We start from the raw sequence: 65,268 nt of genomic DNA on the forward strand, positions 1-65,268 counted from the left end.
TTATTGTGAGGAATAAATGACTTTATAGTTACAAAACACTGAGAAAACTTGCTGGCACATAATACAATATTAATCATTGCACTCACCTCTCTTCCTTGTACTTTTTTTAAGATGCTTTGTAGCTCTAGTTGACCTAGTTGGTGATGACTAGGAGGCAATCCTCCTGCTTCAGCATTCTATTGCTGGGATGACAGGTGTGAGCCACTGCAATCCCCTCCCCCTCCTGCCCTTCCCATAAGTATTGGAACTTATTTCTCAAGGTATTTCTCAGAAGGGAAGTGTATCTGCTCCATTTTCATATCTGTGGTACCCAATACTGTTTGGTTCATAGTCGACTTCAGCAAATATACTAACCCAAGAGGTTATTATCTAACAGACAGAAATCCCATCTCTGATAATAAAGAAAGGTGGTGGATAGAAAAATAGATATGAGGGGGCTGGAGAGATAGCTCAGAGGTTAAGAGCACCGCCAGCTCTTCTAGAGGTCCTGAGTTCAATTCCCAGCAACCATATGGTGGCTCACAACCATCTATAATGTGATCTTAATGCCCTTTTCTGTCATGCAGGCAAGCACTGTATACATAATAAATAAAAAATAAAAAGAAAAGAAAAATAGATTTGAGTCCCTAATCACAGACATTTGAAACTGCCAAGATGGCCACGAATGGAAAGAAAATAAATAAATGTTGCGGAAAGATGTCTGGTAGGAGATGCAAGGAAAAAGAAAAGGAACTATGAAAATCCTTAGCAGGTTAAAGCACTTTCAGAAAGCCCAACACCTGAGTTCAATACCTGGGAAACTCCTGGTGAAGGAGAAAGCCAACTCCCACAAAATAGTCCTCTGACCTCCATATCTGCACCATAGAACGCATGCACACAAACACACCCAATAAATAATTATTACTATTATTTAAGGATGTCTAAGAAGTTGTACTTTTAGGGGAGACACAAAAAAAGTTCAAGGGCACTAAAGTTAGTCCGAGATAGGCTTTCTTACAGGTAGTGTATGAAACATTTGTTTGTGGTTAAGAAGCAGCTGACTCTGAGGTTAGCTTTTTTTTTTTTTTTTTTTTTAAAGTGTCTGAGGAAGGAAGTGACAGTCATTGTGAAATCATTTTCTAACACTTGGCAGGATTTCAATTGTGGGTCCCTGTCTGCCTTGCCTGGAAAGTCGAAAGAACTTGGAAATATGGAAATGGTAAACTCTGCGTGTCAGAAATGCTGCTTCTCAAGAGAATTGTAATGAGGTGATATCTTCAATTACAATCTGGAATAGAAAAATTCTAATAAAATGTTCATTGTGCCCATCACTTTGTTCAGGCACAAAACAGGTTTTGTAATGCTTTTGCCAGGCAAATAAAATTATCCCCACAAGTTTGTTTGTTTGTTTGTTTTAAAATCTAGAATATCTCCTTCACCACACTTGAATCTCAATAGAGTTCCGCCACCCACGGAGATTGACTGACCAGTTCTCCGAGTTCCTCCCGATGCTTCTGGCTATTAACGCTGACTCCCTACTCCTCTGTAATAGGGGGAAATAGACTATCAATATTTAGGAGAGGAGGTTTTAAAAAAAAAAAAATAGGTGTTAGGATTCTGCTTCAGTCTGCCTGCCTGTTAGGCAATGACATCACAGCCTTGCAGACTGAAGCAGAATTCTAATATTAGGTAGGTATCATTTTGCATTCAAAATATGTATGAGGAACTGAAAACTCCTACGTGGTCAGATGGGTTCAGAGGAATCTTCTGAGCAAGATAAAAATAATTACTCTCTCAATATATGGTTTTCTGGAGCTTTTCTTATCATTTTAAGTGTAAACCCTGCTGGAAGAATGAATCCCGTACTTTGTAAGAGGACGAGATCAGTCTAAGTGTCTCCAACCTGGGGCTCAAATATTTTCAGGGGTCTAAGAACGGCAAAGGATGTGTGTGTGCGTGTGTGTGTATGTGTTCCATTTCTTTCATGCCGCTTTCTCCAACGTGTGTGTGTGTATGTTCCATTTCTTTCATGCCTCTTTCTCCAAGAAAAGGTTGTGAATTGGTTCTCTGGAAAAGAGAGATGACAAGTAACCTTGCTCGGAGAATAACAGAAAAAAATCTGATGGACTCAAAAGCGAAACATTACAAAAACCACACGCCCGACCCTGATGACTTCCGAACGCTCCAGGTTAGAAATCACAACGCCGGAACAAAGATGGCGATTCTACACCGAGACTCGCCCGAGCCCCGTAGACCCTGCACTGCGGTAGCCGGGCAGAGGCAGCATCCCATTGGTCCGCTGAGATGAAGTCATCTTGGGGGCGGGACTCGCCGGGTGGCGTGGGGGCGGAGCCTTGCTTGCGTACGCTGGTCGGAACTCTGCTCCTGCCAGAGCTGGGGGCTTTGCTGCGGCGGCTGCGGTCGCAGCGGCGGTGCGGGCGAGAGGTGAGCGAGGGTTGTAGAAGGCCCCCCCGGAGCGGCCTTCGAGGGGACCTGGGGCACACTCCGATATCTCGGCCACTTGTCAGAAGAATTAGCTGGGATCTTAGGTTTCTGAGAGAAATGTGAGGGGCTCAGCCCCCTCTTCGGACACCCCTTCCTGTGGGCAGAGGAACTGGAGGGCCACTGCCCCTGGAGGACCCGGGAGGGGGGAAGCGACAGGACAGAGGAGATTGGATAGGCAGAGGGATCTGAGGGGATTTCTTAAAAGAGTCTTATAATTTGGAGGTTTCTCCCTTACCCAGGAGACAGGTGGTGCCTGGCCCGGAGAATTTCTGCCCTCTCATTGTGCAGCACAGAAATGAAGCGCCAGATGCTCCCTGCTGAGAAGGGAGGATTAGAAAACCTGAGCCAGAGTCCTCCAGGGAGGACGTTGGGTTTGGATCCCTCCCCCTCCCTTTTGCAGGATTTACTCTTTCTTCGTGTTTCATTTCGCGACCCCCGGAAACCGCTTTTCCAAATTCATTTTGTTTTTGGCTTCAATGAGGATAAAGATAAGTCTTAGAGAGGCCTGTAATCGTAAGGAACAGGGAGGAAGGCGGTAACTCATTAGAGACTGCCATCCCTTTCAGCCCCTGGTCTATGCCGGTGATGAGACATGAGTTCATATAATTTGAGACTGTGGCGTCTATCCTTATTTAAGGTGGGGAGAACTGGTAAGAGCTGAGGTGTGTGATTCAGATTAAGTCAACCCACATAATCTCTTGAGAAATGCTTGCTTTAGTCGAGCGTGTTGTTTTTCTTTCCTTGAACGTCAGACGGAGAAAGGACTTGTTCAGTTTCCTCAAAATGTCTTCCTGCCTCCCCAAGAGCAAATCTTCTCTGAATGCCATTCTCATCCATCAGTTAACATGGGCTATGCATAACCTTATGGCATTAAAAGTGTATGATCTGCTGAGGTTAGATATTGCAGATCGTGCTGCACAGTGAGGCGAACGGGAGTTTATCGAGAATAAATAATTGCAATTTCAGTACCACTGATAGCGACAGTTGCTGACCTGAAGGAAAACCTTCCCGGCTCCAAGGAGAGACGGGACAGGTGGAAGAAGGCAGCTGTCTTGAGGATGAGGATGGAAGGCTCTTCCTCCAGCTTGTTAAAAGTGCTTTGTCATTACCAATGTGTTCCTGTCGTGCCTCATCTGAAATTGACCTGACTCTGCGGGATCCTTTGTCTTTTTAAAATGTTGTTTATATGTTGCGATTCCTTAGAAGAGGAATGTTGTTTCCCAGGAGTTTGGAAGCTTGATCCTTTTAAACCAAAGCTTTGAGATAGAGCTGGGGGTTTTAGATGTTGGAAGTGGGCGTTGCCAGTTGAGGAGGGGGAAGCCAGCCACATCTTTTATGTAAGAGGGAAATTAAAGTCCCTTTTGGGGTTGAAGAGATGGCTCAGAGGTTAAGAGCACTGGCTGCTCTTCCAAAGGTCCTGAGTTCAATTCCCAACAACCACATGGTGGCTCACAGCCATCTATAATGAGATCTGGTGCAGGCAGGATATTATATAAATAAATACATCTTTAAAAAAATAAATAAAGTCCCCTTTGTTGTTTCCTGCTCGCAAAACAAAACAACTCCAAACTGAAACAACACAGAGGACGTTTTTTAAAATAAGAACACTGTGTCAACTGTGAAAAAGCAGAACAGTAACAACAAAAAGCTCTGGGTGTGTTGGTGCATTCCTGTAATCCCAGCACTAAAGAGGTGGAGGCAAGGAGGGTCAGGAGTTCAAGGCCAACCTCCACTATGTGGCTGGTCTGGGTTAAATAAGATGCTGTCTCAAAATAAAACCAACCAGCTCTGCCCCCAACCCCCCCACTATGCCACATTAGAGAGCTTTTTGGAGTTCCCAGTTTCTGTTGTTAATCTGCATATATTCATTTGTATTGTGTTGCCCCAAATTACTGTCAATCAATCCTGATGTTGACGACGAAGGAAGTGACTCTTCCGTCTAGACACCACAGTCTGAGGTTTAGTAACTGGTTTTTTTTTTTTTTTGCAATTTCTCTCTTGGACCTTTCTAAGCCAGATAGCAAGAGATTTGTTACGACTTCTTACAGGGCAGGCAAGAACTACAGAGCCTCACTTAGGGTATTGTTTGTTCTTGGTCCTATATGTTAAGTCTCAAGCCATGTCATGTTCTCTCTTGCCTCAGATTGGAGTGAACCGCATATCATTAGCGACAACTCTCCGCCGCCACCATGGGGGAGCTTTTCCGGAGCGAGGAGATGACCCTGGCCCAGCTGTTTCTACAGTCAGAGGCTGCTTATTGTTGCGTCAGTGAATTAGGAGAACTTGGAAAGGTCCAGTTTCGTGATGTAAGTGGGAGTGAGGCTGCTTTTTAAGCACCATTGAAGTGTTTTGTTTATGTTTGATGGCTTTATCGTGTTTTGGTTTGGTTTGGTTTTGCAAAGTACCACTAGCACTGGCTTAGGACTGCTAGACATAAGTTTCAAGGTGTCTTTTGTTTTTCTAGAGATAGAAATGGTCATGGGCCAACCCTTCTAAGCTTTTTGCTAGTCCTTCCTTGGACAGTCATCCTGAACTGGGCATATGGTTTATCCTATAATGCTAGCTCTTGGCAGGCTGAGGCGAGGAGGTGATGAGCCTGTCTCGAAGGAAAGGGAGAAAGAGGAGGACGAAAAGGAGGAGGAGGAGAGGAAGAGGAGGAAGAGAGGGAAGAAGAAATAAAAACCTGAGCATGTTGGCAGATGGCCTGCAATCCCTGCACATGAGGAGCAGAGGAGGAGTGCTATAAATTCAGGGTTATCCTTGGCTACATAATGAGTTAGTTTGAGGCCAGCCTGCGCTACGTGAGACCTTTTCTGTAGTTAGGAATGCTGTCAGAGGATGCCACATTAACCTTTTACTTTTTACGTTATTTGGGTCTCCTTAACAGCACAGCCTGATATTTTTTAAAAATGAAGACAAAAACCTGTAGTTTTCCCATGCAGTAGGATCCAAAAGAAAAACTTAAAACAAAAATCTGAGACATTTAAGTACATCAAAAATATTTATATAGTATATAAGTAATCATATGCTAATAATTCATTGTTTTGGATACTTGGAAAGAACCCTAAAACAGAAAGGACAGTCTTAAAACTTCATTTAAAATCTGCTCTTGGAGTTTATAATCTAAGTAAGAAGACTGTGCTCATGACTGAAGGGTGTGTGTGGCCAGGAGTGGGGAGTGGTGTCTCTGACTCAGATTCTGCAATCTCAGAGTCCCAGGTACTTTTCACAGCATTCATAATGGTCATGATTTCACATTTATTGATGGGAACAGTTAATTAAAGTCTCTCCTCACAGTGATCTAAGCCCCTTGAAAACAAGACTATTCTCTGTTTTTTATTCATTATGGTATCTTTAGTGCAAACTTTCCTTTTTCTTTGGAAAAAAATCAAACAAATAGCCCAGCATAGTGGGGCGAGCCTTTAATCCCAGCACAAAGGAGGCAGAGGCAGGTGGATCACTGTGAGTTCGAGGCCAGCCTGGTCTACAAAACCAGTCTAGGACAGCCAAGGTTACACAGAGAAACCCTGTCTTGAAAAAACAAAACAAAACAAAACAAAAAAATCAAACAAATAAACAAACAAAAAACAAAACTGGGCATAATAAATAACATCTCAAATCCCAGGAGGATGACCATGAATTTGAAGCCAACAGTGAGTTCTAGGCCAGCCGCTGCTACATAGCTGTTGTAACTAAGGTTATTGCAGGTTGGAGAGGCAGCTTAGGTGATGAAGTGCTTGTCCCATGGCAACCTTCCTTGAGTCCCTAGCTCTAAAAAGATGGCTATGGTAGGTAGCACATGGGAAGCAGAGACAGGTGGGTCCCTGGAGCTGTCTAGACAGACAGCCCAGCCTCATTAGTAAGCCTCAGGACCTACCGAGAGATCCCATCTCAAAAAGCAAAACCAAACCAAACCATGGTAGGTTGCTCCTGAGGCAGGACTTACAAGTTTGAGTTCTGGCATCCGTGTATGTGAGTGTGCTCAGACACATACACACACACGTCACAGAGTCACCGCCAAGTATCACCGACATCTTCAACATTTGAGATGTTGTCATAGTGTAGGGTCACAATGGAAGCACCTATGTGCTATGCGCCCCTTGGTTCTGTCACGTCACAAATGTATCGATAGGCCTGTGCCCGATTAGTGTAGTGAAATGTCCTAATCTTACAGGTGTGAGATGAGCTCTTGTTTTGATCTGCATTTTTTTGGTCTGCACAGTTGGCATCCTTTTGTCTGTCTGTGGACAGGAGCTTTCCTACTCTGTGAAGTATGTGTCCCTTTCCTCTGCCTAGAGCTGTCCGTGGGTTCCTTGACTTTCGTTTATTGTGAGGTTTGTAAAAATTTCCCCGTGTATCCTAGGTGTGTGCGCGCGCTCTCTCTCTCTCTCTCTCTCTCCTTCCCTCCCTTTCTTCCTTCCTTCCTCCTCCTCCTCCTGCTGCCTACCCCAGCTTGCTTCTTTTTGTGATAAGGTCTTGCTTTGGAGCACAGGCTGTCCTGGAACTCACTAGGTCGTCATACTGGCCTTGAACTCATAGCACTCGTAGCAGTCCCTTCTTCTTCCGCCTTCTGGGATTTCAGGTGTGCCTACTATAATGGTCTTGTTCTATTATTTATTTGTATGGTGTGTGTTCTGTGTGTTTCTATGTGTGCTTGTTTGTATACACATGCATGTGCATATGTGTACACATGCATGTAGAAGCCAGAGGTCAGTATCAGATATATTCCTCAGTTATGTTGTTGTTGGTGGTGGTGGTGGTGATGGTGGTGGTGGGTTTTTTGTCTTTTTTTTTTTTTGACAGGGTTTCTCTGTGTTTCATGTTTCCATGGCAGGCACTTTACTGACTGGGCTCTGTTCTATTATTAAAGATAAATTTGATCACTCAATTAAGGTATTATTTCTTAGATTTCACCAATGTAAAAGTATCTTGTCCCCTGTGTAATTAATAAGTAATCTTGGGTGGTACTTCTGAAAGCTGTGTGACAAGCCAGTTTCCAGGAGCTATTTTACCCAATAGCTTTTTAAAATATTTATTGTTGTTGTTATCTGGGGGTTTGGTGGATTAATTTGGCTTTGGGGGTTTTTTGTTTTTGTTTTTGAGACAGGTCTCACTGTGTAGCCCTGGCTATCATGGAATGCCATATATAGACCAGGCTGGCCTTGAATTCATAGATATCCTTCTGCCTCTACCTTCTGAGTATCGGGATTAAAGATGTGCAGCAGTATACCCAGCCTATTTATTATTACAATTTGCTTAATATTATTTATTTTTATGTATATGAGTGTTCTATCTACACGTACACCTGCATGCCAGAAGAGGGCATCAGATCTCGTTATAGATGGTTGTGAGCCACCATGTCATTGCTGGGAATTAAACTCAGGACCTCTGAAAAAGCAGACAGTGCTCTTAACCACTGAGCCATCTCTCCAGCCCCTTAAAAATATTTTAAAATTATTTTTGACTATGTGTACTTATATGTGATTGCATGTGGGTATGCACACATCGGTGCAAGTGCCTGGGCAGGCCAGATTCCCTCTGGAGCTGGAGTTACAGACAGCTGTGAGCTATCATATATGTGGGTGCCGGGATTGCACTGTGGTCCTCTGAAAGAGCATAAGTATTCTTAGCTGCTGAGCCTAAGTTTCAATGTAGTGAACTTTTTTTTCTTTCCTTTATAGCTTATGTTTTCTTTTCTTTTTCTTTCTTTCTTTTCTTTTCTTTTTTTTTTGTATGCTTCTTAATTTCTTAATCTTTCAGTAGTTGGGAGCAAAGCAAAGGCTAGCCAGCTCAGGGCTATCCTAGGCTATAGTGTGTGGTATTGTTGCCTCTTTTAACTGCTGTGACTAAGTGGGGCAGGTGTTGTACTCCTATAATCCTAGCATTTGAGAAGTAGAGGCAGGAGAATCAGGAGTTCAAGGTCATCCTCAGCTACATACTGAGTTCAAAGCTATATTGGCGGTATATTAGATCTTAAAAATTCAAACGGAGGAGCTGGAGAAATGTCAATAGTACTTGCTGCTTTTTGAGGGGACCTGGGTTCAATTTCCAGCACCAGCATCAGGCTCTCTAGCTCCTGTTAATATTGCTTTTGAGAAATGTACTATCATACCATTTAGTTATTTACTCACTCCTGTGTGTGTGTGTGTGTGTGTGTGTGTGTGTGTGTGTGTGTTCATTTGTGTATTTATTTATTCTTGGTGCTGGGAATTGAATCAAGGTTCCCATGTATGTTGGAGAAGCGCTCTGCCCATGACCTATTCCCAGCCCTCCTTATTTTCAGATAGGGTCTTAATGAATTATTTAGGCTGGCCCTAAATTTGCTCTGCAGCCCTGGGCAGCTCTGAACTTAGAATCCTGTTTTGGCCTCCTGAATAACTGGGATAGTTTTTAGTTTGTTGTTTGAGACAGTCCCCTGTAGCCAAGGCTTGATCTCTAACCTCTGACGGGGCTGAGGATAGTATTAAACTAACCCTCCCAAGGGCTAGGCTTACAGTCAAGAACCTGGGTTTACATTAGTTTTTGTTTTAACTTTCATTTATTATTATTGGTGATGGTGGTGGTGGTGTGTGTATGTGTGTGTGACACACATGTACACATGTAGCGGTCAGAGGACAGTTTTTAAAAATTGATGCTGTCCTTCTAGCTGTATGTAGGTTCCAAGGACTGAACTTAGATCATCAAGCTGACAATGTCTTGAACTGTCTTGCCCGCCTTGCAATAGCTAAAAATTTTATTCCTGGGCTGGAGAGATGGCTCAGTGGTTAAAGCACTTGCTGCTCTTCCAGAGGACACAGGTTTGGTTCCTAGTTTCACATCACTCCAGTTAAATGTAATTGGATGTTCTCCTCTCTGCGAGTACCCACACATACATGCAAACACTCTCACACGCATACACACACACACACACACACACACACACACACACAAATAAATTAAATAAATAAATAAAATATACTCCTGGAGTCAGCAAGATGGCTCAGCAGGTAATGGCACTTCTTGTCAAGCCTGACAACCTGAGCCAGTCCCTGGAACCCACATGGTGGAAGGAGCAAGTGAACCGCTGTAACTTACCCTCTCGTGGGCAAACACGCACCCACATGCATACACATTCATATGCACATAAAACACATAAATAAATGTTTTGTTTTTTTTTTTAAGTATCCCTACTAGCTCAAGCGTTCTAGCCCTTTGGTCAGCTATTTGTCATTTCCTCCCTACCCTCTTCTGTCGATCTGAAGATTTGCGAACTTTGGCCTACACCTTCCTCTGCCCACCCCATCTCCTCTCTGTCTCCCTCTCTGGTAGCCAATCTCAATACCTCTGTGAAATCAGCTGTCTTAGATTCTTCATGTGGAGGGCTGGAGAGACGGACCTGAGGTTAAGAGCACTGGCTACTCTTCAGAGGGCCCAGGGTTGACTCTCAGCGCCCACGTGGCAGCTCACAACCATCTCTAATTCCAGTGCCAGAGAACCTGGCATCCTCTTCTGGCCTGTGAGGGCACCTTGTATGCACATGGTACACAGACATACATGTAGACACACCACCCATATATGCATAAAAATTTTAAGGAAAAAATTAATAAATAATAAAATAAAATTGCGCATATAGATAAGATGTAAAGTGCCTGGTGTTTTTCACTTAGTATAATGCCCCATGTTTTCCTCGCCCATGCATCTCTTGGTAGGTTGATTCTATTTACTAGTTAGTGGGAATAGCCTTTAAGATTTTTTGGTTTAAAAAAAAAATTTTTTTTTTTTTGGTTTTGTTTTTTGTGAGGAACTATCCTGCTTTCCATGTGACTGTACTACTCAGCTATTAAAAACAAGGAATTCCCGAAATTTGTGGACAAATGGATTGAGCTAGAAATGATCATGAGTGAGTTAACCCAGAAGCAGAAAGACTCAAATGGTATATACTCACTTATATGTGGACACTAGCGCAAGGGGCATGTCCCATGAAAGTCTTCACTTACCAGGAAACTGGGACAGAGGAGAGGACATCCTATTGGGACTCTAGATGAGAGAAGCATGGGAGAATGGCAAAGTAGAAGGATCCAGAGGGTCCTAGAAACCTACAAGAAGAACATTATGATAGGCAGATTTGGGCCCAGGGGTCCCGCTCAAACTAAGGCACCAGCCAAGGACAATACAGGCCGTAAACTTCAAACCCCTACCCAGATCTAGCCAATGGTCAGAACATTCTCCACAGTTGAGTGGAGAGTCGGGTATGACTTTCACAGGAACTCTGGTACCCCATATTTGACCACATCCCCTGGATGGGGAGGCCTGGTGGCACTCAGAGGAAGGATAGCAGGTTACCAAGAAGAGACTTGATACCCTATGAGCATATACATGGGGAGGAGGTCCCCCTCAGTCACAGTCATAGGGGAGGGGAGTAAGGGAAAAATGGGAGGGAGGGAGGAATGGGAGGATACAAGGGATGGGATAACCACTGAGATGTAACAAGAATAAATTAATAAAATAAAATTTAAAAAAATTTTTTTGGTTTTGTTTTTTATGAGGAACTATCCTACTTTCCATGTGACTGTACTAATTTATATCCCTATAAACAATACACTAGAGTTAGTTCCCTTTGGCCAACATCATCACCGATTCAAAGCTCTCATCTTTCAGACAGGGTCTTGGTAAGTAGCCTAGGCTGGCCTGGAACTCCCAACCTCCCCTGCTTCTACAGAGTTGAGATCCCAGCATGTACCACCATGTCTGGCTCCCCCATCTTTTTTTGTGAAAGCCATTCAAACAGATGTGGGGTGATACGACTTATGGCTTTAGTGCATGAGTAAAATCAGACTGTCACCAGAAGGTGACAACCTGGGGCAGAAGAACAGTCATTTGCCTTCTGTCTCCTTTGCTTGGGAAGAAAGAGAGAGGAGCACCAGGCAGACAGCTTATGACATGGCGTCCTAAGTTCCAGGTGGCGGGAAGAAAGGCGCTCACGGCCTTGGCTAATGTGTCTCCAGTCCAGATATTCAGTGCAGCGGCAAGGGGGGATTTTGGCTTTAGGTTGCATGACTGCACAAAGCCCTTCATGTAGATCGGTAGACAGTTTGGATTAGAGCTGATTATTCACTGGCACAAAGTGAAATTTCCACGTATGGGGTGTGTTGCCGATAGAACAGGACGTAGACTCAGTGTTTGAGATTTGCTATTCTGTTCTTGTTTTTCAGCTAAATCCAGATGTGAATGTTTTCCAGAGGAAATTTGTGAATGAAGTTAGAAGATGTGAAGAAATGGATCGAAAGCTTCGTATGTGCGACTTTTGGTCTTGTATGACATTCCTGTGATGAGTCATTTGTCTTAAATTAGAATTGTTAGTCCTCTCAGCAAAGGAACAGAACTCTACATAGAGAAAAGGAGAGAGGACCAGGGAGACGGGAACGGCTCAACAGGTAAAAGCACTTGCCGTGCAAGCCTGTGAGCGCAGTCCCCGGAACCTGAGTGGAAAGCCAGATATGGCTGCCAGTAAGGGTCTAGTTACGATCCAGCCTGTTGTTCTTTGCTGTGTATTCAGTAAGCACCAATAAATAAATAAGAGTCAGACGTGGTGGTGTGCACCTGAAACATCAGCTTTCCCACAGTGAGGTGGAGGGAGAGACTCGCAGGCCAGCCAGCCTGGAGCACACCATGCGGCAGAAACCAGGAGCAGGCGGGAAGCAGAGAGCGACTCCCAAGAGTTGTCTTCTGACCGCCACGTGAGCACCCACACGCACGCACACATGTACACACACATGCACACATATGCAAAATAAATAAATCTGTTAAAAGATTTAAAAAGGAGAGTGAAAAAAATCCACAACCATGACATTAAGATGGACTTCTTGTATATAAATAGATTTTATAGTGTTTGAGCTAGGTGGTGCTTAAGGGAAATCTTGTTCAAACAACAATCTGAAAATATTGTGGGTTTTTCTTTTTTTTTTAAACTCGTTGACACTGTGTAGCTCAAGCTAGCCTGGAACTCTGTAGACTAGGGTGGCATTGAACCAGCCATTTGCCTACCTCTGCCTCCCAAGTGCTGGTATTAAAGGCAAGTGCCACCACAGCCCAGCCAGATTCTCATGGGATTTTAACAGCAGAACTATGTTACAGAGCTCTAAAAAGACAGGCACGGTGGCACACACCTGTAATCCCAACACTCAGGACACAGAGGCAGGCAGATATTTGTGAGCTCAAGGCCAACCTGGCTCAAGGCCAGTTGAATTCAAGACAGCCAAGGCTGCACAGAGAAACCCTGTCTTGGGGAAAAAATGAAAAACAAACCCACCAAAAACAGAACTCTAATACTTTCAAATTTAGACATCAACTGAGCCACCTTTTCATCTGAGCAGTTTATCAAAAGTGCAGCATTCACTAAGGCTTTGCAGGCTGGGGTGCTAAAGAGTGAGTGAGAATTTCATTCATTCCCCACAACATGCCTTTAAGGTGTGGTGGCACACATCTCTTTTTCTTTTCTTTCTGGTTTTCCCAGACAGGGTTTCTCTGTGTAGCCTTGGCTGTCCTGGACTGCTTTATAGACCAGGCTGGCCTCAAACTTATAGAGATCTGCCTGCCTCTGCCTCCCGAGTGCTAGGATTACTCAGAGACCTGTGAGTCCTGTTAGTTCCACAGCAGCTTGGTATACATAGACAATGTCTCCCCCCCCCCCCAAAGAAAAAAGCTGTAACCCTCATGTAAAGACTAAGGAGCTTGTGATTTCCCTGGCCTACCCAAGACCATAAGCAGTCATAACGGAATCATCATTTGAAACTAGGCCAGTCTGTCTGACTCCAAACCCACAACCTTGCCAGTCTACCCAGTTGATAGGTAAATTGGCCCCCATTAAAAAAAAAAAAGTCAGTAGTTGTCATGAAAACTTTTTTCTTTTAGTATTTTGGGTCCTTTTATGCTTACTTTTTGGCTTTTGATGCTTGAAAAACAATCCAATTGCTTATCAATTAAATGACTCTTTTTGACCTGACCTACAAGTATCTCGTGTGTCAAATGCGCTGTTAATTTGCTGTGTTCTTCAGAGGTTTGATTGACAAATAATACTTGCAAAGAGAGCTTGTCATCCCTGAGGAGCCACGGAAGGTGGAGAGGTGAAGTGGCTGCAGGCCAGTTGTAAGCAGAAGGAAAGCCCTACCCAACTCTGCACACCTACAGTCCCAGGTAGAAACAGGCTGAGCATCGGTAGTTCGAGGCCATTCTCAGAACAACAGCAAAGACCAGGAGAGAGAGAAGAGACAGCCATGACCTTGACCTCTCTCCTTGGAGTAGCCTCAGTGCGTAAAGCACAAGAAAAAAAATGTGGGGGGAAAAAAGCTGCTTCTTTGCTTGTCAGTTCTTTCTTAGGATGAAGCTCTTTCTAGCCAGAGGTTTGATCTTTGTGTGTGCGTTTTCTCAAATGACGAGAATTCCAGACGTGCCTGCTACCTGGATGCTCTATCATTTTAGGATTTGTTGAGAAAGAGATAAGGAAAGCTAACATCCCAATTATGGACACTGGTGAAAACCCAGAGGTGCCCTTCCCCCGGGACATGATCGACTTAGAGGTAAACAATTGTCATAGAACTTTCTACTTACATGCATGTGTTGCCTTCCTGAGTGCTAGCACAGAGGAGTTCTTGCCAAACTTACAAACATTCTCTGTGTAGACTTGGCTGTCCTGGACTCCCTTTGTAGACCAGGCTGACCTCGAACTCACAGAGATCCACCTGCCTCTGCCTCCCGAGTGCTGGGATTAAAGGCGTGCACCACCTTGCTTGGCTAAGCATTGTCTTTTATTGTAAGCTTTTTCTAAGTAGGACTGAAGTGACTTCCCTCTTTTATAATGTCAAACCATATCTCACACAGAAGTAACATAATATACGGCCAAATGACTGCTTGGCTTGCTGAGCGCTTGTTAGCTGGTGACCCTCACATAGTATATGGCCTTTTGATATATTTCAGTGTTCTGAATTCTCTCAACAAACCCACTGCATGTACAATGGAATCTATACACAAATAAAAGCTCATTTAAGTGAAATGTTTTGCTTAAAGTTGCTCTCAAAAAAATCACAGCATTTACTTGGTAGCTGTAGCTAATCTGTTACTGTGGTAACAGTTCTGGGGCACAAATTCAGCTAATGTCTTTTGTTTTGTTTTGTTTTTTTGAGACAGGATTTCTTTGTGTAGCCTTGGCTACCCTAGACTCGCTTTGTAGACCAGGCTGGCCTCACAGCGATCCGTCTGCCTCTGCCTCCTGAGTGCTGGGATTAAAGGCCTGTGTCACCATGCCCACACAGTTAATGTCTTTTACAGCAAGCACAGTGAGCTGAATTTGAGTTAACTTCCCCCCCCCCCCCTCTCTCTCTCTCTCTCTCTCTCTCTTCCCACTCCCCCCACCCCACCCCCAGGCCAATTTCGAGAAGATTGAAAATGAACTGAAGGAAATCAACACAAACCAGGAAGCCCTGAAGAGAAACTTCCTGGAACTGACTGAATTAAAATTTATACTTCGCAAAACTCAGCAGTTTTTTGATGAGGTCAGACTATTGTTTCTTCTAGTACTTGAGCAGCTGGTATACCTGCACAAGTGGGCCATATTTTTATTCCAATGGTTATTTTAATTTGTGAGTTTGGAAGCAATGCCATTTTGCACCCTGTTGAGTTAAAGGAGGTGAGAGTGCGTCCCATCTTCCATGTAGTACACAAGCCAGCCATGGTTTCATATATTTTCACATTTTCTGCAAACTTTCATCCCAAGGTGGGGGGGGGGAAGGAACCCTAGAGTTGATGTGTAAGTAGAGTCAGTTGAAGTGTCTGTGTGATACCTGTAGTTATGTGAGGAGGTAAGTACAGTGTCTGTGAAGCTGGCGAAGCCACTGTCTGGCTAGGCACAAAATGACAGAGAAGTTCCGATCTCCAGACCTTTCGCCGTCTAATTATCCTGCTCACCAGCCGTTAGCAATTATCTTCAGCACTGTCGAGCTCACGTCACACTGTTGTTCCTGAGTTTTCATGGTGTCCTATGGAAATATTGGCATGATACTGGTTTGGATTTTCCCTCAGACACAGTTTATTACTTATGAGGAAAACTTACTAAATTCCCTGGCTACGTATGAAGGGACTGAGTCGCCTTGTGATGGCTGCTAGGGAGACCCCCTTTGAAAAGCATCATCTCAGATTTGCAGAAGGCATCTTTCTTCTAATTAATCCTGGGAAGGGGCCTCAGCTTCCAACCTGGCTGTGGTTTTTCTGATGGCCTAAAAGTTGACAGCACTCCTTTTTACAGGTGTCTTTGCCAAACATTAGACAGTTTAGACATCACCCTAATTTCTGTTACTTTCTTGACCAAAAAAACCTTGACAAAGATCTTAGATATAAGGACCCATTTTAGTTAGTATCTTCTCAGTTTTACTTTAAATTTGGCTTCGCTTGAGAAGAGACCAGCCCTCCACAGTTCTCAGGGCCTCCAACCAGCAACAACAGCCTCGTCTGGAACCTTGTGAAAAACACAAATTATCAGTCCCCACCGCAGACCTACTGAGTTAGAAGCTGAGGTGGGGCCAGGGCCCAGCTAGCTGTTTAAACATGTTTTAATGCAGGCACGCTACTTTGAAAACCACTAGAGAAAAATCTGCTGAGGATGTGATACATTCTTTAGTAACTATGGATTTGACTCAGACAAGCCACGTGAATTCAAAGAATCTGTGGAGACAAGGGAATGAGAAAGTTCGTATGAATATAACTACTTCGTCTTCCCAAGAGTGAGAATCTGGTTATAAAGTAAGAGAAACATCCTATGAATATTTGTTTGTCCCCCTTAGAAGATGGGAGACAATGAGATCTGTAAGTGCTTAGCATCTTTGCCACAGGCGAAGCCACTTACGCCCCATGGTTCCACTAAGTATGGAATCCAGGATGCTCACTGCCTGCGTATAGATGTATTCTTATCTGTTAATTCCTCGAGCGGATAATGAGCACTTACTCTTTGTGAGGTAAACCCAGTCCTGTCATTCAAAGGATATGTCATTTGGTTCTATCAGGAGGCCCCTGAGCATAGCACTGCATTTGCCCACGATCTGTACTTTTCTAAATGTGTCCAAGCTGCCGTCACATATCCTACCTGACGTCACACTCAAAACTCAGCTACTTCTTTTTTTTTTTTTTTTTTTTTTTGGTTTTTCAAGACAGGGTTTCTCTGTGTAGCCTGGGCTGTCCTAGACTCTCTTTGCAGACCAAGCTGGTCTCGAACTCGCAGCAATCTTTGTGCTCTGCCTTCTGAGTGCTGGGATTACAGATGTGCGCCACCATGCCTGTCTCAGCTTTTTGGCCCATTTGGGGCTTCTTTTTACATTCATACTGCCTTTCTACAGGGGACAGGATCTCCTTCTATAGCCCAGGCTAGCCTTGAATTTGAGATCCTCCTGATTGTCAACTCAAGGCCAGCCTAAGCTACACAGTGAAACTTTCTCCCACCCCCTCCCATGCCCCCAAAAGAATTTAGTAAAAGTAAGATGAACCATTTAGAAAAATGATTTGCTGCTTCAAAATTGTAGTTAGGAGCTGGGTGTGGTGGTGCGTGCCTATAATCCCAGAGTTTCGAGAGACGGAGGCAAGAGGACCAGGACTCAAGGCAAGTGTTGGGTTCACAGATTCCAACACTGATTCCAGACTGAGCTAGTAACAGCCGCGCCCAAAAAACAAAAGGAAAAAGCAGGCAGAAGGAAAAGAACGTACATGGGGTTTTGTTTTTGTTTTATGATTTTTAAATCTAAACATAAGTGCCAGTTTTAAAAAAGAGATTCCATGTCTTTTTGGCCTTCATGCCCTATATCCATGGTGGGTCTTCTCTCTTTCTTATGCAAAGCTACCCTAAGCTCCAATCTCGCAGACGCTTTGAGCAAAAGGCCTTGGCTGTGAGAGCTTCTCCACTGCTTTTCCCCATCAATCCCCCTTCATTTCAAGCACGACACAGCAGTGCAGAGAGTCTTCTGGCCAGAATCACTGTGCTTTTTCTCACCACCTGCAGTCGGCACCTGGCTCATTCCTGCCACTGTTCCATAGTCTGAGCCAGGTCCCTTTCCATAGACCTTGCCCTGCTGCCAAATAGCAGTTGCAGATGCTGCTGCCCCTAGCAGAGATAAAGCCTCCCTGAGTGACCACACTGTGCATGCAGGTGCACATTTAAGCCACACAGAAAGGTGAACAAACCTGGGACCTCAGATGTCAGAAATTCAGCTCGTAATGAGATTTCGCTTCATGTTTGAAATTGTAATGTGTGCAAATGGCACCAAGCACTGCCAACTATAAACCTCTCCTCTTTTCTTATAATTTGGTGAATTCAATCAATAACTCATAGTAATCAGCCCAAAATGGCTAAATCAGAAAATGATATTTTTTCCTATTGGTGATAATAATTGGCAGGGTGTGTAGAAAGGGAAAAGTAAACATATATTGGATATATTTATGATTTAAGATGATTGTTAATTCAACGTAGCCATTTCTTACCCAGAGCATTTAAGATGATTTATTAATGATTATCCTTTTCTAGTCTTCTTGCTTATGAAGAACTGTAAGAGCTGGAGAGGTTTCTCTGCATCTTTTACCATAAGCACCATAACATATGAGAACGTAAAGAAGACTGGGAAAGTAATGGTTAATGGCATGCAGATCCCTGCCTCCCTCTCCTTCTGCGTTTTCCACCCATCTGCTTTCTTTATTTTTCTTTTCCATCTGCCATCTCCTCTGGGTGAATACTTCAAGAAGTGAGATTTTCTTTCTCTCTCCCTGTAGCTAGACAGTTAAAGTGTTCTCAGTAGCTGACGTAGCTTGACCTGGTATGCTGCTTGTATTGAAGTGCTACAGAGCTGAAGTTCCATCCAGCAACTTGCTTTTCTGTAACGCGTGGTTTTCAGTGTTCTCAGTGGGGAAGGGGCAACTCGGAGAAAATAACAGGTGATTTAGAGAACTTGACAGTGTTATTGTTACTTGAGAGCTATGGTCTTGGGCTGGAGGGATGGATCAGTGGTTAAGAGCACTGATTGCTCTTCTACAGGACCTGGGTTCAATTCCCAGCACCCACACCCAGGCAGCTCACAACTGTCTGTAACTCCAGTTCCAAGGGATCCAACCTCCTCATATAGACATTCATGCAGGCAAGACACCAGTGCACATGAAATAAATCAATCTTTAAAAAGAGAGAGAGCCCTGGTTTCTGTGATTGTGTTCTGGTTTTAGATCTTTTTTATAAAAGCTCTTAGTTCTGGTCACTGTAGATTCCCAACAGGCACACTTTTATTTATAATTTTTTTGACTTTCCTATCTAATAGACTTGGTGTTCTTAAGTATGAAGTGGTGAAACTAGTATTTAGAATTTGATCTTTCTGCTTATTTCAACTCTGCTATAGTTTTTTTGTTTTGTTTTGTTTTTTTAATTGTATATGAGTGCTTTATCTGCAGAAGAGGGCATCAGATCACGTTATAGATGGTTTTGAGCCACCATGTGGTTGCTGGGAATTGAACTCAGGACCTCTGGAAGAGCAGGCGGCGCTCTTAACCACTGAGCCATCTCTCCAGTCCCATTTTTTTTTTTTTTTAAGTCTCAGCCTCAGATATCATCTTTGAAACAGTAGAATCTACGTACAGTCTGTTCTTGTCAGCTGTACCCTTTAAAAGCACACATGCTGCCCTGGCCCTGGTGTTTATGGCTTAAGTAAGAGCCAGGTTCTGAGAACCACATAAGCCAGTAGGAGGGTCCTGTGGGGAACAATCGATCTTACTCATTTTGCCAGTGGGCACCCCAAGAATACGGGATGTAGTGGTTTGACTATTTGGATGGCTTCCCATTGGCTGATTTGTTTCTAGGTTGTAAAAAAGAATCTTTACTTGCCTATATGACAGCAAGCAGTGCCCAGTGTCTCCATGAGCTCATCCTAGATGTTTCTAATTATGTGACAATATTCCTGGGTGCTTAAAAAACAAATCAGCCCTGATCTGATCTTCCCAAAACAGTTACTTTTACTTGTTTGCCCTTCAGAGTTTCTTGGTTGACACTGTTTTCCCTTGTTTGTTATGTGTATGCTCCATGACTTTCCCGTGTAAGGCAAGCATGTGCCTTACTTCTCCCTCATGGGTTACTTGACAGGACTAAGGTGAAATTGAAGTTTGGAACGAAAATGAAGGGGAAGATTGTTCTGGCTTCTTCTAGTCTTTGGTCAAACACATAGTGCGTGGACATTACAGCTGGCTAGATTAGGCAGCAGAGAGGCTGATGGAGACATGTTTTAGGGCTGCTTCTCCATTCTGATGAGACTAGGGCTGATAAAGGGAGAGAGGTGAGGAAACAGCAGGCCTCTGTGGGGAATCCTTTGCCTTCACTTCACTGTATAAACTGTCCTAGTGGAAGTCATTTTAAATCTAACCAATTCAGCCAGGCCAGGAGCTCTGGATCGTTTCCTGGGGCCCTTTATTTACTGTGCTTGGTGGTGGTTCTCTGCTGTAAAGTCTACATTTCTAGTCAGAAAACGCAGCCTTTTGGATACTTTCTCTTTTTCTTGCCTTCATGAGCGCAACAGAGGCCCGGGCCTGTCCCGCCGCTGTTTCTTATCTCCTGAAGAAGCTCTCTTTAAACCCTACGTTTGGGGCATTCTGTGTGTGGCCTGTGCTGGCCATCCTCAGGGTCCGCGGTTACCGAGGGCTGGAGGTCAGTGCTCTGAGCCACTGCTCACTTAAAAGCGATCCACCTCCTGCGTGCTTGCACAGAACCGGACTACGCGGGGCCTGGGGAGAAATAACGTAGTCACGGTATCTGCAGAGGCTTCTGCCTTTTGTTCATTTGCTTGTTCGTTTTTCTTTCAAGAAGGAGAACGTTCCAGCTTCCTGCCCAGGTTTATTCAGGAAAGCATTAAAGAACAAAACAAGCGACTTCCACCTAGTAACAGATTTATACACGTCACCATCACTTCATATTTTTCTTTTGTTCCCTGTTTCTAACCCATGTTCCCAGATGCTTTTCTGGGAAGTTTTGCTTTCTTTAGCATGTGCGTATTCTGTTGTCCTTTGTTTTCACTCCTTTCTTCTTTCTGTGGGTATGTTCTATCTTTTGGTGTTTTTTTGGGTTTTCTTTTTTGTTTTTGTTTTTTTTCCTTTTTTTCCTTTTTATTTTCTGAACCCATCTCCTGGTTCCTCCTCGTTCCCTGCATGCCACTAACTATTTTCATTAGATATTAATTGATTTGTGGATTCAGGCTGAATTGCATCATCAGCAGATGGCGGATCCAGACCTGTTGGAAGAGTCCTCGTCCCTCCTGGAGCCTAATGAGATGGGAAGAGGCGCACCTTTACGACTTGGGTAAGGAGCACTGAGCCTTGGTGGCGTTGTGTTCCTCTTTGCTGTTTGGAGAGCAGTGAGTGGTGCGTGCATGTAACCCCACCCACCCCTCAGGAGGCAGAAGCAGGAGGACCATACGTCTGAGGCCAGCCTGGGCCCTAGTGAGGTCCCATTGTAAAGCACAGGGTGGTGACATAGGTCAGTGGTGGAACACTTGCATGAATGTCAAGGCCCTGGGTCTCATCTTAGGTGAGGGCTGAGGGGGATCATGAAGCTGGGGACTGATTTGCTGTAGGAGCCACTTTGTTCTGAGCCACTGAGAACTTTTCCTAGATTTGTCTGGGTTCAGCTCCTGGGTTTTCTGGCAACCCTCTTCTGTTGGGTGCAGGGAGGAGTCGGGAAGGAGAGAGTGGCAGCCACCCCTCTTGAGCCCACAGCACGTAGCCTTCTGTGCAGTTATAATCTTTCCCCTTACCCTCTCGCTCTGCTGCTGCTCTGTCTTACGTCTCCCATCCCCGCGTTCCCGACCTGCCTGGCTCTTCTCTCCACAGCTTCGTGGCCGGCGTGATTAACCGGGAGCGGATCCCTACCTTTGAGCGCATGCTCTGGCGAGTGTGCCGAGGGAACGTGTTCCTGAGACAGGCTGAAATCGAGAACCCACTGGAGGATCCTGTGACTGTAAGACAGGGAAACTGTGTCCTGTGGAGTAGGTCTAGCCCAGAGCAGTAGCACAGCATGGCACCACCTCCATCTGCCCTTCATCGAAGGAGCCCCACTTGACCGACACTTGAAGGCTCACCCCGCTCTCCCTCACTTAGCTCCTTCCATGTATACATGACATCTATGCATACATGACATGACATACATGTATTTTCAAACTTTACCTGTATAGATTTTTTTTGCATATTTTCCTCAAATATTCTGAACCTTAGTTTTATATATTTCTTGTTACTAATCTAGGCTGAAAGAAAAGTGCCTTTTTATGAAAATTAACATAAAGTCAAGAAACCTTATTTCAAATTTGGTAATATCATGTATAAAAAGATAGATTTCCTAAACCTTGTTCTTTATAAGCAGATGAAAACTTTACTCTCAAGATTTTATTATCTGCTTGTTTCTTGGGAGAACTAGAAACTTGATTTAAGCATAGATACATGTAAGGTGATACATACAAGGGCGGCCTTGCCCACAAAGCTCTTGGAAAGTAGGAATTGTTTAATGTCTTGGCATTTGACACAGCAGGACAGTACATAGCGACATCTACATGGCATGGGGTCCTGATCTCACGGATCTCAGCAAAGGTCAGATGTACCACGGCTGCATGCCACCCTTGCCTTAGTATTAGAAGCCTCCAGTCAGCTTTCCTTATGAAAGTCTTAAGGTAGCATTTTCCATCCTGAGAGAAATTTAACTTGGAACTTTCTCAGCTTTGCTGGGTAGCCCTCTGTGGCTTTTACCCCGCTGGGTGGTGACACTGTGAACGTTTTAACCTTGGGGTGCAGTTTTGAGGCTGCCTTGGGTTGTGGAAGCATTGTAGGCTGTAGCCTTGCCTGACGTGGAGCCCTTTTGAGGTCTGTGCAGTCAGATCTCCTCTCCACAGCAGGAAGGTTGCTTTATCAACAGATCCAGGACAGCGGGCATGATATCTCTAGCGAGCAGCCGCGCCGAGAACGGCCCCAGTGTAGCCAGCGGAGTCAGGGCTTGGGTGTCTAGACTCTTACACCCTTCCCTCTCTATCTTGTGGTAGCCAGCTGAGCCTGTTGTTTTCTTTTTATAAGAGCAGTACACACTGTATGTGAGGCATTATAGGCAACCTGAGGAATCTTGGGTAATTGCTTATACACATTTTTTTTTTCTTTCTGATTTTCCCTTGCCATCCTTGGACTGGAGGTGTGAGTTTGGCATTTGGGGCTGTCTCCTTCTTGTTCCGTAAAAATCTAAGCTAGTGCTGCTCTTGTGATTCCACACCACTGTGCTGCCAGTGACCTTTACCTGCTCCTTCTAAACTAGGAACAGACAGGCTTCCTTCTGTCTCCTCTCCTCTAAGCTTTTGTCATCCTGGAAACGCAAGAGCTCAATTAGAACCGGAGACCCGAGCTCCACTGTGCTGAGATCCCCTCAGCCTCTCTGTCAGGCTCCTGCCTTTGTCTGGAGACAGGAAGACGTTTGTGAATCTGGGGCTATAGGGCAGCTACCCTTGAGATGAAGCTTAAGAGATGCAGTAAGGGAAACTACAGCAAGCCGTGTCTTTAAAGGATCCATCCTGATACCACCCAGGTTTAGCTGTTCTAGAACTTTTCAGCTAGACCTATAAGCTAAGCACTCAGGAGCCTGGGGCTAAGACCACTGTGAGTTCAAGGCCAGTTTAGACTACACAGTGAATACCAGGCTAGCCTGAGCTGCAGTGTAAGACCATCTCAAAGGAAGTCTTCATCCATATTGAAAGTTCTGAACTCTTTTTTTTTTTCCCCCTCCTTTTCTGGGCCCTAGGGAGACTACGTGCACAAGTCTGTGTTCATTATTTTTTTCCAAGGTGATCAGCTGAAAAACAGGGTCAAGAAAATCTGTGAAGGGTAAGAGACACGTGCCTCCAACCAAGAGGCACAGCTACGTTGCCTGCTTAAGGCTCAGAAAAGTAAAGTGAAGATCCTTGCTATTCTATTTTATGCAGTGAATGATGTTAGGATTGTTTGTTTGTTTGTTTGTTTATTTGGGTTTTTTGAGACAGGGTTTCTCTGTGTTGCCTTGGCTGTCCTAGACTCACTTTGTAGACTGGGCTGGCCTCGAACTCAGAGCAGTCCACCTGCCTCTGCCTCTCCAAGTGCTGGGATGACAGGGATGTGCTTCCTTAGGAATATTTTAAACCATCAGAGGTAGCTCAGGTCTTACTTTTTTGTTTGCTTTTCAAGTGTCAGAAGCACAGCTGGAGTACTGAGCTGCTCAGTACATAAAGTGCTTATTGCACACAGAGTTTAGATCCCCAGAAAATGCCAGGTGGGCATGGCAGCCATCCGTGAGCCCAGCATTGGAGAAGCCGAGCACTCAGGCTGATTAGGCTGGAAGTCCGGGATTGATTGAGACACCCCACCTAAATGACCAACATGGAGCACAATCCAGGAAGACTCCTGGTGTCAACCGTGGGTCTCCAAGACATGCATGCACACAGGCACATCCCTCTGCCTGCCCACATATACACACTACAAACAAATACTCGTGTCCCCACCCAAGACCCCCCAGCAAACGCACAATTCCTTTATTCAGGGATGGTGGGTTGGCCTGCCTGCATAGTGCCACAGGCACTGTATAAACTTTCTGGAATTCTGTGTTATGGTCAGAAATTTTGCCATGCCACTTTTCTGTAATAACATATGATAAAAATTATTTTTAAATTATTTTTTCAACATTCTTTGGTAAAGATTTATTTTATGTTTATGAGTGTTTGGCCTGCCTGTATGTGTGTTCCACATGCATGCTTGGTGCCCTGAGAGACTAGAAGATAGCGTCGGATGCCCTAGACATGGAATTAGAGGCAGGTGTGACCCACCACACAGATGCTGCGAATGGAACCTAGGTCCTCCGAGAGAGAAGCAAGTGCTCATAACTGCTAAGCAATCTTTCTAGCCCCTTACTATTTTTTTTTTTAATAATCTCAAAATGGTTTCATAGCTACAGAGAGTGTCAAGACTGTTGAGTGTTACTGCTGTCTGCAGGCCACTTCCCCTGAGGGATCAATGTCGATTGTCACAACAGCCCAGTCTAGTTGTGTTTATCTACTAGTAAATTAGGATTACTTCACAAGAGGATTTAAATTGAACACACTAAGAAACTTCAGCATTCCTAAGGCTGTTCCTGTACCTTCCAGGTTCCGAGCCTCCCTCTATCCCTGTCCGGAAACTCCACAGGAGAGGAAAGAGATGGCTTCTGGAGTCAATACCAGGATTGATGACCTGCAAATGGTAGGCAGGGGTCATGGGAAGCTGGCTTTGTGAAGTGCTACGGTAGTGAGTCATTCTCCCCCCTTGAGCCCTTGACAGCGTGTTACGGCACCTGCAGCAATCAATACCAAAAAAAGAAATGTGTGTGGGTAGTAAGTCCCCCCTGGGAAAGGCCAAAAGTCTCAGGATAGGACTGTTAAAAATAGCATTAGTCATCCTCCAACAAGAAAGGAATGCTGTGCATCTAAAATTGCTTAAGAACAGTCCATTCCCTCCATTTCATGAATCTGAGAGGTTTTGCACAATAATATGTCCTTTTTTTTTCTTCTCTTTTCTTTTCCATTTATTTATTTATTTATTTTGGGTGCGAGGAGGGGCTTGAGACAGGGTTTCTCGGTGTCCTGGACTTGCTTTGTAGACCGGGCTGGCCTTGAACTTACAGAGATCTGCCTGCCTCTACTTCCCAAGGGCTGGGATTAAAGGCATGCGCCACCATGCCTAACCTTAATAATTTTTTTTTTTCTTAAATGTATTGCATTAAGAAAAAGAAAAGTAGTCAAGTCTGGTGGCACATGCCTTTAATCCCAGTACTCTGGGAGGCAGAGGCAGGCGGATCTCTGTGAGTTTAAGGCCAGCCCGGTCTACAAAGTGAGTCCAGGACAGCCAAGGCTACACAGAGAACCCCTGTTGCGAAAAGCCAAAAAAGAAAAAAGAAAAAGAAAAGTCAAACAACCCAGAAGTACATGTAAAGTCAGTTCTGTGCACATGGTCTCCAGCAGACACCTTTAGCAGCATGATGGACCTAATGGCTACCTTTGATCTTAACCACACGGTTCAGCCAAAGAGCCCAGAGTTGACTTTTGAACCCAATAAGAGACGGTTAGATTTTTATCAATTTACAATGCAAAAGTCATGCACACTGTGGTCCTAATAGAGTCCTAAGGGAAGAGTTGTGATTGATGCATATTTGGAAGGAAGAAGTGACCAGGGAGGCTTGTTACTTTTTGAAAGAGTGTGATAGTTGTTTACTTTTCTCAAGAGATTAATAAGCATGCCTCATCAAAAGGCAGCTCTCTGTAGCAGCCACAGACATGTGTTAGCTCCCATTTCAACTCCAGCCCCATTCACTGTATATGACCCACCAGCTCGGCCTGCTGCTGCCACCTTTGAGGTACACTTACCTATTTAACCATGGGAAGACAGAAAGGTGATTAACAACAACAATTGGTGGTAGTAGAGGCCATTAAACACATTCTGGGATCTAAGCCGTCATCCCCCTTCTAGGCTTCTGGGTAGATTTAAAGAGCATGTGCAGAAGCCAGTAGAAATGACTAGAATTTGATTTTTAAAATCCAGCCAGGGCTGGGCTTGGTGGCACACATTTGTAATCCCAGAACTTGAGGAGGCAAAGGCAGAGGCAGAGGATCTCTGTGAGTTCAAGGCCAGCCTGGTCTACAAAGTAAGACCAAGACAGCCAAGGCTACACAGAGAAACCCTGTCTTGAAAAAATAAAACAACAAAAACAAACAAACAAGACAAAAAAAGTCTGGCTAGGGGCCAGCCGATGTGAAGACTTAGCAGATGAAGGCATTTGCCACCAAGCTTAACAACCTGAGTTTGACCCCGGGGACCTATATAGCGGAGAGGGATAACTCCCGAAAGTTGTCCTCTGATCTCCACATCATATACTGTGACACAGCATGGGTGTCTACACACACACACACACACAGACACACACACATTTTTGAAAAGTTAAAAAAAAAAAGGCCAGCTATAGGAAACTTTTCAAAGGGATCAAATATCAAAGAGTAGCATGGAGAAAAAGAAAGTACAATAAAATATTGATTGCAAATTTAAACATTCAGATTGAATATTAAGAAACTTTAGTGGGAGCTGGAGAGATGGCTCAGAGGTTAAGGACACTGACTGCTCTTCCAGTGGTCCTGAGTTCAGTTCCCAGCAACCACATGATGGCTCACAACCATCTATAATGTGATCTGGTGCCCTCTTCTGGCCTGCACGTGCACATGCAGGCCGAGCACTGTATGCATGATGATAAATAAATAATAAATCTTAAAAAAAAGAAACTTTAGTGGGGTTTATTTTTTGTTTTGGGGGTTTTTTTTTTTTTTTTTAGTTTTTTTAGAAGGAACTTTAGTGTTTTAATAATGGCTGTCCTGTACATTCCAGGTTCGGAGCCTTACGCTCTCCCTTTTTCCCCAGAAGAAGTTGTTAAGGATTGCAAAACAGTTACAGCCAGCAGGAAGAAATTAGTGTAACACACTCCTAAAATGACATGGTTTCCCAAGCATAGCATTTTTTTTCCAACTCACAGAGGACACCTCCTTTGTGCAGGACAGTTATTCAAGGAGTAGCTGCTGCCCCATGAGGGAGGCTTTTCCTTTACATAGTTAATTTGAAGCTTTTTCCTCTTCAAAGAATACAGAGACTAAGAGACCCTTAGACACAGTGTGAGGGTCGGTAGTCGCACATTTCCTTCCAACTGGGAGCAGTGTGCTTAGCTTCGTTTTTTTTTTTAATTACATTTTTATTTCATTGTTTTTATTGTATATGTGTGCGCTTGTGCACCATGGCACACATGTGGGGGTCAGAGGACAACTTGTGAGAACTGTCCTCTCTTTCCACCATGTGGATCTGGGAATGGGACTCATGTGACCAGGCTTAGTGCAAGCACCTTTACCTGCTGAGCTGTCCATCTCACCAGCGCCTTACCCTCCTGTAGCTGCTAAAGTCTTACATATTTGATGATAAACAAGACACAGGAATGGAGACTGTCCTGTCCCTTTCTCTAAGGGGCATCTCAGTTTCCAAAGGACCAACACAGAAATGTTATCTCTTACGTCAGCTTGCCATTCTCCAGTGAAGACCGGTTTGTTTTTAAGCATCTGGGCCTGTTGCTGCCCACTGTCCACTTCTTCAAGTTCAGTTTCTGTATAGAAAGTTGCTAACCACTTTTTAAAGATTGGTTTTTTATTTGTAATTGTGTGTGTGTGTGTGTGTGTGCGTGTGCGTGTGTGCGCGTGTGTTAGTGTGCCTGTGAGTGCATGTGCCTTCTGAGACTGGAGACGTTGCACTAGGCACCCCTGGAGCTGGAGTGACAGCTGCTTCGGAGTCCCCTGGTGTGGGTGCTGGGAACTGAACTCAGGGCCTCTGGAAGAGGAGCAGCAGCAAGGGCTTTTAGCTGTAGCTTTCCAGAGAGTCACTGACTTTAAACAATGCAAGCAAAGCCTGGGGTCCAGCTGTGTTTTTCCTTGGGTTAGTGGCAAGATTGACTATTGAGAGAAAAAACTAAAATTTTTTGTTCAATTTGTCGTCAGCTTGAAGATAAATGAAGATATTTATAATCAGAACTCATTTTCCTTCCTAACTCTGTGTGTGTGTGTGTGTGTGTGTGTGTGTGTGTGTGTGTGTGTGTGTGTGTGTTGATGGTGCTAAGAATTGAACGTAGGGTCACATGCATACTAGACAAGTTCCTTTACTACTGAGCTATGTTCTCCACCTCAGAACACATTTCTTGAGCTAGAGACATAATTCAGAGGTAGCATGCTTGTATAGCATGTACGAGGCCCCACCGTCATCCCTAGCACTGCACAACCCACATCACCCCAAACCCACAGAACCCGAATAATACATCTTGCTAGGGGACGAATAAGACTGTTCCCCTGGCAACCCTTGTTAGCAAGCAATGCGGCTCTGCCATCCTGTCCTGTGATGGAAGACTTGTGTTGGAACGCTCCCTTCCCTTACTCCTTCCTTCCCCCAACAGGTTCTGAATCAAACAGAGGACCACCGCCAGAGGGTTCTGCAGGCAGCTGCTAAGAACATCCGGGTGTGGTTCATCAAGGTGCGAAAGATGAAGGCAATCTACCACACCCTGAACCTGTGCAACATCGACGTCACTCAGAAGTGCCTGATTGCAGAAGTCTGGTGCCCTGTCACTGACCTCGACTCCATCCAGTTCGCACTTCGAAGAGGCACGGTGAGTCTCCTTCCGGCCAGCAGGGAGTCTGGTAGGCAGGAGGAGAGCCTCCCGTTGGTCAAGTTCCTATCTGTGACATGTTGGCTTTCAGAGTTCTTCTTTGTTCTGGGAGGGCGCGCTGTCTGTTGCCTGGAGGACTGGCCTTGTTTTACCCAATGGAAACTGCAGCTCAGTGGTGTGAAGGGATTTAGCCATGGCCGAGATTCCTCAGGGCAGATGGTGCCGGAGCATCAGCTCCCTGGCTCTCTGAGGACCGCTCCTGTGTGGTAGTTAGAGCAGCCGCTTTCTGTTGTTGTTGTTTTGTTTTGTTTTGTTTTGTTTTGTTAGAGACAGGGCTTTTCTGTGTAGCCTTGGCTATCCTAGACTCATTTTGTAGACCAGGTTGGCCTCAAACTCACAGTGATCCTCCTGTTCTGCCTCCTGAGTGCTAGGATTAAAGGCGTGCGCTACCACCACCCAGCAGAACAGCCTTTTTCTAAGAGACTGACCTAGGCCATATACATATATACAGAGATATACAAGTATTTGGAGTTCATTAGGATAGGCAGGCATACAAGACAGTGTGAGCTGACTGGGAGATACAGTCAGTGTAGAACAGCAATTCTCAGCCTTCCTAATACTGCAACCCTTTCATACAGTTTCTTATGTTATGATGACCCTCAAGCATACAACTAGTTTCATTGCTACTTCATAACTCTAACCCTGCTAGTGTTATGATTCCCATTATAAATATCTGAGATAGCCGGGCATGGTAGCGCACGCCTATAATCCCAGCACTCGGGAGGCAGAGGCAGGTGGATCGTTGTGAGTTCGAGGCCAGCCTGGTCTATAAAGCGGGTCCAGGATAGCCAAGGCTACACAGAGAAACCCTGTCTTGAAAAACCAAAATAAATAAATATCTGAGATGAGGTTTATCTGATAATGCATTTTTCGACCCCCACAAGGCTCTTCAGCCCACATGTTGAGAACTGCTGGTGTAGAGGGAGGGTAGAGCTTTTCTAACTACTAGTGTGACTAGAAAAAGCTTCAAAGAAAAGGTGGAGTTTGGAGGAATAAAGTGTATTGCTCAACAGCAGAGTGTTTGTGAGTGTATGTAAAACCCTAGGTTTAGTCCCCAGAGCTGAAAACAATTAAGCAAATAATGAAAAAGTGACATATGATCTGAAGCTTGAATGGGCCCAGTGGTTACGTAAGCCATATGCACAGGGCTGGGGAGGCAACTGAGCTGGGAGATTTCACGTCCTGTGTATACAAAGCCCTGGTGGTTTTATTATTTTTTTTTCAGACAGGGTTTCCTTGTGTAGCCCTTGCTGTCTTAAAACTGTAGACCAGGCTGGCCTTGAACTCAGAGAGCCACCTGCCTCTGCCTCTTGAGTGCTGGGATTAAAGGCATGCATTAGTCCTTGCTATATGAAGCCATAGTTTAAGCTCCAGTGCTGCATAAGCAGCTGTGACGCCATAGCCTGGTAAATCCAGCACTTGGGAAGTAACAGCAAGAGCATCAGGAGTTCAAGGCCATCCTTGGCTATCTAGTAAGTTAGAGGCTAGCTTGGACTACACAAGACCTTGTCTCAACAAACAAAACCTCACAAAACAAAAAGAAAATTAGTGCAGAGAAAGCCTGGAAGCACAGTGCGGTAGTGCATGGTGTTAGGTGAGGGTTTGTAATGGTTTAGCTGAGAGAGTAGCAGCCAAAAGTCATAGATGGAAGGAAGCCCGGTTAGGAGGGACTTTCCCAAGGCTATAGGGGTTAAAACTCACTCTGGGAGGTTAGAGGGGCAGTGGGTTAAGCAGCTGTGATCAAAACAGATTTGAAAGCATGATCAGCAGATCGTGAGGAACGGAGAGATCCTGAGGGTAGGTGCCTAGTCATGAGGCCACTGTGACGTAGACTTGTCATTGATGAGGCCTGCAGGCGCCACTTGACAAACATGATGGATTTGGGAGACATTCTGAAGGGAAAATGAGTAGATACCCTCATTTTTTTTTTTGTAAAGTCCAGGAACAAGAATTAAAAAATGGTTCTGAGGCATAAAGCTGTGTGTCCCAGAGGATTAAAGTTCATGGAAGTCTGAGCCCAGCTGGAGGAAGTGTGCCAGGCTGATCTGCAGTCACACCAGCTCTTCCTCTGCCCACCCAGAGACACCGCAGGGCTCCAAGGGATTCTTTTCTCTCTCTCTCTCTAGGTTCGTCCCTGAGGTCTCCGTGCCTCCGCTCTTGCTACCACTGCAGTCTCCTCAAAAGGAGAGCTGGTGCCTGGCCAGTGACTCCATGAGGATCTTAGCTGAACCTCAGGCCTTAGAGTGGGTGGGGACAAGCAGAGAGTGTGTTTGGCTTTCTCTCCTCTTAACCTCTTGAATTCAAGTGTTGCTTCCTTCCTCCTTGGCCTCCTGAGTGTGCCTGGCTTAACACTTTACCACCATAATGGTGTTCTTCCTAAGAAATAATTAAAGCTCACTGTTTTTTTTGGTTTGGTTTGGTTTTGCTTTTTTGTTTTTTCAAGACAGGGTCTCTCTGTGTAGCCTTGGCTGTCCTGGACTCACTTTGTAGACCAGGCTGGCCTCGAACTCACAGTGATCCGCCTGCCTCTGCCTCCTGAATGCTGAGATCAAAGGCGTGCGCCACCACGCCCAGCTAAAGCTCACTTTTTGTTTGTCTCAGAAGACAAGACAAAGAAAAGAAAGAAAGAAAAGAAATTGCCTGTTGTCAATTTTAGATCTAGCCTTGGTTTTCCCAGAGTCCGAGAAAGATATAACATAATCTTGATTTTTGTTAGTTTAATTGAAGTGTAGCTATGTAAAAGAAGACACATGTTCTAGGTGTGCAGTTTGAATTGTAACACATACATGTGCGTCTGCATAGCCAGAAAGACAACCTTATTTTGACGTGTTGCTGATGTGTCCTAGGAACACAGCGGTTCCACTGTCCCCTCCATTCTGAACAGGATGCAGACAAACCAGACTCCCCCGACATATAACAAAACCAACAAGTTCACACATGGCTTCCAGAACATAGTGGATGCCTATGGGATCGGAACCTACCGAGAGATAAACCCAGGTGAGCCTCTCCCCGCAGCCTACAGGCCCTAGGCTAGCTGTGAGTGCAGCCCAGCACCAACCACAGGTTCACTTAGGTTTGAGGGTAGGTTCTTTTTGTTTGTTTGTTGTTGTGTTGTCATTGTTTCTTTTGGGGGAATGTTGTTTGTTTGTTGCTTTTGTTTTGTTTGAGATAGGGTCTCCCTGTGTAGCCTTGGCTGTCCTGGAACTCGATCTGAAGACCAGGCTGGCTTTGAACTCAGAGACTTACCTGCCTCCGCCTCCCTAGTGCTGTGATTAAAGGTACCTATGCGCTACCACCATCTGGCTCTGAGGGGTTTTGTTTGTTCGTTTTTGTTTTTGTTTTCTAACTTAATTGTGCGGTTCTCTAGTGCAAACTTTGTAAATGTCAGGGTCAAAAGATTGAACATGTCTACCACTTTCTTTGATTCTTTTAATATTTTAAACTCCTTTTTTGTTGTTGTTTTATTTTGTTTTTAGGCAAAGTTTCATTTATTCCTGGCTGACCTGGTGCTTGCTCTGTAGACCTGGTTGGCTTCCACCTCACAGACACCCACCTGCCTCTGCTTCCTAGTGCTGGGATTAAAGGCGTGTATGACCACACTTGGCTAATATTTCACTCTTTTGTTTATTTTGTGCTTTTTGTTTGTTTGTTTGTTTTTTGAGACAGGGTTTCTATGTGTAATAGGGCTGGCTGTCCTGGAACTTTCTTTGTAGACCAGGGTGGCCTGAAACTCACAACAATCCACCTGACTCCCCCGAGTGCTGGGGTTAAAGGCATGCACCACCACGCTCAGCTTAACATTTCGCCTTTTTTTTTTTTCCCCCAAAGTTAGTCCTGGACTAACTTTGTAGACCAGGCTGGCCTCAAACTCACAGTGTTCCACCTGCCTCAGCCTCCCGAGTGCTGGGATTAAAGGCGTGTGCCACCACCACCCAGCCAATACTTGACTCTTAAACCCTGTGGGACAACTGCTTTAAAGATGTCCACAGATGTCAGTTAGTGTGTAATTTCTGTAACGTCAGCAGATCCCCCAGTGAGTAATGCTTCACCAAGAGCTCCTTGTTGAGCTCTTTTTTTTTTAAAGATTTATTTATTTATTATTATATATACAGTGCTCTGCCTGCATGTACATCTGCAGGCCAGAGGAGGGCATCAGATCACATTACAGATGGTTGTGAGCCACCATGTGGTTGCTGGGAATTGAACTCAGGACCTCTGGCGGAGCAGTCAGTGTTCTTAACTGATCTGATGCCCTCTTCTGGCGTACATGTGTACATGCAGATAGAGCACTCATACATAAAATAAATAAATCTTTTTCAAAAAACAAACAAACAGTGACAACAAAAAACCCACTTGGCTTTGGAGGCACAACTTTAAACAAAATGCTTATTTCAAGATGTCTTATATTGTAGAATGACTTCTTGTTCTCTCTGTCCTAAAGCTAGACTGAAAGTAGATCAATAGTAACTGGTTTTTGGCACAAGCCAACTTTCTCCTGTGTTCGGTTAATTTTTTTTCCGAGACGGGGTTTCTTTGTGTAGCCCTAGCTATCCTGGACTCGCTTTGTAGACCAGGCTGGCCTCAAACTCACAGCAATCCACCTGCCTCTGCCTCCCGAATGCTGGGATTAAAGGCGTGCGCAACCATTCCCAGCTTTCGGTTAATTATTAATTGAAGAGTCCAAGCATTCTTTTGTAGCCTGCAGCCTTCGGTAGGACCTGCTTTGCTCTGGTTTCAGGCTTTACCCTATTGCCCAAGGGCCTTACCAGCTCAGAGCCAGTGGCTGCAGCCCAGACAGACAGCAGAGTCCCTAGGCTGGAGGAATGCAGGAGATGAGCAAGCTAGTGTTGTCCCTGTCATCCTCTTCGTGTAAAGTGTTAGCTGTAGCATGCAGCCCGGCAGCGGCTCTGTGAGGCTCGCTGCAGCATATTTCCCTGAGCGAGGATCTACTCACGCAGCACGGAGGACTAAGCCTCCCGTGCTGACGTCAGAGTCCAGCCAGGAGAGAGGTGTGTGGGGATTCGTGCTTCTCTTACCCCGTGGTTTTCTCCCTGGCCTCTTTACAGCTCCGTACACCATCATCACTTTCCCTTTTCTGTTTGCCGTAATGTTTGGAGATTTTGGGCACGGCATTTTGATGACCCTTTTTGCTGTGTGGATGGTGTTGAGGGAGAGCCGGATCCTCTCCCAGAAGAACGAGAACGAGGTACTGTTTCCATGGCACCTGCACCGGGTGCCGTGATCTCTCAGGCACCTGTGATCAAAGCGATGATCTAAAAGTCCATGAATTTAGAAAAAGGGAATAGGAAGTTATTTGAATATTGAAGCGGCCATGTGCTGTACAAATGAATTTATTATAACATTCTTCATATTTCGTTTGTGGTTCTGGGGCTGACCCTTGGGCCTCAGACTCCCCAGCCGTCTTAGCCTTATATTTTGATGGTTAGTTCAAGCTTTCAGAGCCAGGGTCGCGGGTGGCTGTGTGGTTGTTATATTATAAATAACCTTGCCCAAACAGAAGCTGCCACGCTTCATTCTTGTAACTCCTCTCCTCTGGCTCCCAGATGTTTAGCACCGTGTTCAGCGGGCGATACATTATACTTTTGATGGGAATGTTCTCCATCTACACTGGACTCATCTACAATGACTGCTTTTCCAAGTCTCTCAATATCTTTGGCTCATCATGGAGTGTACGGCCGATGTTCACTATAGGGAACTGGACGTAAGTTGCAGAAGCCAAAAGCCGAAGCTAATTCCTTGAATATTCAGCTCTGACTTGTAGGGCGCACAGTAAACTAACACCCCTCAGGAAGTAGTTGAAAATGTCTCTCTCAGAAGGATGTGTCAGCTCCTCTCGTTTAAGCCTCAGTCTGTGAAGGGCTGTATGATTTGTTCAGCAGATAACAGGGATCTGAGCCTATAAGTTAATATATCTACTTATTGGTTTGTAAGTTGAAAGCAAGTTACCTAAATTCCCTACTTAGTTATGTATCAGTACGTAATTTTTCTTTGTGTTTGATTCCCTCTTGTTCTTGGCTACTAGTCCCTGCTTCCTTCTTTCTGCATGTGTGTGCGTGTGTTCGCTTGTGTGAAGATGGCATGTGTATGTTTGCAGAGGCCTTACACATCGAGGCTTCAGGGTCTCCTCCTGAACCCAGAGCTTGCCGATCAGCGAGGCTGGTCAGCTGGCTTTGTTTGTTTCCACCTCCCGTCAGGACTACTACACCTGCCTGGCTTTTATGCAGCTTCTGGGAATCTGAGCTCTAGTCTTCACACTTGTTAGGCAAGGGCACTGCCCACTGGGCCATCCTCCCCAGCCCCTAGCTTCTTCGTTTCTATTGAGGAATCAAGATAACCATAGTAGTTTCTTTTGTGCTTAGTTTTTGACCTAGTAACTTCCTTTTCTCAATCAAAAATAACTGTGACTTTCCCTAACCCACTAGGGAGGAGACGCTTCTGGGGAGCTCTGTTCTCCAGCTGAACCCAGCTATCCCTGGAGTTTTTGGGGGCCCGTACCCGTTTGGCATTGATCCGGTAAGTGTGCTTCTTTCCTACATGCAGCTTTTCCCCAAAAATTGATGCTTGTTTCTTATAAATACTAAGGCACTCAAGAGGCAGAGGCAAGTGGATCACTGGTGAGTTAGAGGCCAGCCTGGTCTACAAAGCGAGTCCAGGATAGCCAAGGCCACACAGAGAAACCCTGCCTCATCAAAATAAGGCAAAAGTACTAAGAATTGAACCAAAGGGGGGCTAGAAAGATGGCTCAGAGGTTAAGAGCACTGGCTTTTCTTCCAAAGGTCCTGAGTTCAATTCCTAGCAACCACATGGTACCTCATAACCATCTATAATGAGATCTGATGTCCTCTTCTGGCCTGCTGGCTCACATGTAGGTAGAATACTGTGTAAATAATAAACATATCTTAAAAAAAAAAAAAAGAATTGAGCCAAAGGCTTTTTGTGTGCTAGACAAACGCTCTGCCTCTTAAGCTGCATGCCAGCCCTCAGTTTGCTTTTTTCCTATCTTTCTTTTATTTTTTATTTTTTCCATTTTTAGATAAGTTCTCACCAGACTGTCTTTAAACTCACACTAGCTCAAGCAGGACTTGAACTTTTTTTTCCCAAGACTTATTTATCTATTTATTTTATGTTCATTGGTGTTTTGCCTGCATGTATGTCTGTGTAAGGGTATCAGATCCCCTGGAACTGGACTTACAGATAGTTGTAAACTGCCATGTGGGTGCTAGGAATTGAACCTGGTCCCCTGGAAGAGCAGCCAGTGCTCTTAACCACTGTGCCATCTCTCCAGCCACAGGACTTGAACTTTTTAATCTCCCTGCCTCAGCTTTTAAGTGTTAAGCTGATTTTGAAATGAGAGGCTTAAGGTAGGAATAACAAAAGGGCACACCTGTAATCCCAGCACATGGAGCTGAGGGAGGAAGTAAGATCACCCAAGTCTGAGGCCAGCTCAGGTGAAACCCTGTCCAATAAAGTGCTTGTTGTATAAGCCCAAGGACCTGAGTTCAGATCCCAGCCCCCCCCCCATATAACAGCCAGCTTGTTGGCGACCACCTTTAGCCCAAGTGCTATGGAGCAGAGATAGGCTGAGCCTGGGGGGATCAGTAAGCAGCCACTAGCTGAATCAGTGAATGCTGTGATTGGTGAGAGACTTTGCCTCAAAAAGTCAGATGAAGAATGACTAAGAAAGACGCCCGGCTTCAGCCTCTATCCTCCTTGTGCACATACACATAGACAGACACAGTTAAAGTATTTTTAATGTTAAAAAAGAAATTAAGCGGACTGAGGGTGGTGGCTCACACCTTTAATCCCAGCACTTGGGAGGCAGAGGCAGGCAGACTGCTATGAGGTCGAGGCCAGCCTGGTCTACAAAAATGAGTCTAGGAGAGTCAAAGTTACACAGAGAAACCCTTCTTGCAAAACCAAAAAAGAAAAAAGAAATTAAGCCAGGCCTGGTGGCACACATCTGTAATCCTAGCACTCAGGGAGGCAGAGACAGGAGGATTTCTGTGAGTTTGAGGCCAGGCTGATCCACAAAACGCAGGACAGCCAAGGAAGGCTACACAGAGAAACTCTGTTTTGAGGGAAAAAAAAAATTAAGGGGCTACAGAGATGGCTCAGAGGTTAAAAGCATTGGCTGCCCTTCCAAAGGTTCTGAGTTCAATTCCCAGCAGCCATATGACCATCTATAATGAGATCTGCTGCCAATAAATCTAAAGATTTATTGATTACGTATACAGTGCTCTGCTTGCAAGTACACCTGCACACCAGGAGAGGGCAGCAGATCTCATCATAGATGGTTGTGAGCCACCACGTGGTTGCTGGGAATTGAACTCGGGACCTTTGGAAGAGCAGCCAGTGCTCTTAACCTCTGAGCCATCTCTCCAGCCCAAATAAATAAATCTTAAGAAATTTAAAGTGAAGAAATATTAGAAAGTATAGCTTTTTAAAAAGCTATACTTCTGTACATATAAGGGTTTCAGTTCCTGTGGAAATACAGTAGTATAACTATGGGAAGCAGTGTTTTTCTATCATCCTTCCTCAGCATGTAGGTACCAAATGAGTTTCTCTCTGGGTTGTGTTGTATCAGGATGTTTTAGAGGGTGTGTGTGTGTGTGTGTGTATATGTGTGTGTGTGTGTGTGTGTGTGTATTAATATGGATGGAACCCAGGTTTTCAGGCATGTTAGGCAAGTACTCTAGCCACTAAGTTATGTCCCTAGCACAGAATATTTGCATTGCCTACCTTGAGTTTATTTAAGAGGGGGCTGGGGAAAGACAGTGCAATTACACAGTACAATTAACTCTTGCATGAAATTAGAACAGAATTTCAAACAATTTTTGCAATGACTCTAAATAAACTTCTGCAGTTTTGTATTATGTACTTCCCAGTGTTGATAACTATAAAGTTAGAATATCAATCAAGTCTGAGCCTAATTCTTTTGCTTGGGGTTTTTGTTTTTGTTTTCTTTTTGAGACAGGGTATCATATAGCCCAGGCTGCACTCAGACTCAAAATGTAGTGGAATATAGCCTTGAACTCCTGACTCCCCAAGTGTTGGGATTGCAGGGATGTGCCACCATGCCCAGACTAAGAGTTAATTCTTGATGTAAAAATAGGCACACCCAACTCATTGCTGTATTAATTTGTTTTCTTCTTTAATAAATGATGGAATTATACCAAAATCATTTTCAAATTAAGCTTGATTCATTTTCATTGAGTGTTTGATTTGTGTGTCTATTTGGTAGCATTATATTTCTCAGAAAGAAAGAGGTTGCAAGTGGAAAAAGTTTATGAAACCTTCATTTAGACAGTGTGTCCTGATGGCTCCATAAGGGCAGAAAAAAGAACTCAACAGTGTAGCAAGAATTCTTATATGAACCGGGCAGTGGTGATGCCTGCCTTTAATCCCAGCACTCGGGAGGCAGACGCAGGCCGATCTCTATGAGTTCCAGGACAGGCAGGGCTGTTACACAGAGAAACCCTGTCCCTCGAAATTGTTTTAGGCAGATGGACCATGCTTTCCCACTTGAGAATTCTTTTCGTGGTATCTACTTTTCTTTTGTTGTAACAGATTTGGAACATTGCAACCAACAAGCTGACCTTCCTCAACTCCTTCAAGATGAAGATGTCTGTTATCCTTGGGATCATCCACATGCTGTTTGGAGTCAGCCTGAGCCTTTTCAACCACATGTGAGTTCCTCTGCCCACACCAGACAACCACCAGAGGCAGAAACATGCTCCTAAGGAAGCCAGCACACCTTTGGGGAGGAATCAGTAACTCAGGACCCCAGTCCCTGTTGTCAAAGCGATCTATATTACACAAACCTCTCAGTCTTAAATGAGGCCTCATCTTAGTTCCATATCCATTTATAGGTACAAAAAAAGGTCTTTGGTAAAATATCTTTTTTCCTTGCGATTTAGAGATTTCTTTTGTTGTTGTTTCTGATGACTGACTTAGGCCCTGTACCAGCCAGGCAGACACTACCATGGACCTAGGCCCCAAGCCTAAGTGGATTCTTTCTTAAAATATAAATATTTCTTATCTTGAATGTTGTGTATGTATATGGGGGATATGTATAGATGTGTAGGGGCCCACAGAGGCCGGAGGCATCAGATCTTCTGGAGCTGCAGTTATAGTTGTGAGCTGCCTGGCGTGGGTGCTGGGAATTTGTACTTGGGTCTTCTGCAAGAGTAATAAGTGCTCGTAACAGATGAGCCCTCTCTCCAACCCCGTTTCTCCTCTCTTGATGTGTAGTTCATACAAAGTTATAAACTGTGTCCAGGTATTAGATTTCCCAGCACTTCCTCAGACAGTGATGGTTCTAGAATCATTCATGCCCCTGAAGTTTGGAAGTGTAGTCCCTGTTGTCCCCAGAAGTTTGGAAGTGTAGTCTCTGTTGTCCCCAGTGTCTCAGGCTGCTGCTTCACACGGTATGGACAGATGAGCAGTGCAGAAAAATCTAGTGAGCACTCCCGGCAGTGAAGGGGTGCCATAGGCCTGTTCACTCTTTTTTTTTTTAATATTTTATTTAATTTTAATCTATGTGCATTAGTGTGAAAGTGTCAGATCTTGGAGTTGCAGACAGTTGTGAGCTGCCATGTGGGTGCTGGGAATTGAACATGGGTCCTTTGGAAGAGCAGGCAGTGCTCTTAACCACTGAGCCATCTCTCCAGCCCCAGCCTGTTCACTTTTAATATCCTTTTTCTCTTTTCCTTCCTAGCTATTTTAAGAAGCCCTTGAATATTTACTTTGGCTTTATTCCTGAGATAATCTTCCTGTCCTCCTTGTTTGGCTACCTGGTCATTCTTATCTTTTACAAGTGGACAGCCTACGACGCCCACTCCTCTAAGGATGCGCCAAGCCTCCTGATCCATTTCATCAACATGTTCCTCTTCTCCTACCCGGAGTCTGGTAATGCAATGCTGTACTCTGGACAGGTATGTCAGCCCGCAGCAGGGGTGTTGTAGGTGGCTACCCAGTCTACAAAGCCCTGGGTAACTCTGACCTGAAGAAAGCCTGAAAACACTGATCTGTAATTCATGGCTCTCGTTAGCACTGTCATAAGTACGAACCATATTATAGCACCAGATAGTCAACTCCCCCATCCCCCATCCCTCTTAGCTCTTATGATTCTATAAAAGATAGAATTTGTAGGGCTGAGTGCCACAGGCCTGTAATCCTAGGACTCAGAAGGCTGAGGTGGGAGGGGCCAGGGATCTAGGCAAGCCTGTGCTACCTAGTGAATTCCAAGCCAAGGCGAGCTACATAGTGAGACCCTGTCTCCAACAATTAGATGAGTGAGAGGGGGCAGAATTTAAAACTACCATTTTATGGGACAGTTGCTGGCTGTTTCATAGCACCTGATCATTATTTAGAGAAACTAGATACTGTTCATAGACCAATAAGAAAGTATTGTTTTGGGATGAACTTTGTGCTATAGTTTGACTAATAGACTTTGTGATGTCCATTGTCTCTCCCTCGGCAGAAAGGCATCCAGTGCTTCCTCATAGTAGTCGCGATGCTCTGTGTCCCTTGGATGCTGCTGTTTAAGCCACTGATCCTCCGCCATCAGTATCTGAGGAAGAAGCATTTGGTGAGTATGCTTCCATGGCTGAAGGCTACCAGAGTTTTGGTTGTCTAAGACTGAGCCCGTTCCTCAGAGGATGTAATTGATTGTGCACACATGCATGTGTTCTTAGAATGCATCTGTGTTAGATATGAGCATGAACCCCAGGCCTGCCAATGTCAGAGAACTCCATACTTACTGCTCAGACCCCTGCATTGGAGAGAACGAGTCATGTTCTTACCTTTCCTGGTCGGGATTTCCTGCTCGTGCTCTCCTCGGCTCAGGCCAGGCCTGGGCCTGTCTAGATGCAGCCAGAACAAGGTTAGAGGAGCTGCAGACGGAGAACCCACTCAGGGGGTTTGCCTGGGCAGCCACAGGACTGGCACGAAGTCATTGTTCTTTTAAAATGAGACTATGACTGACCAGAACGCCTGGGAAAGGGTCTGATTGAAAGCACACCGGCTCTTACGTCTTCTTCTTTTAAAGAGCAGCGTATGCACATACAGGTGTTTACCTAACGTGTGTGTGTATCCCAGCTCTACACATACACACAAAGCTAAGCTTGGCAAATGTTCGATACCGCGTGTAATTTCTGGCTATCCGATAACGCTTACTTACTGCACTGCCTGGGAAACCCCAAGAGATGTTGCTGCATGATTCCCATGGCTGTGAGACGATCCCTCCCGTGGGGGAGCAGCCGAGTTACAAGACCCTCCTTCTCCCTTCTCTGACCATCTTCATCCTTTCATGTGCCCTCCATTCGTCCCCCCTCCCCATCTCTCCCCCTCCCTCTTTCGTTCTCTCCCCCTTCTTCTTTTCTCCCATTCACTATCAGGAAGGGCAACCCGTGGAGGCCCCAGTCAGCCCAACCCCGAGCCAGCAGGGACTAGAGGCAGCGTCGGCTGCAACAGTGAGTCAATTAACCCCAGCAAAGCACAAATGTGCGTCTAAAGAGGTGACAAACAGTGCAGCCGAATTCTTTTTTAACACTGTCAAGAGCGTGGGACGTGTGCTCTCAAGAAGGGTACCCTTGTTGCCCACTGAGACGATGACAGAGGAGCCATCCACCTCTTAGGAATAGATTCAAGTGTCATCTTTACTGGCCTACTAAGTTTCTGTCCAGATGTGTAAGTACAATCCTACCCTTGGGAGCCAAGTGGCTGCTGTTTCTCCGTATCAAGCCCCATTGTCTTACTCCAAGACAGCAGCTTTTGGACTCATCCCTTTTGTGTCTGTATTTTGTGGCCGTATCTGAAGTGAGTTTTTGGCTCAGAGGCAAGAGGGGCTCAGAGCCTCCATGGATGTCTCTGTCCTCGCAAGCCCTTCCTCAAAGGCTCCTTTGCCCTGTGATTGGTGAGTCTTCAGCTTGACTTGCCCTCTTTAGAGAAAGCCTGTATCTCTTTCCCTTATTGGCATGCAGGAGCCACTGCTTTCCTGAGCCCCCCCTTCTCATGTGTCTTCTGCATGCTGCACATCTGTCATAGCAATCAGAGCCATCGGTCTGGACCACCCCTCTTCTGATACTAAGTTGTCATTCGGTGACAGTGCTTTGAATGTCAGGCATTTGAGCATTTGTCCTCAAAAAACCATCTTCTTACCAGAATCTTAGAATGCACCAGTGTCTATCCAGTCCACGATTCCAGGTTTTCAGTCTTTGTGGTTAGGATTGCGCTATTAGCACATACTGCTTTAAGGAAAAGTGCATATTTATGCCAGATAAAACTTTAATTTTCAAGTAAGGGCACACACTGCTCAGCATTGATTTTCTTTCCACATAGTTTTCTTGCTGCTGTCTTGGCATTATAAGGGTCATCTGAGTTCTCAAGGCCTATAAGCGTGGCGCCGTCTTCTATGATAAGCTCCAGTGAACCCCTCCTTGTCTGGAAATGTTCCCATTGTCAGGCTCTGCTTAGCCACTGGTTCTGTAGCTGCATCTCTTTCTGAAGGGCACCCCAACAATGTCAGGATGCCCACCTTCCAGGAAGGAGCCTTTGACACAGGGCTGAGGCTGTGAACACAGATCTGCTTCTGCCTTGCCTGTCTCCTCAGTTGTCAACGCTCAGCCTACCCTTTCTTGTCTTCGCCAGTGTGTGTCTCTTCTCCATCCTGTAACTTGTTCCCTGTGCGCTGCAGGGTATCATTAGAGTCTGACTTGTCCGTTCTCATTTCTTCTGCTGTCTAGGAAAACCTTCAGGCATGGCCTCTGGGGCATTTTGAGTTCTGAACCTTTCTTCCTCTGCCCTGTATGACCCAGGCCAAGAGACAGTGGGGTCTCCCATGTGCCCTTTGTCCTCCTTTTGATAGCTCGGTGTCATCTGTGCCCAACCTGGAAGAGCTTAGGTGGCAGGGGTTCCCAAATCAGACTGCATATCAGAATCACCTGGTAGACTATCTGGGCATTAAACCAGATGAGCAGAAGAAAAAGTAAGGTGGCCCAGAATTCAGTGATGCCCACTGAGCTAAGGAAGGAAGGAAGGGAAGGGAGAGGAAGAAGAGCAAGCAGACGACAGTGGGCACACTTTTTGGAGAAACAGTGGGCTCCTAACCAAGAAGCCTCAGTCCCCAGCACGCTCCTCCTGCAGGGCGTGGCTGCCAGGTAGAGGCTTTGCTTCAGCTCATGTCAATCATCTGCTGATACACATGCAGACATGTGTCTGCAGAAGGAGAAGGAGACTGATGTATCCGGAACTGCTTTAAACTGAATCACTCCTGCCTCTCAGTGGTTCCTAGAGGTTGTTTCCATAGTAGGTGCCAGGCTTTTTATGGTACCTAGCATTGCCTAGAGTCCATTGGATCTGCTCAAATTACATAATCATTGTCGATGATGCGTTGTCAGTAATTGTGGTGATTGCTCCAGCTGTTTGCTGTTTTAAACAGTGTTGCATAGAATACCCTGATGCATATATGTGTCTTCCTGGATTTTGTAGGCATAGGTGTCCTAGCAATGTGACTGTTAAATCTTCAAGGGTGCAATGGGTTTTTGTTGTTGTTTTGTTTTTGTTTTTTTGTTTTTTGTTTTTTTTTTGTTTTTGTTGTTGTTGTTGTTGTTGTTGTTTTTTGTTTTGGTGTACCCTTCACAACGATTATACCATTTTTGAGCAATGCTTTCCTGTACCCTACCCCAGACCTAATAAGTATGTGTTTCTGGGGATAGTATTTGAGAATCTATTGAAAACATAGCTTTCAGCGAGGCACAGTGGCTTGTGCCTTTAGTCCCAGTACTCAGGAGGCAGAGGCAGGCAGATCTCTGAGTTTGAGGATAGCCTGGTCTACAAAGTAAGTTTCAGGACAGCCAGGGCTACTCAGGGGAGAGGGTAGCATCCAAAGTGATCCCCTGTAGCAGCTTCTGTGACCGGCCTTGTAGGAGAACTGCTACAAGAAAAAGGCAGTCTACCTATACAAACGCTAGGGTCTGCACTGGCCAGTGAGCTGTAGAAAAGAGGTGCCCCAAAAAATGGAGCTGAGGAGGGGGACCACAGGGAAGTTCCCAGCTCTGTTTACACATTGGTCAAGCTTTCTGGAAAAGCCCAGGTGCAGGCAGGCAGTCCTCCAGCTTTGGGTTGCTGAAACCCACGGTAAATGGTCCAGGGCCACTTCCTAAGCCCCTTTCACTCTGATGGAAAGGGGTCTCTGCTCTACTTTCCATTGTTAAAACTCAGCATTCTTTAACAAATGAGCATCTGTTAGGATGTTGTTTTATTTTGTCTTCCCAGACCTAGGGAGTCCTTTGTTCCTAGACAGCCCTGGTGCATTGCTGGTAGAGGTTGCTGGAACTCTCTCTTGGGCTCCTGTTGTGAACACATCAGACCAGGGTATCGCCATCATGTCATCCGCTGCCATCTGTCCCCTCACACCCCACCTCATCTTCAGTTTCAGCCACACTCAGGCCCTCGCAGCCTTCACAGCTTGAGCCTGTTGGTGTCCGTGCTCAGCTTCTCACTCACAGAGAGCTCTGTTAGCATTGACCAAGGCAAGGTTGCTTCGTCTTGGTGTCGCTGGATGAGATGCTAAAGCAGGCTGCCACTCGTGGGGTCCAGAACGGTGGTAGCTGGGGTGGGACAGTGCCTTGTTTTTACCTAGCCTGTCCCATCAGTGGCTGTTGCTTTTGTTGATAGGATGTATGCCTTTTTAAGGATTGTGTGTACTAACCATCGCCCTTCCCCACCTCACAGAGTGCCACAGTAAAGCCCAGGCAAATACTGCTCTTTCTGTTCATCTGTGTAGGGAACTCTCAACTTTGGTGGGATCAGGGTGGGCAACGGACCGACAGAGGAGGATGCTGAGATTATTCAGCATGACCAGCTCTCCACCCATTCAGAGGACGCAGAAGAGGTAAGAGCCAGTGGTGTGGACTCCCTCTCCTACCTCGGGCAGCTCCAGTCTTGTTTCCTAAGAGGCTTACTCAATCAACTCCTTGAAAAATCAAACTACTAATGATGGGCCACTGTCGGGCCTGCTTGGGATGCCACAGCTTGCCCTGTGGGGGCCCGCTCTAATCTCCAGGTGTGGCCACAGAGCCCACGCAGCTTTGCTCTGCTCTTCTTGAACTCCTCAGGTCTGTGGCACACTGCATGTGGCCTTAGTTACTAACTGTTCTCCTCCACACGGGCAGCGCCCAGCATCTCACCTCTTGTTAACCTTCAGGCTAGCTTCTTCATCCTCCCAAGAGTCCTTACGCACACTGCTTACCCGCTGTACCAATGCTTCTTTTTAAGGCCAACCCCATTGATGTGTTCTTCATCCCGGGGGTTGTGTTTGTTTTTAAAGAGCTTTTTAAAAATTGCTTATCTGTCTTTGTTTTCAAGTGAGAGTGGGAAGGAATCAGGCCTTTGCTTTTGACTCTACTCCCAATGTCAGCTATTTAAAATACATTCTCCTTGCCTGAGCATTCGTGGCACAGTGCCTCCACTCCAAGCTGAGCTACTAACTCTCACCTGATTTTTTTTTTTTTTAAGCAAATAAAATAGCAACAAGGACCTAGGTTGGGTTTTTCAGTCTGGCCACTTTGACTATGCTTTTTTGTTTTTTAATTGCAAGTGTTGGGGTGCCTTTAAAAATACGTATCTTAAATTTCCTTTTATGTCTATCCTAACGAAGAGTGCCTCCAACATGTTATCCCCATGAACCAGCCTCCCCCCACAAACAGTCAGTAATGCGTGCTCATAGCTTGTGACCGGGTGTGTGGCACAGCTTCCCACTAAGTGTGAATTTGTGTTTTCAAGCCTACCGAGGACGAAGTGGTAAGACCAGAGCCTTCATGTCTATCTGGGGCTTCTCTTTTCCCATCCTTGTGCTCACTCTGCCAACCCTACTGCACCCTGGGGCCATCACATGACGCCGTGCATCCTGCATCTCACTGGCCATCTCTAACCGATTTGTGAGCCTGCATTCTGAAACAGCTCACCTCCATTCACTGCATCTCCTGTCGGTCACCTCTGTCCTTGTGTTGTTGACTGCTGATCTAATACGTCTGAAACTGGCTTTGAAGAAGCTGCAAGCAATGTCTGTACTGGCATTCTTGAAGTCACTGCCCCCGGGGTTAAGTCCCACGGGCCTCCACCTTCCTCTCCTGTGATGTGTTGGTTGCTCTGCCACCGGGGCTAGTGGTTCCCACCTTGCCCCTCTGAGTGTTTGCAAGCTAAGCTTACCCTTCCTCCTGTCTGAAATGCAGCCTCTCCCGCTGCCCCCATCAGCTTGGTGGTGCTCCAGTAGGGCCACAAGACCCTTGCTTGGACGCAGTCCTAGCTCTGCATGACCTGGTTGAGAAGTAACTGGCTTTCAAAAAACGAGCTTGGCCTCTCAGGAAAGCCCAGGGAAAGGAAGTCCATCTGCATGAAAGGCCTTCCTATGTTAAGCAGTACATCAAGAATAGAGGGGAAGGAAAGCTAAATGTTCAGGCCATGTTTAGAGTCCCTGGCCCTATAGCTCGGCCGTAACTCAGTTACCAACACTCAAGTTCTGAGAAAGGTTTTTAAGAGGGCCTTGCTGCACTGTTTGCACCTTTCTCCTAAACTTCTCTCTAACATACCTGTACCTACGAACCGTTCCCTTCCCTCTCCTGGTCTCTCCAAGGGACCCAGCATGGCCGTGGGAAAACCTTTGCTGGTCTGTGTCCAGACAGTCAGCTCTGGTCTCCCTGAGGGCTGGACAGACTCCCTTGCCTGTGTCAGCAACAACCTCACCTCCTGCACCAGCTGTCTGTGCGTAGCTGCTGGCTGAGCGGCCTGGCATGGTTGAGGGGGGTGGATGAGAGTCCATGTTGCCGAGGAGCCCGTCCCTCTCCCAGAATCCCCTCCTCCAGCAATACTGCTTTCCAAATGTCTACCTCATTACGTACCAGTACCTGCAGCAACAGCAGGGTGTTGTAGTGCCAGTGTCCTCATTTGTAGCCATGTCCCTGGGAGAGGACAGTCAAGAAGATGGGCTGTGGCACAGTCCCCGTCCACGAACATACTCAGGGAATTAGCTCTCCCTGGCTTCTGCCATAGTTATAACTTTGTCTTTGTCCGACATTGATTCTCCACAGCCAAATTTAGATAACTGATATTACGTAATGATTTCAAACAAAGCAGATTCTTAAAAAGCAGTGCAGCTTACTTCTGCGATTCCACACATTGCGGGGATGTAATCACATGTTTATCCCAGGCAGGGCAGCTATGCCCCCTACTCTAGGAGGCACTCAATCCAGGTCCAACCCAGACCCAGGCTCCTTGAATGCTGGGAAATCCTTGAAGGCTGTAAGCATTCAGCAAGGGTCAGTGGCCCCTCTCCCGCTGTGTCTCCTCACCAGCTGCATTCATCAGTTCATCCCCACCCACCCACCTGCCCAGTCACACACCCTCAGTGGCAAGCACTGTGTTCAGTGCTATAGAAACGGAGAGAAGAAAAATAGTTCTTGCCTTCAAGGATCCTCCAGACAAGGTAGGGAGATGGTCTGGTGACAGACACTGTGATGGGCGTGTGTTCAGGACACTGTGGGAGCCCTGAAGGGCACCTGACAGGCACTGGGGTGATGTTGGAAAGAGTGCAGGAAAGGATTCCCTTAGGGAATTCCTCCTGAGCTGAGGCTGGCTAAGCAGGACTGTCTGCAGGCTGGGGGAGAGGAGGAGGGGCAGACCCACCACCACCTACAGCATTAAAAAAAATCCAGCCCATGATCAGCAGTGGTTCAGCTCTGCCGGAGCTGATGTGGCAGTGGGGGAACTCATGAGAGGAGGCGTTGGCAGAGAGCGACAAGGAGCTATCAGAGAAGTGAAGCTGAGGTGCATGGGCACTGCTGAAACCCCATTGGATGAGAGAGGGGCACAGCCTGGAGGCAAGGGCACTGTAGTGTGCTGGGCCGTACTTTCACGGAGCTCAGGACTAAAGACCAGGTCTGCTTCTTCCACGGTAGCCCACTCAGCCGAGCTTGGGAAGAGCTCTTTCAGTATTGCTGGACTGAGGTAGCTCAGGGTAACAAGGGCTCCTTATTTTCAGAGTAAGAGGCTTGAAGAGTGAAAAGCCCAGAAACCCACAGGATTAGCAGCCTCTTAATACAGTATAGAAACTCTAGCCTAAGACAGGCCGAGGCACAAGGGGAAGGGGAGGCTGACGGAGCCTCGGGAGCCCAAAGGCTCATCGCAGCCCTGAGCTGGGCTCTGAGAAACAATGTCAGAAAGAAAACCATGACCTGGTCTAGGTGGACTTCTTGGTTTCTCCACCTAAGCCTTCTAGAAGTCCAGAGAACTGCTCCTAAAAGTGGACTCTAAAGAACTTCTTCCAGACATGAGCTCTACCTGCCCCCTCCCCTTTGGTGCAGCACAGAAAGACTGAACCCAGGGCGTGCTAGCCAGGTGCTCCAGCTGTGCTGCTCTACCCTCAGCTCCCTGGCAAACTTGTTTCAGGTTTTTGGAGCCAGGGTCCCACTGTGTTGTCCAGGCTGTCTTCAAGCTCATGGTCCTCCCACCTGAGCCTCCTCAGTGCTGGGATTACAGCGTGAGTCACCACAGGAGTGACTTACCACAGGAGCGAGCCACCACGCCAGCCACACCTACAGTATTTCCCAGTTAGCTCTCATGTAGTAATTTGTGGACTTTTAGCTAAGTTTCTAAAGGAAGTTATCTAGATCTCCGAAGGCTAGGAGGAGGAAGGAAGGAAGCTGTGGAGCTCAGTGTAGAAGGAGCTCCCTGCCTGTCTCTGCCATGCTCTCTGCAGAGGCCCTCCAATATAAGGCAGGGATCAGCTGGGCCAGGCCCACTGGCAGGTCCTTATGGTCTCCAGTGTGGGCCGTCTCTCTCTCAGTCTGTATGTTAATGCATCAGTCTGTATGTTAATGCATCAACCTGACAGAACCTGGAGTCAGCTGTGAGGCAGGCTTCTGGCCATGCCTGTGAGTGGGTTAGGACTGTTCTGTCGACTGAGGGGGGAAGACCCAGCTTAGGAGTAGGTGCTGCCGCTCCCTGGGCTTGGAGCCCTGCACTGAATAAAAGGCCGAGAGCAAGCAGCACAGGTACACATCACTCTCTGCTCCTTGCCTGTGGCTGTGATGTGACTAGCGGCTTCAAGTGCCTGCTGCCTCGACTTCCCCACCATGACCAGCACACCTGAAAAAGTGAGCCAAATAAACCTTTCTCCCCTCAGTTGCTCTTGTCAGGGTCCTTAATCACAGCAACAGGAGAGAGCAGTGGTAAGACAGTGTTCTTGACTCCCTATACCCTACTGAGGAAATCAGAGCCCATCAGGGAGACAAAGGGTTGTTAAACAGAGTCTCATTGAGCTGGAGACATGGCTCAGAGGCTAAGAGCACTGACTGGTCTTCCAGAGGTCCTGAGTTCAATTCCCAGCAACCACATGGTGGCTCACAACCATCTGTAATGTGATCTGATGCCCTCTTCTGGTGGGCACTCATGTACATAAAATAAATAAATAAATCTTTAAAAAGAAAGAAAAAAGTCTCATTAAAATACGCAGTGTGAGCCAGGCGTGGTGGCGCACGCCTTTAATCCCAGCACTTCAGAGGCAGAGGCAGGTGGATCGCTGTGAGTTTGAGGCCAGCCTGGTCTACAAATCGAGTCCAGGACAACCAAGGCTACACAGAGAGACCCTGTCTCAAAAAAGAAAGAAAGAATACACAATGTGGCTTGAGGTGGTGGCTCACACCTTTAGAGGACAGCAAATCTCTGTGAGTTCAAGGCCAGCCTGGTCTACAGTGTGAGTTCCTGGACAGCCAGGGCTACACAGAGAAACCTTGCCTCAAAAAGCAAACATAAAAACAAAGCAAAACAAAAAACCCACAATGTGGAACTGGAAAGAGAGAGTTCAATGCTCAAGAGCCAAGAGCACTGACTGCTCTTCAGAGGACCTTGGTTCAATTCCCAGCACCCACATGAAGGCGCACAATCTCTTAACTTCTATTCTGCTGGTCTCTGCAGGTACTGCATGCACATGGTGCACAGACATGTATGCAGGGAAGAGACCAATACACATAATATAAAATTAAGTCATTTTTTTAAAAAAAGATACACCGTGTGAAAGGCATGGTGGCAGGCACTTGTAAAGACAGCACTCAGGGAGCTGGAGAGATGGCTCAGCGGTTAAGAGCACTGACTGCTCTTCCAGAGGTCCTGAGTTCAATTCCCAGCAACCACATGGGGGCTCACAACCATCTATATGTGATCTGATGCATACTGTATACATAATAAATAAATCTTTAAAAAAAAAAAAAAAAAGACAGCACTCAGCAGTCTGAGACAGCTTGAAGCCAGCCAGACCCATATGGTGAGTTCTAGGCCAGCCAGAACTATACAGTCAGACCTTGTCTGAAAAAAAAGATACACATTGAGACTGGAGAGGTGGCTGTCCTCTTACAGGCGATCTGGTTCATTCCCAACACCCACCTGGAAGTCCAGTTCTAGAAAATGCAGTGCCCTCTTCTAGACTCCATGCAGGTGAACAGTCTTACACATAAAATAAACATGTATTTAAAAAAAAAAAATAGGCACTTCTTGATATGGTGGCAAAGCCAGCATAAGGGAGGCCAAGGAGGTAGGGTTCCAGCTTCAAGATCAGCCTAAAACTAAGTTAGTCCAGGACAGCCAAGGCTACACAGAGAAACCCTGTCTGGGGGGGGGGGGGAGAGTGTAATATGCTGATGGCTTTAGGATGCTCCAGCTGGAAGACAGGCCAGGGGAGGTCACTCCTGAAATCACCACTCAAAGTCAACACTGGTATCCCCAGCCCCTCCACAGGTGAGATGTCAGCTATGAGAGATGTAATGCCCTGGCCTGGCGTGGGCCTCAGGGGCCGTTCAACTCTGCATACTCCCCTTCCTAGCCTGATATCCCCTCTGTGGTTTCCTCCCATGCCAGTTTGACTTTGCCGACACCATGGTCCACCAGGCCATCCACACCATTGAGTACTGCCTGGGCTGCATCTCCAACACCGCGTCCTACCTGCGGCTCTGGGCCCTCAGCCTGGCCCATGCACGTAAGTGTGCTCTCTCGGGCCCTCAACTTCTCTGGGAACTCCCTTAGAGAGGCAGGGGCTTCCCCAGCATGGCTAACGCAGGAAGGTTCTGGAATCCAAGAATAAGTGCAAATAAGGTGCACCAACCCCTACTCCAGTTAGCTGCTTGTGGTGATCCTGCCCAAACTGTAGGGAGACAGGGCTCAAGGAACTCTGGGTAAGTGGCAGCAAAGCAAGCGGCAAGACTCACACACCCCTCTCTTTTGCTAAACTCAACTGCACCTTGTAATTCCCCCCCCCCCCCCAGAGCTTTCAGAAGTCCTTTGGACCATGGTGATCCACATCGGCCTGCACGTCCGGAGTCTGGCTGGAGGGTTTGCGCTGTTTTTCATCTTCACCGCCTTTGCCACGCTGACTGTGGCCATCTTGCTGATCATGGAGGGCCTCTCAGCCTTCCTCCATGCACTGCGGTTACACTGGTGAGTGGCCTGGGGCAATGGGTGGAGCAGGCCACTCCCTTGGTCACAGGGATTGGACAGTCCCCTCGCTTGGCACCAGAAGTCTGTTCTATAGGGAATAGGAGCTGGCCCTTGCCCAGCTCTTACTGCAAGACCACACCCACCTTCCCTGGCACAGAACCTTGAGGAAAGGCCACAGGAAAGCCCAGCTCATCTTCTCCCGCGTCCTTGCTTTAGTATTCCTTGGTGCTTTGGTTGTGCTTATAGAGTTGAGGGGGGCTATGGGAATTGTAGGCCTTGTGTTGTTGTTGTTGTTATTATGTGCTTGTCTGTTTCCTCTCACAATGTAGCTAGGCTCGCCTTGAACTCAGAATTCTTCTTCAGCTTCTCAAGTGTCAGGATTACAGGCATGAGCTGTCATGCACGGGCAGGGGTTTGGTTTGTGCGAGGGTGTTTTTGTTTTGTTCTGGCCTATTTGTTTTGTTTTGTTTGGCTCCTGTCTTTTAAGCTCTGGCCTGGACCCCATCCAGGAACTCTAGAGCACTCAGTCCTGAGTTTGTCCCCTTCCTGTGGTGCCAGTGCTGCGTTTGGTAGGATGCTAGGTACACCGAGCAGCTTTTCCAAAGGTGGCGAGAGGTCGGGAGGGGCATGATGTGTGTTCTCCTTAATGCGCTGTGTGACCCTTAGTGACTCTATATGAAAAAATGGCTCAGGATAGGCGAGGTAGAGGCTGGGCTGGGACTATGACCTCAAATGAGGGTTGCCAGGTTTAGCAGGTAGAGGCTGGGCTGGGACTATGACCTTAAATGAGGGTTGCCAGGTTTAGCAAATAAGAATACAAAGAATTCTAGCGACATGGCCACCAAACCTGGCAACTTGTGTTCAGTCACTTGGATCCACATGGTGGAAGAGAGAGCCAACTTTTGCAAGTTGCCCTCTTCTCTCCAAATGCCCACTCTTGTAATTTTCAAATCCTTTAATAATACAAGGTGCTCAGTTTGGTTGAGTTTCAGATAAACAGTGAATAACTTTTTAAATGAATATTTCTCAAATATGCCTGAAATGTAATTATGTTGAACGCCAGGCAGCCTGGGTTTCACTGGCAGCCCTGCCTCAGGCTCCACCTCTCTGGGGCTCCATTTACTCCTTTTTGTTAGGATTCTCCCTTTCAGGGAAGGGTTAATCTCAGCATCCTGGGAAGCTCTAGTGGACCCCACACTCTGAGGGGGTCACAAACTCAGAAACCTCTGGCTGAGGTGATGGGTGGTGTGGGTGGTCTCGGAGCTCCAGGAGGGCTTGCCCAGCCCTGACTGGAGGGGAAGCCTCTTGTCCATGGCCCTCACCTTTCTCTCCTGGCTGCCTCACAAGTTTCTTTAACATTCTGCAGCCGGCTGTGCCAAGTTCTGGGGAGGATTGAGACCGTTGCGGGTGGGCAGTGCCTGACATAGGCCTCCCTCCAAAGCTGCTCTAGAAGGCCCGGCCTCTCTCTGAGCAGCCCTCTCCTCTCCCTCCCGGCTCCTCCTCTCTGCACCCAGTGGCTTGTTTCCTGTCAGCCTGGGAGGTGGGGAGTGCTGCTAGCTTTCAGCCGCTGGCTTGGCACCCTCTCTCCAGTTTATCAGCCAGCTCTACCCAGCACACTTCCTCAGCCACTCCACCGAGGGAATGTATGTGTAACCACCCCGCTGGTGACTCACTTTTTCTTGCCCTCTTAACCTCCTTGCTTTCCTGTTCACATCTGTGTCTCCTGCGCTCTGAATTTGCGGGAAGATGGCTGCCCCTCCTTGATTCCAGCCTGTGGTAAAGTCCGGTTGCCGCCCACTCTGGGCAGGGTGAGGAACAGTCAGCAGCAGCAGATCAACAAGGCTGTCTGGACTTGGGTCTCACCTCCCTCAGGAGCTAAGGCAGCCTGGGATGCCATGTTTTATTGCCAGATCACCTATGATTTCAGGCTCACCTATGGCCTTTAAGTGACAGTGTCTTGGTGTCGTCCATTCTCCTAAGGCGTATGGAGAAGTGGTGGGTGATGGAAGGCAGGCTTCTAAGACAAACTGACCTCACCGGGAGCTCCTCCTGAGCTCTCTGAACATGGCTTTGTCTTGTGTGAAGAGAAAAGACAGCAGCCACGTGGCAAAGAGAGAAAATGGAAAATAATGTACACACCCAAGTGCCCTGACATACCATAATAGACAATGGCTGAGAAGTTGCCCTATATGGAGAGACTTGGCTGGCATGCCCCATACACAAACTTTTTAGGCTGGTTAGAGAACGGGGAGACCCTACAGGGGGCATGTGCTGCCATCTCAGTGCCCGTTATGCATGGTCTGCAAGGGCAGGCTTGAAATGCCATGTGTTGCTTTGTTTATTTGTCTGTATGGTAGTGTAAGTATTGAATAGAAGAGGAGAAAGAGGAAGCCTCCTCCTGCAACTTTGAGAACCCTGGCTTTGGAGGGATGGGTGGCCCTTGAGCCACCACTTAAAAGTTTAATTGGTGCATGGGTGCCCTCTGCTGGCCAAATGCAGAAGTCTATGAAGGGCTGCAGGGAGCTGAGCTCTGTGGCCCTTTGGTGAGGGGTGGGTAATCCTTGCCAAAAGGCCCTGGGATAGTGCTGCTGACTCCTGGCACCAGACCCAGGCATCTTCACGCTTCTCACTTCCTCCCTGGTATTTTCCTGACACACATGTTCAGAGTTTCTTTGATGGAATTGAGAAGAAAAAACATTTAATTTGATTTTGATTTGATTTGATAGCATAAGCCACTAGTCTGAGATATGTGTGGGTCAGAGGCGGGAGACATTTGAGAATGTAGTTTCTTTCTCCTGGCCTGTGTCTCTTCTCACCTACCATGTGAAGTGTTCTTGGTATTCGTGCCTACCATAAATAGATCGGAAGCAGGGACCTGATTGTAACGAGCCATCGGAGGATGCGTAGGGACTGTTGCCGTGAGACAAGTCCCTCTGTGTCCACGCTCACGTCTGTGTGCTCCCAGTTGGGTTGGTGGTTGATGAAACAGAACTGGGAGCAGGCGTGAGAAGTGGTGTGACGCTGTGAAAAAAACCCAGGAAAATAGTCCTAGGTTGACAGCGTCGCCTGACATCTGAGCCAGCAGACAGAGACGTAAAGAGTGGAGGCAGAGCCAGAGAGGCAGCTGCTCTGGCCCTCTTCCAAGACTGCCCCCCTCCATCACCCCCCACCCCCCACCCCCAACCCCCCAGGCAGGAAAGAGGCCCCACAACCCCTTCCTCCTTCACCCGGCCCTGCAAAGAGCTCCCTGGGACTATGGCGGGAGCACTCATGTTTGCTCTCTCAGCATCCCTGGCTTATGGGATGGCCTTTGCCAAGTGCTGAAGCTGGAACGGGTGACAGAGAAGCCCAACTGCCCTCCTGAGACTCTGGGTTCTAGGAACATGTCAGTGGCTGGGCATGCCAGTCCCCCAAGGCTGAGCTGAACCACAGGAGAGCTTACAGAAGTGGGCACCTCTCACCCCACAAGGCAACTTTTGGTCTGCACTTTCTCAGGAAGCACACGCTTCCCTGGTTGGGGGAAGAGGGTGGGGCAGCCAGAGAGAAATTGTTTTCCGTCTCTGTATGTAGAGCTTGAGATGAGGACTCTCCGGGTGGGAAGTAAAGTCAGGTTGACCTCTAGATAACCCCAAGATGCTGGGCGTTTGTATGTGAGGGTGTGTGTCTGTGTGTCCCTGGCTTGCTTACAATGGTAAACGCTGTGGAAACAACAAATATTTTAAAAGACCAAGATATCCTTGGTTAGGACTGCCCTGAGCTCTTTTTGATGGGGAGACTAGCATCAGAGCACCTGGTCTATCAGCCCACACCGCAGAGCTTTTGTGCCTCAACCCAGACATGGGTTTTGGTTTGGTTTGGTTTCTGAGACAGAGTCTCACTCTGTAGACCAGGCTGGCCTCGAACTCACAGCGATCCGCCTGCCTCTGCCTCCTGAGTACTGGGATTAAAGGCGTGCACCACCACACCCTGCTCTCAACCCAGACATGAAAGGCAAGCAGGGGCTTGCTAAGCAGCCTGGCGACCCTATAACAAAACTTAGACTCCATTTGCCTTGCCTGGAAATTAGAATTGTCTGTCTGTGTGTGTGATTGGCCAGCCAGGGAGGCAGAGTTCTGAATGTGTCCCTAGAACTGGAGGCGTGAGTTGGGACACTGTGGCGGCACTCGGGCTATGAAGAGGAGTGACGCGCATCTTTTGTTCAGTTGTTGGAAATACCCATGATAGACAGGAGTGCGGCCTACCTGACATGAAGCCTCCAAGCACAGGGAAAGTAAGAAAGAAGCAGGGGCCTAGCCACACTCCTCCACAGCCAGCCCTGGGGCTGGGACTTGCAGAAGAGCTTCTTAGAAGCCAGCACTGTGGTGCAGGGTTAATCTTGGCCTTGGAATCCTGCAGCTGATGTTAGCTCAGAGTGCCGTTGCTGGGTCCCATTTTCCCTGGGAGGCCGTGGGGCCTGGGCTCTGTCCCTGCAGAACACCTCGAGGGTGGAAGGAGAAAGCGCCATACAACCAGTCTGCACAGAACGTTCTCCTCACTTCTCCCAACAGGTACATCCCATAGCTCTCCCACTGTGTCCTCAAGCAGGCACCCCAGAACTGACGGGGCCTCTGGGACTCCGATATACCACTGGCCGCCTCCTATCCACTCTTCTTTAGCTAAATGACTAAAGCTGAAGAGTGAACAATAGAGCTAGATTAGTCTCCAGGCCTTGAAGCGTGTGTGTGTGTGCGTGTGTGTGTGTGTGTGTGTGTGTGTGTGTGTGTGTGGCTTTTCCAGACAGGGTTTCTCTGTGTAGCCTTGCCTGTGGCTACACTGGAACTCACTCTGTAGACCCGATTGGCCCTCTGCCTCTGCCTCCGAGGTGCTGCCTTGAAGCTTCCTAAAGCCTTAGTCACCTGTCCCTAGAACCCACCACAGCCCCGTCCCTGTCTGTCCTTGCTAGAGTTGCAGGGTGCCCAGTGGAAACTATGCTGCTGCACAGCTTGGCTTTTTTTCTCTGAATCATGTGTATTTCTGTCCATATTTGGTGGTGGCCTGGCTGCCGGGCTGCCAGCCAGGGGAGTGTGCGGGAGGAAACAGGCAGCCTTGCTCCTGACTTTTCCTGCCCCTCTGAGTAGGAAAAGCCCCCCCTCGCCCCCCCCCAGGAGACTAACAGGGATGGCTGCCGATGCCTGGGAAGGGAGTTAATGCCTTCCTTGCTTTTCCTTTTAGTCTCTAGAGAAGAATTCTTTCTCAGATGTTTATGTGGTTGGAGAATATTTTTGCTTTGAGAAGAATACTCCGCCCCAGGCCCCCCTCCTTCCTCAGAGTTTCCTCTGAACTGAATGCCTTTAGCAGTTGCTCCCAAGTCTCCCCTTCTTGGTGGTTTTGGGGGGAAGGGGTTGTCATGTTTACCCAGAACCAGAGTTTCTCCAGGAGGCTTCCCTTAGGGGTGGCCCAGGGAGGGGTGTGGAAGACTTTTCCTCCTTACCTTCTGCTGGCCTGCGGGGTTTTCTGTGCTGCCACAGCATTGAGCACAAGCACAGTAGGAGAAAGTGAGAACCAACTGAGGGCTGACCGAGCTAGCCTGGTCTCCTTTACTGTAGTCTCGCTGAGGGTGGGCCTGGGCTCTGACAGCAGCTCCTGAGGAGACGGCAAGGTGGTCCTGTGGTAAAGGTCTTCCCACTCAAGCCTGGTGACCTGAGTTTGGCCCCTGGAACACATGGAAAGGTGGAAGTGGGGAACGGACTCCACAGAGTTGACTTCTGACCTCCCCCATAATAAACTTTAAATGTTATTTTTAGTTTAAAAGGTAAATAAAAACAGGTCAGCGAGATGGCTCAGTGGATGACAGTGCTTACCTTGAAAGTCCAGTGACCTGAGTTCAGTTCCCAGAACCCTTGCAAAGGCGTGTGCTAGGGTTGGCACTGCTGTGATGAAACCCTGTGCCCACAGCAGCCTGGGGAGGAGAGGGCTTGTTTAGCTCACACTTCACAGCACTGTCCGTCACTGAAGGACGGGAACACAAACAGGGTGGAGAATGGCGCCGATGAGAGGCCATGAGGGGTGCTGCTCATTGGCTTTCTCCTCATGCCTTGCTCAGACTGCTTTCTTATAGAACCCAGGACCACCAGCCCAGGGGTGGCACCGCCCACAGTGGGCTGGGCCCTCCCATCAGTCACTAATTAAGAGAATGCCCTTCTGGCCTTGCCTACAGCCAGATCTCATGGAGGCATCTTCCCGCCAAGATTCTCATCTCTCCAGTGACTCTAGCCTGGCTCAGGTTGACATAAACTATCCAGCACAAGGTAGAAGTGATAACCGTCTCCATGGAGTTGTCCGCTAATGCCCACACACATGCTGCGGCACATATGTGCCCACATACATAGTGTACATAGCATACACATACACCATAAAATAAAATGCAGTAAGTAAAAGCAGCTCCTGGGCTGTGAGCTTTCTCAAGTGTACCCGGGAGGCCAGCAGGGATGGCGGAGGCGAGAGGAGGGTGTCAGATCTGCAGGAGCTGGAGTTGCAGGCAGTCGTGAGCAGCCATGTGGGTGCTGGGAACCAAATTCAGGCCCTCTGCCAAGCAGCAACGACTTAACCACTGAGCCTCTTAACTTTTTTTTTTTTTTTGACAGCGTCTCTATGTCCCTGGATGGCCATAGCTGTCTCCCAGAGTTGAAGTGTGGCCCACCACACTCAGCCCTATCTTATTTTCCCTGTGAAATGACAGCTTTTCTCCATTCCTTTCCAGGGTGGAATTCCAGAATAAATTCTACGCTGGAGCCGGTTTCAAGTTCCTCCCCTTCTCCTTCGAGCATATTCGAGAGGGGAAGTTTGAGGAGTGAGTCCTCAGCAGGGCGCATGCCCAGAGCAGCTTCCCTGCTTGCCTCCATGGTGATTCCCAGTGCTCCTCCTGCCTGTCGGTTGTGGTCCCTAGATACCAGGGCGTTTGTGTCACCCCTGCCACCCCTGCTCCAGCTCTGAGTCATTTAGGTAGTGCTGGCCTTCCCTGGGTCTATCCACCCCAAGCCTCGTCCACATACAGACTTGCTAGTGAGAGTTGGATGGCTGTGCTTAATACCCATCCATCCCCAGGGCACCAGCCTTGGCCTCAGGGCCTCCAGACAGACAGCCCTATTGCGCCCCCTGCTGGTCAGACAACCTGCACAGCCACATGGCGGCTCAGAGCCCCCAGAATGGAAGGGGTCCCGCCTTGGAGGAGGATCCCAATAGGTTCTCTGCTAGCAGAGGGCATTGTTTATGGAGCATATCCCACTCCGGCTAGCAGGGACAGTCAGGAGGGCGTTGTTGTCGTCCTCTGCCCACCCTCTCCAGTAGCATTAATAGGGAATTCAGCTGGCTTCATCTGGGCCGTGACAAGTGGCTTCTCCTTGTTGTCCCAAAGGTCTCAGGATAACCAGCACCGCCCTCCTAAACACCCTTCTCCCCCAGCCCTGTTGGCACAGCATAGCATCCCTAGGAATGGGAGGGTCTAACTGACGTCCAGCAAAGGCTTCCCGACCTTAGGTTACCTTCTGTGCACGAATGGGCCTTGCCCAACACTACACCCCAAGGCAGAAGTTAAAATTGCCACCTTCCTGGTGCATCCCTAAACCCGTCCGCATCCTGATCATGATGTCCTAGGCTGAGGTCAGTACGGTTGGTTCTGCTGGCAGGCCTGCCTTGATCTGCCCATCCGATGTGCCCTCCCCCAACTCCCACACTCACCCCAGGCCTCAGGAGTGGTGTCCTGGGCAGGGAAGACCAGTGGCATTGACAGTTGGCTAATTGGAGGTGACTGGTAGGCTGCCAGTGCAGGTGTGGTGAGCGATGCACAGGCCTGCCAAGCCCTTGTCAGCCACTTCGTGTGCTCCTAGCTGTGGATCCCAGACCCTTCTAATCATGTGCTGACCAGCAGCCCCGCTGCTCCACTCAATTCACTCACTGCCTTCCCTGGGGAGGTAACACTAAATCAGCAAGGCCCACCCCACGCCCCACCCTGGCACCCATGAAAGCTGCTCACACCATTACCCAGGCAGAGCTGGCCCGCGGTGCCCTTGTTCCGAACCCCCTCCCCCCTTTGTGCCCACATTACGTGATGATTTCGCTGTGTTTACAGTGAGGCGCTGCTCAAGGCCTTCTGTCCAGACATTCTTGTGCTGAATAAAGCGTGTTTGACTCTCACGAAAGCTGCCTATCCCTGAGTGCACAGCCCTGTCACTCTAGCCCACCCCCTTGAGCCCGTCTGGTACCCACACCCTCTTTCTCCTGCCAGCTTTTCTGCTTTTCTTCCTGATCTGAGGCCACAGTTGCCATGGCCCTGGCTGGGCCGTTTGTGAAGTTAGCACCTTATCTCAAGTTTCCCAGGCGCCTTCCCACTCGTATGAGCCAAGTTAGCTTTGCCGAGCCTAGGCAATCCTTATCTCCCTTCCCTTCCCTATGCATCCCAACCAGAGAAGGGGGCCTGGGTGTCTGCCCCCAGCTCCTCTCCAAGTGCGCTCTCCAGGGCTCCGTGGCCTGGCTATTTTGAGCCCTAATGCCTTTGGCCTTGGTGTCAGTCGAGGCTTGGCAGGCTCTTCAGGGCAGCTGGAGAGTGTGAGGTGCTGAAGTAGGCAGGCTGTGGGCCAAAGGACCAGCAGACTGCAGGGAGGTGGCTGGCTCGGGGTGGCTTCCCTGAGGCATACACATTCTTTCTCTGCTCTGCCCCTACACACACACACACACACACACACACTGTTGATGGCATAGGAATGTAACACTTGCTTCTCATGAGGAGCAGGGAGAGGCTGGGACATCGTGTTCTCTCCATTTTCTTTTTCTTTCCCCCCCCCCCAAGATAGGGTTTCTCTGTGTAACAGCTCTGGCTGTCCAGGATCAGGTTGGCCTCAAGCTCACAGAGATCCTCCTGCCTCTGCCTCCCAAGTGCTGAGATTGGAGGTTTGTACCACCACTGCCTGGCATTCATTCCTTCCCTTCCTCCCTCCTCCTCTTCCTCCTCCTCCTCTTCTTAGATTTATTTATTACATACACAGTGCTCTGCCTGCATGTACACCTGTACACCACAAGAGGGCACCAGATCTCATTATAGATGGTTGTGAGCCACCATGTGGTTGCTGGGAATTGAGCTCAGGACCTCTGGAGACGCAGCTGGTGCTCTTAACTGCTGAGCCATCTCTCCAGCCCTCATTCCATCTTCTTAGGCCTCTCTCTCTAACAACAAGGCCCCTGCCCCTGGAGCGGTGCCCCCACTCCATCTGGCTCTTCAGGGAAAAGCCCTGAAGGGAACTCTGTTGACCAAACTCTTAAGCTCTTGCTATCTATCAGAAGGGAGGCCTGACCAGAGTAGCAGAGGTGAACATCTAGGATGAAATCCTAATCTACGGTCAGTGAACCTTTGACAAAGAGGCCAAGATAGTTCTCTGAGGAGAGAGCCGAGCGTGGCGCTGTATTCCTGTAGTTCCAGCACTTGAGGGTGGATGCAGGGTTGGGAGTTCAAGGCCAGCCTGAACTACGGTGAGACCCAGTCTCCAAAAACAACACAGAAAACCTCTTTGGTTTTGTTTATTTTCTTTTAAACTAGTCCTAATACAACAGTTTCCGCTTGCAGAGGAACACGTTTGGATTGCTCCCAAACCACCACAAAAAAGAACTCAAACGCTGGGCCTGGGCCTGGGGTCGCCCGAGGGCCTGGAAGAGAAGGGTGTTGAGTGTGAAGCCGGTACATGTTGTATACCTAGGACATATCTTAACCACGAAGGAGGAGGAGGAGGAGGAGAGGAAGATGAAGAACTACTAAAAGTGGACCATAGACCCAGATGGAAGAGTTCAGACTGTAAAATTCAAGTGGCCCTCAAGCTGGGCACTGAGTCTCACGTGAGAGTAACAGGGTAAACATGCAGGTGACAGCCTTTGAACCATTGGTAAGCTTCTGTGTATTGAAGGTCAGAATTAAAGCGCCTAGAGACAGAAAGAGAGAGAAACGGTCATAGACAGATCTCCAGGCAGTCTGAGCTGTGCCGTTCAAGGGAAGGGTGGAAGGCCCTGAGACTGTGGAGCGGGCAAAGGATCAGAGAGTGTGTGTGTGTCTGGGCTGACTGGCCTGTTCACTGCTTCACCAGCCCACACATCCCTTCCCCCACAGAAGATAGGTTTTGTGTAAAGATGGAAGCTAGCTTTCCTTCCCTTTAAAAAAGAAAAAAAGGAGTCACACCTTTAATCCCAGCATTCAGGAGGCAGAGGCAGGAGGATCTCTGTGAGTTGAAGGCCAACCTGGGCTTGAGTTGAAGGCCAACCTGGTCTACAAATCGAATCCAGGACAGCCAAGGCTACACAGAGCAACCCTGTCTCAAAAAAAAGAAAGAAAAAGAAAGAAAGAAAGAAAGAAAGAAAGAAAAAGAAAAAGAAAAGGGTGGGAGTCCCCCACGTGCCTGTAATCCCGTCTGTGGAGGTGGAGCCGGAAGAAGCAGGAGTTGGAAGGACATCTTTACCCCTCCCTACAAAGCGAGTTTGAAGCCAATCTGGGCTACATGAGACAGTGTCAAACATTTTTTAAAAATCTGGCGAGATGATTTAGCAGGTAAAAGCACTTGCTGCATAAGCCCAGTGACCCAAGCTAGACCCTCAGACCCCACATAAAGTTATCTTGTGACCTCCCACCCACGCTCAACACATCACACACACAACAATGATAATAAAAGTATTTAAAATTTTTTGAATAAAACTTAAATCTTCAAGTGCTCGGTGAGAAAAAAAAGTTCAATTTGCTCTTTCAAAAAAGAAAAGAGAAGAGCCAGGTGTGGTGGCACACACCTTTAATCCCAGCACTCAGGAGGCAGAGGCAGGAGGATCACTGTGAGTTCAAGGCCAGCCTGGTCTACAAAGCGAGTCCAGGACATCCAAGGCTAACACAGAGAAACCCTGTCTCGAGAAACCTAAAAAGGAGAGAAAGGAAAGAAAATAGAGCCATGTGTGGTCAGCACGCACCTTTAATTGCCACTGCCACCGCCAATGCCACCTAAGAGCATGGGTACACACCGAGGCTAGAGGTCAATAGTGGATCTCTTCCTCTGTTGTTCTCTGTAATGGATGCACACGTGTTTTTGTTTTGATCCCAAGTGTGGGATGGGAAACAGACTTGTGAGAGAACAGGTGATGTTTATTCACCACCTCGTGCGGGGGCTTGGCTTTTGCCAGCTGAAACATATCCTAGTATAGACTTTGAGAGGAGATTATATATGAGCCCAAAACAGGAGGCTGAGCTTTTTGGGTCTTGGCGTTGTTTGGCTGTTCATCGCTCCACTTCGAGATGCTCCTAGAGAGAACCGCGCCAGTAAATGTGCTTCGGGGCTCTGGGTTCCGGCTGCTGTTCCAGGTTCCAGCAGCAACTTTGGTTGAATTGATGGTCTGCTGAAATCCTTCTGATTCCGCCAGGGGCATCGCTCCCAGGAACTGAGTCCAGAAAGCTCTACTTCTCCTGTTCCCATTAGCCTCTTTTCTCCTATCTAGGCTAGGGTTGGAAGGGAGGTGTAAACGTTAAAGACCCTTAAATAAAGTAGGTTTGGAAAAGGTTGAAGCCCCCAGTTCTCCACCTATTTTTAGCCTCCCTTTTTGGCATTTTACCCCGATTGGCTCTGAACTCACTTCATAGATCATCCTGGCTCCGACCTTGCAATGCCCTCTGCCTCTGCTGAGGTTACAGGCATGCCCCGCCAGGCCTAGCTAAAGCATACACCTGGTAAATTTGTTGTGTGTCTTAGTTACTTCTCTGCTGCTGTGACACCCACCGTAGCTAACTAAAGTCAACGTATGGATGCGTTTGCTTTGGCTTCATTCCCAAGGGAGAATTCATAGTGCTGGGATGCATGGCAGAAGATGGCCAGAGCAGGAAGTTGAGAGATCACATCTTTGACCAGAAAGCAATGAGGGCAAACGTGGGGGTGATGAGGATAAAAACTCTCATCCACCTCCTAAAGTGGTGGTCCTCAACTTTCCTAATGCTGCGACCCTTTAATACAGCTTCTCGTGCTGTGATGACCCCCAACATAAAATTATCTTTGCTGCTACTTCGTAACTAATTTTGCTACTGCTATGAGTTGTAATGTAGGTATCTGTGTTTTCTAGGGGCCTTAGGTGAAAGGGTCATTTGACACACACACACCTAAAGGAGTCACCACCACCCACAGGTTGAGAAACGCTGTCCTAAAGGTTCTATAGCCTCCCCCAAACAATGATGCTAACCACTAACCAGGTGTTGAAATATGGGAGCCTGTGGGGGACATTTCTCATTCAATGTCCCATCACAACTTAATCTGAATAAAGTAGGAGAAAGGCGAGACCTGCCTAATGCTGCCTCAGAAAGAAACGGCCTGGCAGATGGGAGCCAGGAGAAAACAGAGACCTTAGCTAGGCTGAGTTCTCAGAATCCAGAAGCCTCGGGTTTCCTCCAGCCCGCTGAGGATGCGCTGACCAGGCACTGTGTGTGAAGTAAGGAGTGAGGAACCGGCTCCATCGTGCCTGCTTCTAAGGCTCATGTCTTTTTCCTGTTACAATTTCCAAACGCCAAAGCATCTGATGAGTGAGTCTAAACTCCTGGCCAAAGAATACCCTCATCGAGCCTGGCACTTGGGAGGCAGAGGCAGGTGGATCGATATGAGTTCAAGGCCAGCCTGGTCTACAAAAGAGAGTCCAGGACAGTCAAGATAACAAAAAGAAACTCTGGTGTGGGGGAGAATACCCTCATCTTGAGGTTCTAGAACCTTCAGAAGGCAGCTACAGGTCAGCTGGGAGGCCCAAGCTTTGTAGGAACCGGAACAATTTCATCACTGATGGTACCAGCTCTTTTCTCCATCCCCTGTGAGTTGTATTCAAGCAATGACCCACCTGCCGGGGTCATTGCTGGGTGTAGGCTGCCCCCTGGTGGCCACATAAGGGAAGTCTTCATTCTTCACACCAAATGGTAAAGGCCTTTCAGTCAGGCAAGTGGATAGGCAGGGCAGAAAGAATTCTGGGGTTGTTTTTGAAGTGCATAGGTAGAGGGACAGGATGGTCAGAGACAAAACAACAAAGAGATGGAGAGGATGCTGAGACCCAGCCAGCTTGCTTCACACCTTAGCTTGCCACACACAAAAAGGACCAAACGTTCTCAAGCCCTCTTGTAAAAGTGAGTTCTGTGCCAGTGCCGGTGGCAACCTACATGTCAACAGCACGCAGGAAACAGTGGCAGGAGAACTACAGCAAATTTGAGACCAAGCACCTCTACATAGAAAGTTCCAGGCAAATAAGGACTATTTAGTGAAAATGCCCCACCCCCCCCAAAAGAGGCGAAGTATGGATTAAAAGCACACACTTTTTTTTTTCCCTGAGACAGTTTCTCTGCGTAGCCTTGGCTGGACTTGCTTTGGTGACCAGGCTGGCCTCGAACTCACAGCAGTCTGCCTGCCTCTGCCTCCTGAGCGCTGGGATTAAAGGCGTGCGCCACCACGCCCTGCTAAAAGCACACACTTTTAATCCCAGTGGGATCAAAGCCAGCCTGTACACAGTTCAGGCCATCCAGAGTTACATGGGGTCACGGTGAGACCCTGTCTGAAGAAGGAGGAGGAGGAGGAGGAGGAAAAAGAAGAGGAGGAAGAAGAAGAGGAGAAAGAAAAAGAAAAAGGAAAGTCCTGAAGAAGAGATGGTTCAGTGGTTAAGAGCCCTGGTTGCTCTTCCAGAGGACTGGTGGCTCACAGCCATCTGTAATTCAAGTCCCAGGGGATCCATTGTTATCATATATAAATTACATGTAGTGTAACAGGTACGACTTGAGGAAGTTTATTACTGTAAGAAGAGCAACGGAGAGAGAGAGGAGGTATAGTCTGAGTGAGCCATGAAAGAGACAAAGTGGGAGGGAGGGAGGCAGAGACTCAGAGGGACAGGCCAAAAGAGTCACACACACACACACACACACACACACACACACACACACACACACACACGGTAGC

The 65,268-nt window shown here is 47.2% G+C and overlaps 1 protein-coding gene across 5 annotated transcripts; it reads left to right on the forward strand.

The window, feature by feature from the left end:
- The first annotated feature begins 2,313 nt into the window (after nucleotides 1-2,313).
- On the forward strand, nucleotides 2,314-58,277 carry ATP6V0A1 (ATPase H+ transporting V0 subunit a1). Of its 5 annotated transcripts, XM_084748773.1 has the most exons (23): nucleotides 2,314-2,424; nucleotides 4,628-4,790; nucleotides 11,676-11,754; nucleotides 13,942-14,039; nucleotides 14,883-15,011; nucleotides 20,718-20,821; nucleotides 21,352-21,478; nucleotides 23,291-23,373; nucleotides 24,663-24,756; nucleotides 28,523-28,735; nucleotides 31,642-31,792; nucleotides 33,862-34,001; nucleotides 34,360-34,517; nucleotides 35,239-35,329; nucleotides 38,384-38,502; nucleotides 39,534-39,750; nucleotides 40,299-40,406; nucleotides 41,215-41,289; nucleotides 44,604-44,711; nucleotides 45,602-45,619; nucleotides 50,726-50,843; nucleotides 51,130-51,301; nucleotides 58,041-58,277. In XM_084748773.1, the coding sequence occupies exons 2-23, from the start codon at nucleotides 4,674-4,676 to the stop codon at nucleotides 58,132-58,134; spliced, it is 2,613 nt and encodes an 870-aa protein (XP_084604899.1). In that variant the 5' UTR covers nucleotides 2,314-2,424; nucleotides 4,628-4,673; the 3' UTR covers nucleotides 58,135-58,277. The 5 variants fall into 5 exon arrangements, with proteins under 5 accessions (XP_084604899.1, XP_084604895.1, XP_084604897.1 ...); XM_084748769.1 differs by lacking the exon at nucleotides 41,215-41,289; XM_084748771.1 differs by lacking the exon at nucleotides 41,215-41,289 and having other exon boundaries at nucleotides 20,739-20,821.
- The last annotated feature ends 6,991 nt before the right edge of the window (nucleotides 58,278-65,268 follow it).

Source organism: Acomys minous (genome assembly GCF_964271855.1).
Source record: "Acomys minous genome assembly, chromosome: 12".
Lineage (NCBI taxonomy): Eukaryota > Metazoa > Chordata > Mammalia > Rodentia > Muridae > Acomys > Acomys minous.

Excerpts from the sequence above, each read along its gene's own strand:
- ATP6V0A1 (XM_084748773.1), top strand. The coding sequence starts at position 4,674 with ATGGGGGAGCTTTTCCGGAGCGAGGAGATGACCCTGGCCCAGCTGTTT. Across the intron at positions 41,290-44,603 it reads AGGCAGCGTCGGCTGCAACA|GGAACTCTCAACTTTGGTGG; the intron begins GTGAGTCAATTA and ends TCATCTGTGTAG. Across the intron at positions 50,844-51,129 it reads CCTCAGCCTGGCCCATGCAC|AGCTTTCAGAAGTCCTTTGG; the intron begins GTAAGTGTGCTC and ends CCCCCCCCCCAG.